General features: G+C 43.4%; 1 protein-coding gene across 2 annotated transcripts; it reads left to right on the top strand.

The window, feature by feature from the left end:
- Window positions 1-20,191: 20,191 nt before the first annotated feature.
- Window positions 20,192-52,231, top strand: LOC147637207 (uncharacterized). 2 transcript variants are annotated; one of them, XM_086800821.1, is made up of 6 exons: window positions 20,192-20,549; window positions 20,598-20,758; window positions 20,841-20,918; window positions 25,512-25,611; window positions 51,415-51,557; window positions 51,764-52,231. In XM_086800821.1, exons 1-6 carry the CDS (start codon window positions 20,282-20,284, stop codon window positions 51,965-51,967), a joined length of 954 nt encoding a protein of 317 aa, XP_086656947.1. In that variant the 5' UTR covers window positions 20,192-20,281; the 3' UTR covers window positions 51,968-52,231. The 2 variants fall into 2 exon arrangements, with proteins under 2 accessions (XP_086656947.1, XP_086656946.1); XM_086800820.1 differs by having other exon boundaries at window positions 20,192-20,758.
- Window positions 52,232-72,089: the final 19,858 nt, after the last annotated feature.

Here is a 72,089-nt window from a genome sequence, read left to right as displayed (position 1 = left end):
TTGTGGTAAGATGCCTACCACTAGACTGGGTGGTTCTTCATGTGACCAATGGCTATACTAGGAGGATGTGTATGTACTTTGTTAGATGATTTTAAAAAGTTTAAGTTATGGCATAAGTTGATCCAAAATGAGATAGTAAAGAGGCTAAATAAGATTTGAACAAATTGAGGTGGAGAATTTACATTAGGCGAATTCAATCCCTATTTCAAGAAGCATAGGTTCAAGAGACCCTTAACCACTACTCATACTCCCTAGCAAAATGGCATGATGGAAAGGAAAAATTATATGGTTGTGGAGTAAAGAGAATGTGAGGGGGAGGGAGAGCTTGAGTTCCTTGTTGCAAGAAAACACACACACAAGAAAGAGAGCAAGATACAGAGATGGATGGATGAATTTTCTTTTATCTTCTTCTCTTGTGAACCCAACTATATGAACTAGTGCTATAACTATGTGCAATACTCTAGTAATCCAAATATGGATATCACACAACCTATTGGCATATCAACCATAATCTCACCAACCATGCCCGTGGCATAAGTGCGAAAGCTATCACCCAGGCAGGTCATCAACGTCTACAGTACTAGTTGAGCTTGATATCTCCAACACTGTTCCTCAAGCTTGATTCCACACCCTAGACTCCAAGTAAGGTCCTAAACTTATAGAGCTCTGTGCCCAATGCCCTTGGAAGATGTCAGCCACCTAATCCTCTATGTTGATATATACCATCTACATCACCTGCTATAACCTTCTCCCCACAAAGTGATAATGCACCTCAATGTGCTTTGTCCTAGCATGGTATACTAGGTTACTAGTTGTATGCTACTCATCTTATCATAATAAATGACAACAGCCCTATCTATAAGCTCAACCATATCACCAAGTACCTGCTAAAACCAAGCTACCTCACAAGATGCCATAGTAGCAATGCCCGTGTACTTTGCCTTTGTACTTGACAAACAACTGTCGGCTATTTCTTGGTGCTCCAACTCACATTAACACTCTTAAAAGAAAATATAAAAATGTAATAGATCTCCTATCTGTGACACTACTAGCCCAATTAGTATGTGTGTATTTATGTAGTTGTATCTCTATGTCAACCTCATGAAAAGTCCATAATCAACTGTGGACTTTATGTACCTGAGAATCCATCTAGCCACATCTAAGTGTGGCTACTTGGGGGCCTGCATAAAGCTAACTCACAAGTCTAACAATATAACTTAATATATGGCCTAGTAATGGTCATGTAGATCAAGCTCCTTGTACATAGTGGTGACCTCTAAAAGCTCACATGTATCTAGAAAAAGCTTTATGTTTTGCTCTAATGGCACTGAATAGGCTTATAGCGTGTCATATGATACTTGGAAAATATGTCTAAGCTATACTCCCTTTATAAAAAAAATGCCATGAGGTGATCTCACCACCTTTATACCCAAGAAATACTATAGCTCACCCAAATCCTTCATCTCAAACTTCTACTTCAAAAACATCATGAGATCATGCACATTAGCATGACTTATCACCAATGATAATCAAGTTATCTACATAAATGGCTCATAGCATGATCGTTGTATCTGTCTTTTTCACATAGTGAAAAATTTACACTAGATATCTGAAATCCAATGGTAACAAGATACTCTTTGATCTTATTTGACCATGCTTTGGGTGCCTACTTCAAGCCATACAAGGCTTTGCATAACCCTCACATAACCTACATATAAAATCTAGATGTGCATCACTCTCATAACATAGTGAACTACATCATGTACACTTCTTCTTACAAAGCACTCTGATGTAAAGACCAATCCTTTACCAACCATACTAATGAAAGCTCTCATGGTTTCCATTCTCACAACCGAGCTGAATGTCTCCTCATAGTCAATGCCATAGGTCTGCACATAAACCTTAGCACCAATCTGGCCTTATACTTGTTCATTGATCCATATAAGTTATGCTTGACCTTATCCAATTGACTTCTTTTCCTTAGGCAAAGACACTAACTTCCATGTTGCATTTACATCTAATGATGCCATCTCTTCATCTGTGACAACTTCCCGATCATCCTCCCAACTTATATGCTTGGAAGTTATTCTTAAACTTCTCATTGATGATTTTGGATACACTGTTAGACATGATTACCTGTAGCCACTTACAAAATGGTTCTTTCAAAAAACTTCTACAACAAACCCACAATCGGTATTGTACACCTATTATATTGTAACTATTTTGTGAACCAGTCATATAGACATATATGCACCAACACTTGTAACACTTAGATTCTCTACATGGGCTATCTTGCAACCAAATTTATGCTGTAACTTTGCATTAACCAAGATATTGGCATACATAGTCAAAATCAACACTTTTGTAAAAACTTATAGAGCCAAAATGGGGCCTGAAATGCACCTGAGTTACGTGAAACACATAAAATCTCAATTAACAAAGTTACGAATTCAAATGGTATTCTTCCTTCACCCCATGAGGATGCCTCAATCTGAGATAGTGACTTCCCTGTTTGCTACATGTAGCTCTCATAGGTATTGCTTCAAAATCAAACAGGGAAAGAGATGGAAACACCCTTACCCATGTGTACCACTTCCTTGTTTGCCTTATTCTTGGCTCTTCCTTGCCTCCTTAGCTCTCACACAAACTGGAGTTCTAATACCATATCAAGAGAATGTGAGGGGGAGAGGGAGAGCTTGAGTTCTTTACCTACAAGCAAATGCACACACGAGAGAGAGAGAGAGAGAGAGAGAGAGAGAGAGAGAGAGAGAGGGAGAGCTTGAGTTCTTTACCTACAAGCAAATGCACACACGACAGAGAGAGAGAGAGAGAGAGAGAGAGAGAGAGAGAGAGACAAGAGAGAGATGGATGGTTGAATTTTTTTATTTCTTATTCTCTTATCTACAACCATAAACTAAAGAGATAAGAGTACATACTATAAGGGAAAGTACTCTTCTGATATAACATATAGAGGAATATTGAATATAATTCATTTGAGAAATTGAGAATGAATATGGAAATAGTCGTCGAGAAAAAGAACCTTTAATTAGGCCAAGCAATTGACAGAAATTTAGAAAAAGTCCCATTATCGGGATCAACCTCGAAAAAACTATTAAATGGGAATAGCATGTGAATGGATGCGATAAGATGAAAATAGGATGTGATAAGATGTGTATGGGATGTGATAAGATGTGTATGGGATGTGTATAGGATGTGATAAGATGTGTATGGGATGTGATAAGATGAAAATAGGATGTGATAAGATGTGTATGTGGATGTGTATGTGGGAGTATGAATGTGCATGTGTATGTGGAAGAATGGATGTGGATGTGTATATGTATGTGGAAGAACGGATGTGGATGTGTATGTGGAAGTATGGATGTGGATGTGTATGTGGTGGAAGTATGGATGTGGATGTGTATGTGGAAGTATGTATGGATGTGGATGTGTATGTGGAAGTATGGATGTGGATGTGTATGTGGAAGAATGGATGTGGATGTATATGTATGGATGTGGATATGTATGTGGAAGAATGGATGTGGATGTGTATGTGGAAGAACGGATGTGGATGTGTATGTGGAAGTATGGATGTGTATGTGTATGTGTATGTGTATGTAGAAGTATGGATGTGTATGTGGATGTGTATGTGGAAGTGTGGATGTGGATGTGTATGTGGAAGAATGGATGTGGATGTGTATGTGGAAGAATGGATGTGGATGTGTGTGGAAGAATGGATATGGATGTGTATGTGAAAGAATGGATATGAATGTGGATATGAAAGGATGTGATGTCGATGTGAGTGAATGGATGAGATGTGAATCCGGATGTGAGTGAATGAGATATGATGTTCATATGAATCGAATGTAAATGAATGATATGGGATGTGAATGAATGAGATGTGATGTGATGTGAATCGGGATAAGAATGAATGAGATGAGAAGTGGAATGAATGTGATGAGGTGTGATGTAAATTGAAATAGATGTGATGAATGAGATGAGATGTGGAATGAATGTGATGAGGTGTGATGTAAATTAAAATAGATGTGAATGAATGAGGTGTGATGGGATGTGAATATGGGTTGATGCGAGTGGATGAGATGTAATGAGAATAAATGAGGAAAGATGGGATGAGATGGAAAATGATGTGATTGGATGAGAATGGGTATACATATGAAATGGATATAGATTAAATAATGTGGACAGATGTGGAACAATGTGAAAGACGAGAGTTCGTTATAGAAACTGTATTTATGAGATGTTTTTAAATGACTGTTTTATGTCAAGAATGTTGGAGAAGCATTTCGACTGTCTTGTGAATGAGGTCGTGGAGACCTTAATTTGATAAAAATGCATTAGCTGACGGAGAGTCAACGGAGGACATCTTGTGTAGCAAGGTCGACCGAGGTCTTGACCAGCCTCGGTTCGATTTAAATGGTGAGCTTTCGGTACAGTGGATGAGGGACCAAGGAAGCAGCCTATGAATAAGGTGTTAGGTCACCTGTGAAGGATCCTAGAGGGTGCTGACCATACAGTGCTCGGGCTCTGGGTCGTCGAAGATACCCACACGTACGTCGTGAAAGATATCGAAACAAGGAGTAAGAGTTGTTTTCTGAAACCGGGCATGGATCTGGTTGACTGACCTTGCTGGTGTCTCAACGGATGAGTCCATGGCTCTTTTATATGGATCTGTTGGTTGATCTTACCGATCTTCAACGGAGATTCCATCTTGATTTTTATAAGTGAATATATTGTCGGGTACTATGAGCTAGGAACTATCGAAAAGACCCCTGTCGGGTACTATGAGCTAGGAACTATCGAAAAGACCCCTGAGGGACAGGTGGTGAGCGTTCTGGTTGCCAATGATGCCATAAATACACCAATGAAGGAATGATTGGAAATAAGGATTCAACCGGAGATTTTGAGGATTATGATCAGTGACACTATGGTTTCATTAAATGATTGTTTTAAAGATAACTGAATCTGTGAAAAAGGCAATTTCATATTGGGTGTGTAAGTGATGTGACTGGCGTTAAATTTGCATGAATATCCGGCTAGGGGGCCTAGGAACTCTTTTCCCTGGTACCCGGGACAAAACCTAACCAAATTCCTAATTGGATCCCATCACTACAGTGGTTGGCGGTTGGCTAACCCATGGGATTAAATGGGGTTAGCTAGACTAATGGATCTGTAAAATGAGACTCAATTCTGTTATAGTACGATAGATGAAGTAAATCCTGGATAGTAATTGTTCTATGGAAAAAGAATCAACGGCTGTGCCTCTCGATGGGGAAAAAAGCATTGGTTTCTATGATCCAAGTGCAAGTTTCTTCCTTGATCTGACCAAGAGACTCACAGGTTCGGTCAGATCAATTTGGTCAGTAATGACCCTGACTACGTTAGAGTAAAAATATCCTAGAGGAATCGCCCATGCTTTTTGGACGAGGGAAGTTTTTCCGGGTTCGGTTTTTGAAGAACCGAGGGATTAGTCTCTTGTCCGGATATCCGTGGGTGAGGCCCCGAGTGAGAGATCCTGCCCCGCGCAAGGAGTGCTACTTCCGCTGCTAGCACCCCTGAATCCGTTGTGCGGAGGGGGTAGGGATCTTTCATGCCCACTCATTTTTATTGATATAGTCTATATGTTCCAAAGTAAAATCATCTAGTAATGAAGTATGCATGACTTGTAGATGTTTATAAATCTATTGTGTTTTATCCTATTAAGACTATATTCATGGGGGTTAAATCCTTGGCAATGTTAATGTTGAATTGTGGAAGTGAGAGGGTTAGTGAAGTGAAGTATAAGGAAAAGTTTTGTTGAGGGGCCCTAGGAGTTATCGATAAAGTAGCAAGTGTAGACACCTTTTCAACTAGCTTATTCATTTGGTTGGGGATGTCTATTGCTTGTGTTAGTCTACTAAGCTATTTATTGTTGAAGCTAGATAATAGTATCTTCTCTTTATACTTAAGCCATTCTATTATAGTTAGCTACCTAGTGGCTCTAGCTCTTGAAGTTTGGCACACTTGCTGAAGACGAACGTGAGGGAGTGGGGTGCTAGTAGAGAAAGGTGGTGTAGGCTCATCACAACCATATCGTGATGGGCTTGCACCACTTGGCCCGCGCCACTAGGCCCCCGCCTATCAAAGACGTGGTTTGCCCCGACTAAGCAAGTGGGGTAAATTGCCCCACGGCGTCGACTGGCCAAGTGGGGTAGTCTACCCCATGGTGTCGACTAGCCCAACTGTAAGCCCACCTGCATATAAGATTAAAATATAAGACAAATAAAATGCATAAAAGATTAACTTTGTGTATATGAAAAGGTTTGATGGAGCCATACATGTGTCTGTGTAAACTACGACCAAGCTTGTTGCCCATATCGTTCATTTATAATGGACAACAGATTGGCCACATTGGGATCTTGTGATGGGTCGATTGACAGTAGCATTCTAGATGGCATATAACAATGGCCCATATCTCTATCCATAAACCATAGTGTATGCATAGTCTAAACCATACACCATACATAGCCTATGCATACCCTATGCAGAGCTTATGCATAGCATATGCATACCTTATACATAAGGCCATATGCATAGGCCTATGCATAAGCCCTATGCATAGGCCGTGGGCCTATGTATAAGCCCTATGCATAGGCTGTATACCTTATGCATAGGCCATATGCATAGGCCTATGCATAAGCCCTATGCATAGGCCGTATACCTTATGCATAGGCCGTATGTATACGGCCTATGCATAGGCTGTATACATACGGACTATGCATAAGCCCTATGCATACGGCATACGACCTATGCATAAGCCCTATTGCATAGGGCTATGCATAAAGAAGCCTATAGGCCATATGCATAGGCTGTATACATACGGTAGGCCATATGCCGTATGCATAAGCCCTATGCATAAGGCATACGGCCCATGCATATGCATACGGACTATGCATAAGCCCTATGCATACGGCATACGACCTATGCATAAGCCCTATTGCATAGGGCTATGCATAAAGAAGCCTATTGCCTATTGACCTAACCCTAATCCTCGGCACCCAAGGGTGAAAAAACACAAATACAAGAAGCATAAATGAAGAAAGAGGGCTTACCGTATGAGAGGCTATGCCCAAAACCTTGCTCACTTGAATAATCCTACAAAAAAGAAACATAATAAATAAAAAAGTTAGTCCTCATACATTAGTAAGCAGGAAGAACACGAGAAAAAAGAGGTGAGTACCCTAAGTGAATGGAAAAACTAGTTTATGGTAAGCCTAAACCCTAGCATAATGCATAGAATGCTTAATAGAAAGCTCTCCATTAAAGCTCTCTATTAGAGCTCTATGCATTAGGCTAGGATTAGGGAAAGGGAGATGAAAGAGAGGGGAAGGGAGAGAAGCTCACATAAAACTATTTCGAAGCTTTCCATGAAAGCTTGGAAGAAGACATGAAACCATGAAAGAGGGAAGAAAGCAAGAAGTTCTTACCTTGGAGAGAGAGACTTGATTGATCCAACACCCTTGAGGGAAAACTCGAGCTACATGCGGCGTAGGCTGTGCATATGCAGGATAGGGGAAGTAGGTAGGTATTGACACCCGTCGACGGTAATTTAAGTAGGAGTCACAGTTTCACAGGTCGCCTGCTGTGAGCAATGAAATTTCGCTGCCGAGCAGTGTATTTTCGCCTGCTGGGCAGCGAAAAAACATTGCTGTGGTCGCTGTCTAGTAGTGAAAACCTAGGTAAATTTCTGTTTGCAATACTAGATGTTGTGTGTTTTGCATGAACCCTAAATCAGTTTTGGCCAAGTTAAAGATATCTGACAGTGATCATCAAGGGCTGGAAGTTAGATCCGAGGCATGGTTGAGATAAAAAAATTCAATGTATGTGTGATTGATTAAGGTCTAGTATATACGACAACATCGCATAACAATTGAGCATGTCCGAACATATGGTCTTCATAAGATAGTGGCACGACCAAGTGTGTTGACGATGACATGGAGAAGAATCATAGGAGAGTTCTAGGTAACATGCCACACCATTCGGTGACATCGGGTAGAGTGCGAAAGGTGGCAAGGCTTCATATGGAAAGCATGGCTGAGACTCATCTTCCCCAACCAATGAATGAGGTGCCTCCACCATTACCACATGAGGAAACCTTGCATAGAGAGGCAAGCACACCTTTGTATGAGGGATGTGGTACACTGCGAGCAAACTTGGAACTATTGAACTTGCAAACAACTTATGGATGGAGTGATGCAAAAATAAGTCTTCTTTGATAAGACCACCTCATTCTATTAAAAATATTTCATGTTTTATATACTCTCCTTGCTAATATTTTGACATATGATTTCTTACCCTATGTTGTAGGCTTCTCAAGAAGATTCTTCCTCCTCAAAATCTATTACCGAGCTCACAAGATGGGTGTCGTAAAATGCTCTCTATGCTAGGTATGGATTACACAAAAATACATGCATGTCCCAATGATTGCATGCTATTTAGAGGGGAAAATAAAGATGCAACACAATATCTTTCTTTTTTTTTGCTCTTGAAACATAGCTCCAAGGGTTTTAATGGATGTTTTTTTAAAACTATATATTATTTTCTGTGTGTATGTGACATGTATTTTTAGAATTTGGCATCTAACAACTCTCTGGAATTTCATGTAGCAAAAATAGCAGCGTAATTTTGCTGCTATCTTCATTGTTCTCATCAGCAGCAGCAGCAAAATCACAGTATAGCAATTTTGTTGCTATAAACACTGTAGAGTAGCGAAATTTCGCTGTTAGGAGCGCTGTTCAGCAGCGAAATTTTGCTCTACGGAGCAGCGAACAGAATCCCCGACATCCCAACAAAAAAAGCGCTGCTGAAACGATGCTAGAAAATGTTGGAATTAGGGTTGCAGGAATGCACACACAACTTCAAGAAGATGAGGAAGCTTGAGCACAACACTGTAGTGTATTATGAGTGCCAAAAATGAAAGATAACCAACCCTAAAAGATAATGGGCGTATATACAATGCACGGGGGGAAAAAACCTCCTAGTGAGGGAAAAAGTGCCCCGGCGGTCCTAAGTGTGTTCACACACATCACTACTATAATATGGTAACAAATCCCCCCTGGAGTGATGCGGTGAACAAGAGCTAGCACTCATGTATAGGGAAGTGTCTAGCTATGTGGACGAATCCACAAAAGGGAGTAAGCCCAAAGCTTTGCGAAAAGCTTCGAACTTTTCACGAGGCAGAGCCTTTGTGAAAAGGTCTGCAAGGTTATCCTGTGTTGGCACATAAGCCAAACTGATCTCTCCTGCAGAGAGTCTCTCCCTGACATAATGGTAGTGCACCTCAATGTGCTTCGTACGAGCATGGAACACTGGGTTCCGCGCAACTGCCAATGCGCTCTGACTGTCAGTGAAGATGGTGGTGGCAGATGGCTGCCCAACACCCAAATCAGCCATAAGGCGTCTGAGCCACACACACTCAACCGTAGCTGTGAAAGCTGCCCTGTACTCAGCTTCACAACTAGAAGTGGCCACAGTAGGCTGCTTCTTGCTCAACCATGATATGCATGAGCTTCCAAGCATGAAGCAAAAACCACTCGTGGACACGCGTGTGTCATAACAACCAGCCCAGTCAGAATCTGAAAAAACATGTAAATCTGGCGGCAATGATCCCCCCTTGGGATAAAACAACCCAAGATGCCGAGTACCACTCAAATAGCGAAAGATACGCTTCACTGCCTGCCAATGCTTAATGCCTGGGCTATGCATAAATCTGCTCACCTGTGAGACTGCAAACTGAATGTCTGGCCTCGTAATGCATACATAAATGAGGCAACCAACAGCTGTCTGATAGAGTGTGACATCAAAGTGATCTCCAGCATCATGAAGACTCAACTTCAAACCTGTCTCCATTGGAGTAGCAATAGGCTTGCAGTCTTCAAGGCCAAATCTCCGCAACAATGTTTCAATATACTTTGTCTGACACAAAGCAATACCTCCATCACACTGCTTAAATTGTATCCCCAAATAATGATGCAAATGCCCCAAATCTGACATCTCAAAAGAGGCATTCAAATCAGCCTTAAAATCAGCAATATGACTCTCATTTGGTCTTGTGAGCAGCATGTCATCGACATAGAGAGCAATGATTAGATGTACACCATCCACACGTTTAACATACAAAGTGCTTTCTGTTGGACTATTCTGAAACCCATGTGCAGTCAAATATGCATGTATTTTTTCATACCAAGCTCGTGGAGCTTGCTTTAAACCATATAAAGCCTTTTTTAACCTGCACACTTTGTTTTCCTGCCCTCTTTGAACAAAACCACGAGGCTGCGATACATACACCTCCTCATGCAAATCTCCATTTAAGAACGCAGTCTTTATGTCCAGCTGATGTACATTCCAACCATTATGAGCTGCTAATGCACAGATGCTACGAACAGTGGTCATACGACATGTGGGAGCAAAAGTCTCATCAAAATCAATGCCCTTCTCTTGAGCATAACCTTTTGCAACAAGCCTAGCCTTATGGCGGTCCACTGTGCCATCAGGCTTACGCTTCAATTTGTATACCCACTTAGTGCCAATGGCCTTCTTGCCAGGGGGCAAGTCACATAAAGACCATGTACCATTCTTCATAATAGCATCGTATTCTGCTTGCATAGCAGCCATCCAATTTTCTGAACTTTGTGCCTCATCAAATGAAACAGGCTCACTTTCATCGCACATACTAGAAACAGCCAATGCATAACAATCTGACGCATAAGAGGCACCATGAGAGCCAGAACGAGTGCGACTAGACAAAGGGGCATCCAACTTGCTGTCACGCAAAGTCTGCACCAGCCATCTAGGCATATTCCTAGAGCCCTCAATCTCTTGTCTCTCATCCTCAAGTGCATCATGCACATCTGCATCAGATATAGGCTGATCTGTGCCATCATTTAAAACCTGCATAGGCTGAAAAACTGCCTCATGAGGTATTGCACTTGACTGTGCACCACTGAAAAGAGGCAACAATGTATCATAGACATCACGTGAGCTGATATCTGTCTCCTTAGTACATGAAACCAAGGGCTGAACTGCATCTTCCACAAATACAACATCACGGCTAACCAAAATGCGCTTTGTCTGTGGATGATACAAACGATAGCCTTTGCTCTCAGCACTATATCCAACAAAAATACATTTGACAGCTTTGTCATCCAATTTTCTGCGATGTTGCACAGGCACTAATGCATATGCCAGGCAACCAAAAACACGTAAATGGCCAACAGATGGCTTGCGGCTATGCCAAGCCTCATATGGAGTGACAACCTGTAATGCTTTGGTGGGACACCTGTTTAGTACATAAGTGGCACACATGACAGCCTCAAGCCAAAAACCATGTGGTAGACTTTGACTCTTAACCATACATCTTGCCATTTCCATGAGAGACCTGTTTTTTCTCTCAGCCACACCATTTTGCTGTGGTGTATACGGCACTGTACATTGGTGTTTTATCCCACGCTCAGCCAGAAATGCATTAAATTCTGAAGACATATACTCCCCCCCTCGATCTGAACGGAGGGTGCCCATCTTACTTTCTGACACATTTTCAGCCATAACCAAAAACTGTTTGAAGCACAAAAACACTTCGGACTTTGCCTTCAAAGGATATACCCATGCATGCCTGGTAAAATCATCAATGAAAGTCACGAAGTAAAGGTAGTTTCCAAATGATGGAGTTTGCATGGGACCACAAACATCACTGTGAACAAGCTGCAATCTGCGTTCAGCTCTCACTGATCCATCTTTGGGAAAGGAAGCACGCTGCATTTTACCCAATATGCAGCCCTCACAAACATGCTTGACAGGTGCCTCAAGCTTAGGCAAAGAAGACACCATTTCAGATTTCTGCAGGCGCAGCAAACTTGCAAAATTCAGATGACCAAAACGTGCATGCCACAGTTTTGCATCTGAAATAGCCTGCGTATCCATAATAGCACATGCTGAATCCTCTACACATTTGCCATCCATATTGAGCTTATACAGCCCTCGACATAGTGAACCAGATGCTACAATGATGTCACCACAAGAGAGATCATGAACAGTACATCTGTCATCCACAAATTTTACAACCAAACCTGTTTTGGCAAATGCGGAGACTGACAGCAGATTCTTTTTGATCCCTGGCACATACAATGCATCAAAAAGTGTAAAGGTGTTGCCATTTGCAACATTCAGCACAATCTGTCCAACTCCTTCAACGGGATAAGAGGAGTTATTGGCACAAGTGACAGTATTCCCTGTGGGAGCAGACTCAAGGAAAGTGAATAAACTGCGCTGCGAGGTGATATGCTTAGTGGCACCACTGTCAAAGTACCATACATCTGAATCTACTGCAGACATACATGTGTCATGCAAAGATGGGTCATAACTGCACTGCGCATTGAATGCCCATTCTGTATCTAGCACAACATTAGCAGATTCATTGTTAGAAGGAGAGGCATCTGCAACAGCCATACCAGCCTCTTTCTTCTTAGCCTCTTTCGCAGCCAGCTTAGGACACGCTTTGATGACATGATCATTTCCCTTACAGTACTTGCAAAATGTCTTCTGTTTGTCACCCTTCTTCTCATCTTTGTCTTCCTTCTTTGGTTGCGCAGCATTTGCAGATTTCTGCTTACTAGAAGAAAAGCCAGCTTTACCTTTCCCGCTTCTCTGACTAGCAACGAAAGCTTGATCTGCGACACGCATAAGATTCCTGTTTTGCCTTGACTGGTCTTCTTGCAGCAAAACAGAAACTAACTCCTCAAATGATAAGGCATTGGGATTGCCTTTCATCATCAAGCGAAGAGTGGAAGCAAAACCCTGATAAGAATCTGGTAGACCATTCAAAACAGTCTGCACAAGTGAACTGTCTGACAGGATTTCATCTGCAGAAATGAGCTGCTCTTTGAAATCCTTGATCTTTGTCAAAAAGCTATCCATAGAATCACCTTCGTTCATATGCTCACTCTCCAACTGTTTTCGGAGATAAGCAACACGAGCCTCATTTCTTGCCTGATACAATGTGGCAAGTACATCCCAAGCATCCTTAGAAGTCCTGCAGGAGCGAATATGTGGGATAATGGTACGTTTGACAGACAGCGCAATCAAGGCATGAGCCTGCGCATCTCTACCATCCCAACGAATCTGCTCTGCTGAAAGTGGTGGTTCTCGAACAGCTGCTACAGCACTTGTGCCTGCACCATCATCAACAGTACCTGTTTATGATGTGTTTGCAGCATTCCCAGCCACAATAGGACGTGCATCAATACCCTGCACAATGTTCCATAACCCCTTTGCTACCAATACATGTCGCATCATATATGCCCACAATGGATAGTTGGTGCCATCCAACTTATCCTCAGCAGCCAACATGCGGAATACATCATTGTTGTCAGCCATGGCCAATGACTGTACTACTAGATGTAAATGCTGTCTGTAAGAGGTAAACCTGTATAAAATCGACCTGTGCTATGTAGCACAGCCCAAAACAGACGAATGGGCACCTGTCCTGCAGATTTTAATCTTGACAGAAAATCTGCACAGTAGGACGATTTTGCCTGCGCAGTACTTGGAATGCAAAAACGGAGGGCGAAATGACTTCAGATCAAAATTCTGAAACGAACGAGCCCTACGGGCTCGCCCACGGCATATACTAACCTTCAGACGCTCGTGAAACCTCGTTGCAATCGGAGGAGATGAAGCGGCAGGTGCCGGTGATGCTGCCCGGGAGGAGGAAGCCTGCTCTGATACCAATTGTTGGAATTAGGGTTGCAGGAATGCACACACAACTTCAAGAAGATGAGGAAGCTTGAGCACAACACTGTAGTGTATTATGAGTGCCAAAAATGAAAGATAACCAACCCTAAAAGATAATGGGCGTATATACAATGCACGGGGGAAAAAACCTCCTAGTGAGGGAAAAAGTGCCCCGGCGGTCCTAAGTGTGTTCACACACATCACTACTATAATATGGTAACAGAAAACGCTGTTGTGCCCCCGACATGTTGTAGTGTTCACTCCAAAAGGGGGTTTATTGGGAATTCGGAGCTTCATGTTTGTGTGTATGTGAGTGTTCACCTAGCATGTAAACCCACTTCTCTCTTATGGGTATGTAATAAGCAATGATGTCATAAGCGATGCCATGTGTCAATGTTTTTGTGTATGTGACCTAGTCAAAGATAAGGCTCTATGCCTACAAAAAGGTATTGTACTTGATCAATCATTACCACAACATTTAATCATCATCATTTGAGTCATACAAATCATCTCTCTCTCTGGAATCTTATCATATCTCTTCGCCCTCTCTACTACAACACCCATCATGGATCTCTTCAATCCCCCATAACCAATGCATCTCTGCTAACCCTAACTTCTCCTTTATCCAAGGGTCTTCTTCCTTGTGAAGTGTCTTTTCCTGTTCCATTTCATTTATCAAGATTTATAATTTTCCCTTGAAATTGACCAAAGCTTTGACATCATTGTTAGGATCTTGGTATAAGGACAAATATCTTTCAAACTAGAATTAAATCACATGTGCAAATAAATCAACCATGGGAAAAGCATATGAAAGCACATAAAATCATGAAGAAAAGTAACACAAGACATAACAATGGATGCAATCTCCCCCCTCCCCTTGCACCCCCTGTAACCTCTTAGTTAAAGTCAGAAGATAGGGCATGTATTTGGATGGATTCATTGTACAAGTGAATATCATTTGAGTTGTGCAATCTTGCTTTCCCTTGTGTGCTCAAGCTTCTCTTTCTCACTCTCTCTTTGGGTACCATGTGATTTCCAACATGGTATTAGAGCCATGATCTATAGGTGATAAAAACCCTAGCTATGGAGCTTTCACTTCTCTTATCTCTGCACCCTCAGCCAATGGAGGATTGATCTCGCCTCCTTCACTCCACCACTGCCCATTCTACAAGTTCAGCCAAGTACCCAGCTCCTAGGCGCATCCGCCATGTCTATCAATTTGGAGAAAACGTTGTCACAATTGCCATCAACTCTACTGATTAAAACACACCTGCGTTTTTGGGAAAAAAACGCAATGGCAAAATTATCGATGTATTCCGTCTGCGAGGGTTTTTGAGTGCTGTGAATCCGGCTACAGCGTTCGTTTTGAAAATCATCGACTGTAGTAGTCATTAACGACTCTGTGTGCACTTCAGTAAACATCTTTTCAAAAACATGATTAGTTCTTGATTACTTTAAGTTAATCATGAGTTATGGGCTTCAAACACAACTAGATCTATTGCTATAAGTTCCCCTTAAAGACTTTTTGAAAAAGGGCTTCAATTTCACACTCCAAGTTGCTCCTTCTTCTGCACTACAAACAATGAATTACCTCTTCTAATCAGTGATTAATCCTTATGTTCTTGGACCATTGAGGGTTCAATCATACCATTGGGGACTTGCTATTACTTGCCAAAGCTTCGTATTGAGAAAGCCCCTTGATTTTCCCTTCTGATGGTGCTCTCCAAATCATGGTATTTTCTACTCAGTTAATCGAAAATTATATTCACTAATACCTTGATTAGTGCTAATCATCTGAGGTTTTTAGGGCCATTAAAGGTTCATATCTCACATTCAAGTGTTGCTAAATCTCCGTAAAGCATCAAATAAAAATTTTCCCTTGATTTGAGTGGTCAATTTGTTAATCCAAAATCGGGTATAAATCTGTATTAACACTGTTTGGGACAATGGGATTTCTGAGCTTATATGCTTTATCTACTACATCTATCATGCTCATAAATCATTTATACAAGGGCAAGACACTGGCCATTGATAAGGCTGAGACCTCCTTAAGTAGATTAAGCACATTATCATTTGGAAGAAGGGACATGCATCATCATCATGTCAGGCTTTATGAATACATTGAGAATATGATCCATCTTTGCCTACATGGATTTCGTTACACAATGAAATCAAGGATGAAGAAGGCCAAGAGCTACATCAACATCAAGATCTACATCGACTGAAGAAGACCAAGAGCAACATCAACATTACTAGCTACATCAAGGATGAAGAAGGCCAAGAGCTACATCAACATAAAGATCTACATCATCTTCATCACCATATTGGTCTCATCAAGGGAGGACTCTCCCTTTATTTCTAATTCCTATTTTATGTTGAGTCAAGGGTTCTGTGCCCGGGTCGTCCCCCAAAATCTGTATCTTTTAAACTTTTTGGGTTTATTATATAGCCTTGATGTTACAAAAGGCATAGGTAGCTTCCTAAACTCCACCTATGGTATCTTAAGTGAAATGTAATTATAACTAGATGCCCACCATGAGTAAGACCTATGGGCACTTGAAATGTAATTATAACTAGATGTCCACCATGAGTAAGACCTACGGGCACTTGGATGGTCATCATAAACAGCTTTGTAATAAGCAATAACTAGAGCTAGCATTGGCGTCATAGTAGCCATGGATATTTTGTTGAGGGAGGGGTGTTAGACATCTCTTAGAAATACACCAAAAGATCATGTGACATTGGGGATACGAGCATCCTGTGAATAGGTTTATAGTCAACTTGGTGTGAACATTCTAGGTGTGAACAACCTCTTAGTTAGAGTCAAAAGATAGGGCCCTAGTGCCTATAAAAGCATGTAGTTGGATGGATTCATTGTATAAGTGAATATCATTTGAGTTGTGCAGTCTTGCTTTCCCTGGTGTGCTCAAGCTTCTCTTTCTCACTCTCTTTCCATCTCCATGGGTACCATGTGATTTCCAACTAATGTCAGCAAATGACAAATTATGCTCACCTGTTTTGGACCACCATGATCAACATGTCGAATCGTTAAGAGATGTTTTCCCCTTTGTCCAAGCAAATTTGAGCAATCCAGTTTTATAATACACGAATCTTGTATGCTTTTGTAATACAACCCTGATAGCTCGACGATCACACTCTACCTCATCTGCACCATCATCGCCAGTGATTGTTGCTAATAAGCAATCCACACGACATATAGGCATGGCCACTATGTGGGCTTTTCCCATGCTATCTTGCATATGTACTGTATGCCCCCATGTAGGCTTTTCTTCCCACGCTATACTACATATTGCATGCTCCCATGTCAGTGAGACGATTACATCTTGTCTAGTAGATTAGGAAGCACCAAAGCCACCCAAATGCAACATTTACTTGTGCGACGATACTCTACATATGAACTACCTTCAAGTGTAATGTTCGTTCGTTCACCTCCTTTGCAAATGGACTCTCAACCGTAATGTGAAAAAGCGGCCACATATGCCCGGAATTTGAAGAAGCTAGGTGTGAAAAATGTCCACATGCCAAAGAACATTCGCGCATGAACGCCCTGTGTGAAAGGCCAAGCCTGCATCTCAACTGCAACACGACTCTGGCGTACAAAAGTAAGCATAGCCTGGCTTGGGTCTCTGGTCGGTCCACACACACAACATCATCCTCGTTAGCTTGGCTCGGTTCTCTGACCGGTCCACACACAGAACATCAGCCTCGCAAGCCCTCGTAGCCACCTTGAAGCCTGCCCAGAGCATCTAATTTTAAGCCTTCTTGCATGATGACCACATGACTACATGACTCTGATGAGTGAATGATAGAATATGGGACCAAGGGTACCTATTTATAGTGGACTAGGTAGTCAACCTTAGCCAACTAATAACTTGATGACTAGATCAAGTTGTGTCCACACAAGTCCGCCCATGAATTTGCCCACACAAATACAAGCTTGTGTCCACATGTCCAAGCTAATTTGCCAATGTCAAGTAGACATCATGCTCCTCTCGAAGGAGCTCACGACATGGAGATGCCCGTCACACATCCCAACACACTAAATTCCAACATATGACTCTTAATCTTGCTCATTCATGTAGGGGATTATACAAATTGCTCTCTCTCTCTCTCTCTCTCTCTCTCTCTCTCTCTCTCATGATAGATTGCCACCACGAATAGCATGAGAAGCAAGCTACACAAGATAAAAAGCTCATTATAGAGTAAAATACTAAGCTTGGGGTGGATGCTAGGAATGAGATGCCTTCCATTCACCTTCTTAGTGATACATCTATTGATCCACTTGAATGAGGATTTCCTTTAACAGCAAAACCTTACCAAATGGGTAAGAGAAGGTGGTTTTAAGTATGCCCACTACACATCAATAATTTTGATACTACTTATAAGCTTACTTTGAGACATCGTGGGACACCTGCATAAGTGTGAGAGCCAACACCACATTATGTTATCCATAGCATTGTTGCCTTTTGACTCAACTCCCACAACTTACGATGTGAAACTAGGCGATGAAGTGGGGGGTTAGAGTCCCAATGAATGTATACACGTTGTCCTCTTTTTGTATAGGAAACAAAGCAACATGCTTTCTTGGAATGCTTTGCCTATGCTACCATTCACACATGTTTTCTCAATTATTTGAGGAAGAACATAACATTCACACATTCCTCTTACAAAAGGGGAATAGCATTGTCTTTATTAAAGAGATAGTCCATCATCAACAGACACGTTCTCCTGTACATGCATGGCATGCCTTCTTTTGTATAGGTCTCATTGGCTGTATTCGAGTTGCTCTCAAGTAGACGATAAACAAGGTCTATCTATCTGTCTATTCTATATCCCCCTGCCTCTCTCTCTCTCTCTCTCTCTCTCTCTCTCTCTCTCTCTCTCTCTCTCTCGCATGGACACCAGTTGGAAGCACACATAACAACAGATCATGGGGCAAGGTTTGCACATGCTCTGGGGAGGGGGGACTGTTCCATCATTGTCTACGTCAACCCTACAAGGAGAGACTCTCTCTCTCTCTCTCTCTCTCTCTCTCTAACTCTCTCTCTGTAAGAGAAGATATACTACCAAAAAAATTACTTTACAAATGGCCACATGGCCGCCATGTGATGTACTAGCTTTCCCTTACTAAATTACTCTCCGAACCATAGGTGTAGCTTGGAGTACCCTCATCCAATATATAACTGTGTCATTCTCCATTAAATGAGCTGACCGCAAGGAGGAGACTTGCCACAATAGTAGCCCTTTTATACAACCTAAGTGAGTTGTAATACCAACTTTTGCATCAAATATGAAGGCATTCCTAGTTGACCACATATGCCACAAACTTGTCCACCTAAAAAAATGAAAGACAACTGAATGTTCTGGGTTATTCGGTCCATTCGGAATCTTACCCAAAATCCAGTCTTTAACCTTTACGGGCCTATCTGTCAATATGCGAGTAAGGAAATCCCACCTCTCTCTCTCTCTCTCTCTCTCTCTCTCTCTCTCTCTCTCTCTCTCTCTCTCTCTCTCTCTGCCTGCATGTGTGTGTGTATGCGAGCATGCACCGCATGCTTGGCAAGTGGAGGAGAGGAGTAGTTACAAGATGTGGTCGAGGGGTAAAGGGTGTAGGCAGACGGGCAGGCTAGCAATGATATAACCCAAATCATGACTTTCAATAGTTGGAGTGAATATGTAACACTCACGCCTTTCACTGACTTAATATTTACTCACAACATTAGGAACTAGTGATAGGGCAATTAATTAATTGGTCATGGTCTTAGAAAGGAAAGTCTTTTCACACACATATAAATCACAAGTAATGGGCCCAATTCTTGCCAAGTGTATAGGAGGTTGGTAAGAAAAAGCTGGAGTTCATAGCTAAAGTAAGAAGGCAAGAGACCCATGAATTTCATCTTCTACTTCTTATGTTTTGCATCACCTTTTCAATGAAAAGAGTCACCACAACCTTCGAATGACACGTAAAAAATAAAGCCTTTTTCTAGGTTCACTTTTCTAAAGGTCTTTTCACATTTACAATTTTCAGTGGGCATTTATACACTTGCCATGGAACAAGGAAAGGCAAAAATGCCCATACACGATAGTGGCCAAGAAATTATTTTATTAATTGCTTTTACCATGGATTGAAGAGAAATTGTAATTTTGATCTAGCATTTTCATCCATTTATAACTAGAGCTTGAATTTTTCAAGGAAGATTTTTTTCTCTTTCTAGGAAAGCTTTTTCGAAGATTGAACAAGTTCTGGTACATGTTCTTGTCTGTTCGTGAACCTTTTTTTTTTGGGGGGGGGGGGGTGGTTGATGGCATATCCGAGCGTGAAAAGGAGTTCAACTTTGTGTAGAACAAGTTCCTTTGATTTGGATGACTACTAATGGGGTCATTGGTAGCCTATTACTAGGACCATTCAGTCTACTAGTAAGGATAATTGGCTTGTTGGTTTCCACCACCACCACTACCATCATTCTCAGCCATCATCATGTTTGTGCCTGCAATCAAGCTTCATCACTACCACTATAACGTCCGGCCTTCATGGGTCTCGCGATTGCACACCACCTCCCACATGCACAGGACTACTAGTGTCTGTGGCAGTGCAACAAGCAGGACCACTTGTGTGTATGGCAGTGCAACAAGCAGCTCATCTAATGAGCCGGATCCGAACATGGCCATGTCAAAGTCGGATTTGGAGACTTGCCAGTGGATACGGCCTTCTTCTAACAAGGCCTCAAATCCCAGTGTGAATGAGAGTGCGCCCTCTCCTGCTTCTGCTTCTTACGACTGCTGCTTTTCTTCAGATGGGTCTGCCGCTCAACCCTCAAATGGGTCTGTTCGCTCCCTTCACAGTTCTGCATCCAAGCACTCAAGCGTCCTGCTGAATGCCCTCCCTTCACCACGCCTTTTGGATGCTAATTACACCCCTCCATGGACAGAGCGAGCTGAAAATAGCATCGAGCGAGTAAGACACTCTTGTTTGCATTGCTATTTAACTGTGTTTAAACCTATTTTGCACACTGCTTGATTGCCTTTCCGTCTTGCAGGCCATATTTGACTTCCGGTTCCTATCTCTTTTGGCAGTTGCTGGATCTTTGGCTGGATCATTCCTCTGTTTTTTAAAGGTAATTCACTCGTTTTACAGCTAAGATGAATGCTTAGTTCAACCCATTTGAAGCTTTTACCGCCCATTTGCCACTCTTAGGCAATCTCGGCCGTCTACCACACGTCCCAACTGCCCATGTCGCAGAAGTCTGTGTTTTAACACCCTCAAATCCTCATGTGCTCTTCTATAACATTATAAGAGTCAATGAGACCACGCAGAGTGGTATGTGTAAGAAAATATACAATTAGAGTAGCGATAAGAAAATATAAGGCGAAATTAACGAAACGAGTGTTGAAAATAAGGGGTAAAAGCATTTGTAGATGCATGTAATTCTATTAGAGACCTAGAGTGTGTGCATCATGAATGAGGGGTATCTCGTGGATATAGCCATGCATTCACTGGGCCTGCATCATGTAATGTCATTGGACATGACACAGGCAACATACAAGAAACAGTGTGCAACTTCAGTCTAAAGTACCATAGGTGCACTGGTCCAGCTTATGGAGAAGAGAGAAAACCCTTTCTTGACTTGCATGTGGAGATATCATGGCCAAACTAACAGAGGATCATTGGAGTCCACTATTGCTAAAGTTAAAAGAGCAAACGCAAGTCCAGGATTACTATAAAAAGAGCCTAGAGCGTACTATTATTATGATGTGAGTTATATCTCAGCATGGATGGATGCCCGAGATTGCTTATGGGCTCCCCTGTTGGTGTTTTGTCAGTTTTTGCTGTATTTGATGCTTGCTCATGGGCTCCCCTGTCGGTGTTTGGTCAGTTCTTGCTGTATTTGACTGTTTTGGGCAAGTTTTCACCATTTTTTATGGTTTTGAGCAGTTCTGATTGGACTTGACCAGGGTGGATGAGTCCGCCAGGAGTTTACTAGTTTGACCATGTTGACCAGGGTTTGACTAGAGACCAGATTTAGGTGTACCGTGGCTGTACAAGTGGTCCCTCTAGGAGTCATCAATCTCTCTTGGAGCTCTTCACCTTGAAAATGAAGAGGCCCAATCATCTCTGATGAGGGTATTGGATGGACTGTGATAGAGGCTGGCCAAAATACACTTGTGGTGTAAGCGATGATTTTCCCTGGATTTCATAATAAAATGTTGTTCTGTGTCTTGATCTCTCCTATCTTGCATAATTGGCAGATGCTGCAAGCTTCCGTGGCTGTGGAGCCCCATATAGCCATGTTTTTCTTTGAGACGACAAGAGTGGGCTCTGATCTGACCAATGGTGATCCTTATGGCATGTACTTTTTGCAAACACCTCACGATTCGGTCTCTGAATGAAAACATCACTCCTCTGCAAAATGCATCCACAGCATATGTTTCTTCTTATCATGGCAAATTGGTCTTTCAGAGACAAAAGTGCTACTAGAACCTGCAATATCAAGGATGAGAACAAAGAGGGTGGGCTGAGAACCTATATATATGGGCGAGTTGCATGGTTTGAAGTATGCTCATGAAGCTAGAATTATGAGTTTCTTTAACCCATGCTCCAGTCATAGTTTTCTTCATCTGCATCTCTCCATGTTTTGTTGCATTTTGTAAATGACACTACAACTCTTCTTAATTGACCCACAATTGGAATTTTATCTAGGATGTGATGGCACCATACATTCCTTTCATAAGAGATTGATGGTGGCAAACGCTTGATTACGGGGTGATCAAGGGTGAAGCAACCACACCACCCTTGCAATTCCTTCAATTGCTGTAAAGACTCTCTTTGATGAACCGCAGCAGAAACTTCCTTGTTTCGTGATCGTGGCCTAGGAGAACCGTTGGCAGGAAACTCCCACCGTACGGTGAGCTCTGGTATGCATTATGCACACTTAGGGTTCCGGGTCTTGTGGATTATGCATGGAGAGACGTCGTTGACGTTTTTGATGAATTCCTTCATAGAGTCCCTCCCGACCGAATTCTCTGATAGTTTTTGCTCTCCTTTACACTGGCTCGGCATCTGGTCTACTCCAGTATTGAGTTCTTCCTCTATGCCTTGTGAGCCCCACGTGTGTGCCACCTCCTCATGGGCTCCTGGTGACCGGCCAAGAGCTCATGTGCTCTAACAGTTGACCTTGTTCTCTTTGGCTCGGACTGATCTCTTGCTGATCCAAGATCTCCATGGGATTTTCTCATTGTCCCTCTGAAGTGTTGCATGCATGTGCCGAAGGGCCCTCTCTTGATGCGCAACCTCCCATTTCTCTGCCTTCGCCAGGAAAAGAGCTACCGCTCCATGCCCTGGGTGAAGCCCAATCTGAGTGATCTTACCAAGGACCGCACCATGTGTTCTTTGTGTCTTTATCTCATGTCCTGGTCTATTCTTGATAAATTCAAGTGTAGAAGCACAGACCTCAGCCCTAGTGTGATCAACCACATTCGGCATGTAATCATGTCACATGCAGAAGCTTTGGGAGTCTTCTTTCAGACCTAAGCACTGCATAGGAACACTTGCTGCAAGGAAAAGCAACATAGAGAAAGAAAGAAAGAAAGAAAGATTTTATTAACGTCTTCCAAAAGACCGAACTCGGCCTATGAGACAAATCGGAGTACCTGTATAGTGCAAAAAGGTACATGATTTCTAGCAATACTCTCTATTGCAAATTTGAAGTGTTTATCTTCTGTTCCGGGTCCCCTTTCAGTTACAGACAGCAGTCCACAGATGAGGTCGGCAGCGTTTATAAGTATTTTGGTGTCCTCTGAACTGGCTGACAGCAAGTCAGCTAGTTAATGGGCAGAATTGGGGCCTATATAAGGCGTATCCAAGCTTTCATTCAGTCATCTTGACTCTCTACAGGGGTTGGGTCACAGTAGCATATGTAGGATAGGGTTGCTACCTTTTTGGGGCATGCCTATGGTACAGCGGGAAGCCACCAAATACAGATAGACAGCACATTGAGCCGGAACGGCCAGCCCCCGTAGGAACTTCTTTATTACGTAGAAGCTTTTACAAAGACCGAGGGTGTGGACAGCACCAGATTTTCCACAGATGTTCAGGATAGCCTTCCACAAAGCATACACGAGACTTTGACCAAGCTCTCCTTACAAAAACAAGGCCAAGTCGGTGCCCCAAATCAGTCTCAAACAGTCTTCAAATCAGACCCAAAACAGCCCACTGTTGAGAGCTTGTTCTGGGCACAAGAGATTGAAACAAACTGTAAAATCAGCTCGTACAAACTGCCATAAAGAGTAGCCAGCTGAGAGAACTTCACAGCTTGCTGTCGCCATGTAGGTGTCGATCAGCAGAGAACCGTCAGCTTGGAGAGCAGCCTGCAGGGAGCAAATCTTGGCCAATAAAACGAGGACACACTGTACGGTCAGCCTGTGGGCGACCAGCAAAGATAAAACACATCACTACAGACGACCTGCAATATAACAGGGGAAGAGAGAGAGATGATAGTAGCTGTATGACCAGCTTCTGTAGGTGACCAGTAAAAAAGGGAAGAGATGGTATTTTGATTAGCTTCTGTAGGTGACCAGTAAAAAAGGGAAGAGATGGTATCTTGATTGGAGACCTTGAAGGAGACGTGGGCTCAAGTGTAAAACATAAGATAAGAATGAGTCACAGGTATAGATATCTTGGTGCTCCATAAATATTTCTGCGATAGATAGTTTTACCTCCTTGCCTTTCACGATTCAGCCCTTGCCTCTTAAGATGAAGTCGACCAGCCTAATATAATCCCCCAAGCTTTTCCTTTTTGGCCAAAAGAGGCCTTCCTTGCAAAATATCGAAGCTTGTGCTTTGTTTAGCCAATCACTCCATAAATGACCAAACTTGCCATCTTTAGTGTCCAGACTATAAAAATATCTCATAAAAGGTGGGCGCCTGGCTTTTATTGACTTTTTGGGCGACAAACTGTCCTGCATGTCCATAAAACAAATGTCTGGCCAAACTTAAATAATGTTTGAACACATTGACTTATAAATCATATAAGTCACATAACTGATTAAAATCCCATGAAGCTCATGCTTTGAGACCATCTTTCAGGTCTATCCATGCCAGTGAATGCTTCAGCTTACTCCTTCTGTGGAAAACCCCCGTTCTCACCTTGGTTCTGTTCTGTGTGGGCTTCCCCCAAAATATTGATCAAAGTTGGTGAAGGGACCAAATGGTGTGTCCAACTGGGCTTCTTTTGGACCTTTTGCTTGGGCCTATGAATGCCCTAAATCTACTGTTTATCTGCTGTTCTTCATGGATTAGCCTTGGCTTAGGCATGTCCATGTGCATGCACATGACAAATCATCCACATCCATAGGCTCCCTAGTCTTGTTGATGAGAATGACAGAGTGTGCAATCCGTTTTACTAGGGAAGCCCTTAGAGAGTGCTTTACGGATGATTTAGCTAAGTCTGGGAGAATTGTATTCTAGCAGCAAGAAAATCTTATGTGTGTCTTACCTTTATGAAGCTTCTTATTGTCTCTCTCATAATGGCTGTCATGATTTTTGTATCAGCCTGTTATGTGTTTTTTTTTTGAAAATTGGCATTATTATTATTATCACTTTTCTTGATATCATTATGATACACTCTCTTCATAGGAGTAGGTCTTGTAGCTTCAGTAAGTTTTCACATGTAGGGTGATGCCATAATGTTAAGTTGGCTTTCTTGAATCAGGGATGCGTGTTTATTATGGAGTCATATGGGGCTTTTTTCATGATGTGCTTAAAAGGTGCACATAACGGCAAGATGGTACTTCGGCTTGTGGAAGCAGTTGGTGAGTGCAAAGCTTGTGGATGTTGAAATGTAATTTTGTTTGACAATCAATTTATTGAGAGTAGTGGCTCAATGCCGCTTCCTATGGAGAGACTCTACCTTGCGGCTTGGTTATATATGTATTTCGTGTGACAAGGCTTGTTGCTGCTCAAAAGATGTCACATGCACCTTGCATTGGAGTGTTATGTGACACACTGGCTCTACCTCTACATTAGTGCAACATTTCTATAGTAGGAATACCCTTTTTAGGAATATTTTGTCGTATGCCTTGGCCCCATTGTGAGCCCCCAGTTCGGGACATGTCAAGCACGAGTTACATAGGTGAGTCTCCAAAGCCATAGAGCGTTTGCATGTGTCAGTCTTCTTACCCACTTGGAAAATTCATCAGATAGGTTCATGTAGAGGTCAACCCTAGCATTAGCTACTGTATTAGCAAGCATCTTAGGGACATATGCACATGGGCCAGCCCATAAAGCACCCCATCATGGGGGCTGCCTTGCATGTGGGTCTAAGGACCCTATGCCACCTTTCCTAGGCATGTCAGCTAGCACATTCAGCAGGACGGCCATCATTTAGGCAAGCATGGAGAGCAAAGGCAGCCAGCCAGTTGGCAGCCTTTAGATGCCTCCAATTTGCAGTCGGCCAGTATTAAAAGGCTGCAATCATCAGTTGGCCAGCATAGCATGCCTACATGCATTAGTTGGCCAGCATAAAGTCTTGCGAAAGCATACAGTCGGGTAGTGCTCCAGTCGGCCAGCATCAAAGGACAACATGGGTATTATGCGCAGCATTTAATGCTAGCAAATCAGCATTTTCTTGTCCCATAAAACAGGCCGACAGCATATGAGCCAGCGCCTTGCGCATACATTCAGCATGCAACATTTTATTGTGCTATTGTTGCAAGGCCTCTGCGTAGAACCTCTTCAGCATTCAGCCAACTTTTGTGCATCCCTCAGTTTTGGGTTTGCATAGTGGTCATCAAAGAGTTATTCAAGGGATCTTGGACAGCTTATGGTTCAGCCTGCATTCGGTCTGCTTCGTCCTTGCGTTGGGCAGTCCTCACTCATCTTTTACTCTCATTGTACAAAGTTCTCTAAAGAAATACAAGCAAATACTCTTGAAGTCCCTCCACCACCCCAACCACCGCCGTCATGCGAGCTTAACCAAATTTTAGTAAGTATGATGGTAAGTGTGATCATGGTGTAGTTATGCAATCCATTCATCAATTTGTAGCATATTTTCCTTTGGCTAAGCTTTCAAATCCTCAAGACCGAGTTCACGTGGCGGCACCTCACCTCTTCGGCAAAGCGGTTACCTGGTGGCAGCATTGGTCGAGTCTACATATAGACCTGATCACAAGGGCTTCTCAGTATGTATGGGAGACCTTCGTGTCCGACCTCAAAAAACGGTTTCTACCTCCCCAATATATGACCAACCTTGAGGATGAGTTCTACCAACTCTCCCAAAATGGGTCTCCCATACTGACATACTCTAATAGAGTTATCACATCAGCACATCAGCTAGGTATATTTGAGGAGGATAAATTGAAACAGTTCATTAGAGGTTTGGATACTAACATTAGGTTTACCGTACGCAATTTTGAGTCACAGTTGCTCTCACTCTCGCTCAGAATTCGGAAATGTTGTTGAACGGAGGTAAGCCCAATCAGATCCAGGCTAGATCCAAACCCCAACAATAGTCATCCACCACCCAACAGTCATCATCCCAAGGGGGAAGGGAGCTCCAAATAGCAAAGATAACAAGAAGGATTCCAAGTGTTGGGGTAAAGGCATTATGCCCACCCTTATAGTGTGTACAAGCCCATAAGTTATAGTACATAGTACACTTAGTACTTTTAATGTACTAAGTGCACACTGTGTACTAGTGCAAATATACATGTGTGATAGGGGAGTCACACACTCACTTGATGAGTTGACTTATCCCCACAACTCTCTCTCTCTCTCTCTCCCTTCTTCTCTCTGTGTATGTCTCCCACATGAAACCCTAATTCTCTCCCATCAACTGGTATCAGAGCCTGCTAGACTGCCTGGACTTGCCCGCCTTCGAGCTACTGTGGATGGACCTGTGTTCACCTTCGAAAGCTGCTTTGGATGGACTTGCTTGTGTTTTCTTGTGAAATCCTGCCTGTCGTTGCACAGTGGGCCGGACAACCTGGGAGAGCTTGTTGTCGTACAGCTGTGGGTGAAGCGAAGGGTAGGGTTTTACGTCACACGAGCCGGCAGAGCTGTGAAGCGCTTGAAAGCGCATGAGCTGGAAATCGTGCGCTTTCAAGCGCATGAGCTTGAAAGCGCATGAGCTTGAAATCGTGCGCGTGTGTGCGCTTACAGGTTTGACTCCAACGCGGCCGGCACAAAAGTCATTGCCGTCGACCATCAGCCGGGAGGAGTAGCCGGGACAGCCGTGGGGCAGCTTCAACAGCCGTGAGACGCCGACTCGATAGCACAACTCAGTCCCCTACGAAGCTTCGAAAAAGTCACCTGCCGTGTATTCGCCACGCTCACGTCGACTAGTTCGCTTGCCCATCGCCGACATAAACTCGACGTCGTCTTCTTTTGTGCGCAAAGGCGGCTGCAGCGAACCTGTGTGCAGAACTGGTCGCCTTCAGCAAAACATCCCGTCGTTGTCCCCTCCAGCACCATATGTAGATAGGTGAATCAACTTACGCTTCTGTGTATAGAAGCTCCAACCAGCTGCAGTTCATCTGCACAATTTTTCATCAGCAGCATCAACAACGAGTCAAACTTCTGCAGCACGCCTTCATGTACGTTAATGTACCATGTATGATCAGAAATTGATCTTAAATCAAGGGGCTTTTTAAGATTTTATGCTTGTTGAGCTTGGCAAAGCAGCAGGCAAGACTTTTTTTTTTTTTTTTGGGAAAAACGATCCTTCTATTAGTTAATGAGAAAACGCCATATGGCTACAAAGCTCACCTCGCAAGGAGGGATAAAAAACACAATGAACACCTGAGCTCCCCCCCGTGGCTGGCCGCTCTCTGGGGGGGGCTACCTAGTAATACATGATGGAGGTGAGAAAAGCCAAACTGGCGGTCTATAGTGCCAAGTGACATCCTCGTCCCTCGCGGCGGTGAGGAAAGGACCAGGCTGCCAAGTGCGGAGGAAAGCCTTGCGGCGCCCTCTCATGCGATCCGAGTCGCCCTGGAGTTTCCCCCAGTGTCCTCTCAAGGTGTGAATGATGTCCACCCAGAGGGCCTGTATGACCTCCGCCGGTGGGGTCGCCTGGTGGTCAATGGCCTCCCTGCATCGGGCTCTCCATATGTGCCAAGCCGTCATGCTGCTGATCATCTCCCATCTCTGCCCGACCCCCTCCTGAGAGGCTGCCGAAGAGAAGTCTGGTGTCGGAACCACCGCCATCGCCCTGTCAGAGACCTGGATGGTCACACTGCCAGGGACGTCCTCATATCCAAGTGCAGGGCCGCTGTCCGTGGCCCAAGCCACCGCACCCCACGTCACCAACATCTCACCTGGTGAGCCTGCAAAAACCATCCTGAGAGCGCGCTGCCAGACCTGCTGTGCCTGTGGGCAATCCCATAAGCAGTGCCGCTGTGACTCCTGTGCATGGCCGCACCGAGGGCAGGACGCTGGGTGTCTGCCAAAAGCTAGCCAAGCCCCCACAGCCAATCCTCTATGCGCTGTGAGCCAGAGAAAAAGCGTCACCTTCCGGGGCTGGAAACTGGCCCAAAGGCGCTGCCAGAAGTCCCTAAGAAAGGTAAGAGAGAGCCCCTGTCGCCGCCAATGCTCGGCCGCTGCCGGGGTGCTCGCTATCCTGTGTCTCTGAATCCGCCGCCCCAGCCTCGCTGTGTACTGAAAGAAGGGGATGGCAGGGCTGGTAGGGGCCGAGTAGGGATCTCGCCAAAACCACTCACCTGGATCCCACTGGAGGCGAATAAGAGGCCTGCTGTCCCACGCCCATAATCTCCAGGAGCAGTCCTCCCCTATCGAGGCCGGTGAGGGGTCTACATACCACTGCCTCTGATGAAAGCCGACCACCCGTACCCTCTGAAGAATACAACCCTGGAGCCCATCCAAATCCAGTCGTGTCCTCTGGAGCTGGCCACCCTCTCCCACCTCGAAAGTGAGTGGGGAGACGCTCTCCGCTGTGCCGCAGACCGCTAGAAGGATCTCATGCCGAGTAAAGACACCCATCCACTGTGGAGGTGGAGGGTCCTGTACTGGGGTCCGCCACTCCCGGGGGATGGCCGCCTCAATGTCCTGTCTCAGCAACTCTCTGCCCCTCATCCCACTGAGCCTCCTCTCCTGAACCTCTGGAGGCAACTGCTGAAAACATATCCAGTCGTCTAGGGACTGGGCCGGGCCGGAGCTCAACGGGCCCCACGACACGTGAGACCGCGAGCCAACCATATGGCCACTGGGAAGTCGAATCAAGGGGTTCCAGATCAATGGCTGCCGCAAGCGTTCCTCATCGGTGCCCGGGGGAGTCTGGAAAAGGGACGGCCTCAGATGCGCCCAGGCCCTCAGAAGGCTGGCTGCAAAACGCTCCTCGAAGCCAAGGCCCACTCCTCTGGATCGCTGCTCCGTAAAGATCCACCTGATGCTGGGGGTCCAGGGGCCGCTAAGAGAAGGAGTGCGGCTGAGCATCCTGGAAACAAGAAACTCCTTCCACGGCTCAGCGCCTGGCAGGAGACCACGAACTACCAACTTGCCAAGCAAAGCACGACTTTGGCAAATAGGATCTACAATGCCCAGGCCGCCTCTCTCCCTCGGCTGAGTGATCACAGCCCATGCCACCTTGGCCCTGGCGGGTCGCCCGTCGCCTCCGGACCAAAGAAAGTTCCTGATGAGCCTCTGCACCTGGCCAATGCACGCCCGAGAGAAGGCCCAGCAAGAAGTGATGTACCACATGGTAGCGAGCAGAACCTGGTTGGCCACAACTACTCGGCCAGCCAGAGATAAACGAGCGGTACTCCAATACAGAAGCTTCTTCCGAATACTCAGAAGAAGGGGGGCTATCTGCTGCTCCGGAGATATATCAATGCCCACATAGCATCCCAAATAACGCACTGTAGTGCCGGGGGGCAGCCACTGAAAACCATCAACTGGCCTCCAAGTCGGGGGGGGCATAGAACTGACCCACAGCCCACACGACTTGTGCTAGTTGATCAAAGCGCCCGAAGCTCTGCAAAACCTGTCCATGGCTGAGGCGAAGCGGCGGAGGTTCTCCTCACCTCCCTGAAGATAGACAGCAGTGTCGTCCGCAAACTCCGAGTCTAGGAGCTCCTCCGAGGTGCGGATGGGAAGCTGGAGGCCCCTCAAACCTGTGTCCTGTGCCGTCAAGAAGGTGCTCATGGCCTCCGCCACAAAAAGAAAAAGAAAGGGCGCCAAGGGGCACCCCTGCCGCACCGAGCGCGAGAGCTGGAACCTCTCTCCGCACACGCCCTGTATCAGCACCTGGCTATGAGCCGAAGTGTAGAGTGCAGAGACCCCACGAATCCACTGAGGGGGGAAGCCCATCCTCTCCATAGTGCCTTCCAGAAAGGCCCAGTCCACCCGATCATATGCCTTCTCAAAGTCGAGAAGGAGCACCGCCAGATCCTCCTGTCGAAATCTAGCCAAAGCCGTAGCCTCCCAGAAAGAGAAAATGTTATCCAGAATGCTCCTATCCTGGATGAAGCCTGTCTGCGTGGAGTGGATGATGTCCGGAAGGTGAGGCTGAAGCCGCCTGCTGATCGCCTTAGCTAGGACCTTGTAGGCCGTGCCTAGCAGGGTGATCGGTCTCCACTGTCTAATCTCCAGTTTGTCTCCTCCCTCTTTGGGGATCAAGTGGATCAACCCCTCTGCCATGCTGTCCGGCATGACTCCCGTCTCCATAATCTCCTGGAGTGCCAATCTGAAGCCCCTATGAAGGAGGCCCCAGTATCTCTGGAAGAAAGCCACTGAGAGACCGTCCTCTCCTGGGCATTTGCCCCGAGGTAATGCCGAGCCTCCTCCAGTTCCGTATCCGAGAAAGGGGAGAGAAGGGAGTGCTGCAAATGGACCGGCACAACCGGTCTCGTGAAGCTCCAGACCGCCTCCCTAGCCTCTCACACCCTGTCGTCTGCTGGCTCAGCAGAGAGAAGATCCCTGTAAAAATCTGTGGCTATCGCCCGAACCCTGGGGGGATCCACCACAACCTGGCCATCAGCCTGGCGAAGCCGCGTGAGACCCTCTCGTCTGAATCGAGGCCCATTCGCCTCAAAGAAATCCCGAGTCACTCTGTCTCCAGCCTGAGTCCAAAAAGAAGCCCGAGCATGGAATCGAAACTCCACCCGCCTCTCCTCGATGGATCTGATCTCAGTGCGGGCTGTCTCCATCTGCTCTGAGATCCAGGGGCTCAGAGGATCTCTCTCCTGGAGTCTCTGAAGGGACGCTAGACTCCTCCGTAGGCTCCTCTCCTGCTCTCTGAAGGCCTCCAGACGGTCCAAGGCAGCCAGTCTGAGCATCCGACTGATCTCCTGCAAGCCACTGGCAAGATCACTGGCTGCCGATCCTCTCCTGAACTGCAGCTCCTGCCAGACCTGCTCAACTCTGATCGCGATCTCAGGCTCCTCTATGAGGCAATCTGGAATCCGGACGCTCTGGCCCCGCTCTCCTCTCGTAGGGTCCTCAATCTGGAGAAGCACTGGGAAGTGGTCTGAAAGCGAGGATCCTGCAAGTATGCCCACGGTGCCACCTCTATCACAAGCCCACTCATCAATGTAGAACCTATCGATGCGAGAGAGGTTAACTCCTGTGGCCCGTCTATCCGAGCGCGAGAAAGAGAGACTCCCCTGCAACCTGCCGAACTCCGGGAGAGTCCACGGATCCTGGCCTCTCACCTGTAGCACAAGCTCCTCCCAGGCAGCGAGCTCTGGCCCATGAATGGTCTCCTAGCTGCCCCCCAGCCTGTCCTCTGCATCCTCCAGCATGTTGCAATCCCCTCCTAGGCACCAGTGGTCTGCCAAGGGGAGGGACTGCCTAATGGTGCTCCAGAACTCAGCTCTCCCGGATGCCCCGTTCGGGGCGTAGAAGTTGAGGAAGCCAATGCGATCTTCCCCAACCCGAAGGATGATCCACTGCGCGCGACCCTGAACCAGGGTGCCAGAGTCCACAACCTCGGAAAGAAGCTGCTCGCTGACTGAAATGCATACTCCACCCTGATTCCCCTGGGGGCCATATGCCGGGGACCAAAAAGTGTGACTCCTGCCTGGCAAGATCTTCCCGCAGGTGCGGGTACGCCCGGCATAAAGGTGGTGCTCCTGGATGAAGAGGATATCTATGGGTCCTCCAACGAGAGCCCTCTGGATCTCCTGGCGAAGTCTGCCCCGACCAATGTAGCAGCGACGTCCACCGAGACCCTGGATGTTCCATGAGAGGATCCTCATGGATGAGCTGTGGCAAGTGAAGCAGCCACCACTGGCTCACCCCTCTCAGCCGGTCCGGATGATCTGCCCTCCACTCTGTGAGTCTTGGGCGCCGGCTTGGAAGGAGAGTAGTCACTGTCTGTCCGGGTGCGGAGTCTCTCCAGAAAGAGGGTGACCTGAGTCTGTGTCCATCTCCACTCCGCCTTTGCCCTGTCCAGAGCATAGGCGTGAGACCACTCCTCTGCATATAAATATCGAAAGGTAGGCTGCACCCTCGGGGCGGCATGGAGGAGAATCAATAGCACCGCCTCAACTGATGTGTGGACCGGATCCACCCGCCAATCTCCTATCCCAAACAGGCTCATGCGGGCTGAGTGTAGTCGGGTCTGCAATAAGTCCGTGAGCCCCAAGTCACTGAAGTGGTGAGAAAACTCCAGTATCTGGTCACGAAGAACTTCCTCTACAGAGTTGCAGTCCCATGCTGTGTCTGGGGCAACGCTGAGAGGAAAGGAGAAGGCCACCATGCTGCTCACCACTGAAGGAGAACGAGAGGGATGGCACACCACGCAAACTCGCAAGGGCGCGACCAGTGTCTTGAATGGGCCAGCATCCAGCTGGAGGCACCTGAAAAAACTGTAATCCACTGGAAGCCCCATCACTCGTGGGGCCCCCCCCGGGGAGGCTGGAGAGAACTCTGTGGCGGGCGAAGCTAGGATCGCCATCTCCACCGGCCCGGAGAGGCGGTGAAACAGCCGCTGGACTGAACTCTGGCCTACCCCGCTGCGCTGCCCTGGGGCAGCGGGTGGTCTGGCGAAATATCTTGGAGAGGCCGAAGGGGGGATGGGGGAGCAGGCAAGACTTTCATGCTTTGAATCCTCAGAAATCCACTTGCAGTCAAGGTGCTTTTGCCCAATTTCTGTTCGGGACTGTTGTATGCAGTGGTGGGGACTGTAAAAGTCTGATTTTCACTCATTTGGACAGCCAGGAGAGCATTTATTGTTGTTGTACTTGCTGGTACAGATTTGGTACAACTTTGTGCAAGTTTTGGCATGGCTGTACATTGATTTGAGTGAGGAAAAGGTTCATTTTCAGCTGTTGTACTTGCCGGTACAGATTTGGTACATCATTGGTGAGCACTTAGTACTGCTGTACAGTACTTTGGAAGGGGAACAGAGCACATTTAAGGTGCTGTCCTAAATCTGCAGCAACCAGATTTTGGTGATTTTATCACATACAGTGGGAGAAAAGTTGCATTCGTGCTTCCGCAGTGGGAGATAAACTTTGGGAGAACAACTGTGAGCACTTTGTGTGCTTTGGTGCAGTGTTTGCACATCTTGCAGGGAGTCAGGCATTGACAAAGGTTGCATATTGCTATGACAACCACAGGTGAGAGCTCTTCATTGCTTCACATCAAGAAGCTTGAAGGCTCACATAATTATGACATTTGGCAAACCCAGTGCTATAATGTGTTGCTCCAGAAGAAGCAGAACAAGCCCATCAAAGAAAGGGGTGTAATGCCCGCTTCTCTTATTGCTGAAGAATGGATGAGCTGGCAAGATCTACTATCATGTTGTCTGTGTCAGACTCTTTACTTTTCAGCATTCGTGAAGAGAAGACAGCTTGGGGAATGTGGCAAAGATTGCAGGACGTGTATGCCCAGCAAAGTGCCTCAAGCAAAGTGTATTGGTTGAAGAAACTCATAGGTCTTCAAATGAAGGAAGGGGCGTCTATGGCAGCCCATCTAAATGAGTTTAATGGTGTTGTCAGCCAGGTCATCAATCAAAAGTTGGCAATGGACAATGAGTTCAAAGCCACCTTTCTCTTATGCACTTTGCCAGAGAGTTGGGACACATTCAGGACAGCCACTAGCAATTCGAATGCTATGCTGTCATATGCGAATTTGAAGTAGCAGTAAAGAAGGAAAAAATGCATCAGCGGACTGATCATCTTTCCAGGATAACTTCGGGAGAAGCACCCATTGGTATAGATGATGATATTCCTGACGCTACTCTATTCTTGGTTGAGACAGCACCAAGATGGGCAGAACCCATCATTCAAGTTTTAACGACAGGATTTGTTAACTCCATTAGTTCCACCAATGAGAAGATAATGACCATAGAGCATTGTGCTCCTTATAAGCTGAGGGTGCTCTTCTTCAAGAAGAGATGAACAGGAAGAACAATTCCGTTGGAAAGTCCAATGCAATGAATGCACGTGGGAGATCCCAGCAAAGGGGAAAAAGCCAAGAACGGGGAAGGAGCAAGTCCCGCTCCTAAAAGGACTTGGAATGCCATTATTGTGGCAAGAAGGGACACTTCAAAAAGCAATGTTACAAATGGAAAAATGATCAAAAGGAAAAGGGCAAAGGAAAAGACAAAGACAAAGATGAAGCCAAAGATGCAAAGCCAAAGGGCAAAAGTGGAGTCAAGATTGAAGAAGTCAATGTGTCACATGCAGGTGACAGTGAGGATGAAGTCCTATTCACGTCTTCACTTGATGCCCATTCACTTCTTGCAGGAGATGGTCATGGTATGCACTCATGGATCATTGATTCAGGTGCCTCCTTTCATGTCACAGGTTGCAGAGACTTGTTTGTCAGGTATACTGCTGGCAATGAAGGAGTAGTTTATTTGGGTGACAACCATGCATGCAAGATTCTTGGCAGAGGTGATGTGAGGCTTGTGTTTTCAGATGGCTCACAGCTTATGCTCCATGATGTCAGGCATGTGCCTGAGATCAAGAAGAACCTGCTTTCTACTGGACAGCTTGATGATGCTGATTATGTTACCACATTTGGTCGTGGAAAGTGGAAGATTAGTAAGGGCTCACTGGTTGTTGCCAGAGGCTCTAAGGTGGACACTCTTTACTTCATGCATGCAGGTGTTTGTCACCATGCTAATGTAAATGCAACCGAGCTGCCGGAAATCTCTGTGTGGCATAGCCGGTTGGGACACATGAGTGTCAAAGGAATGGAGCAATTGTCTCGTTTTGGTTACTTGCCTTCTCTAAAGTTCTCAAGTTTTCAATTTTGTGAGCATTGTATATATGGCAGGCAACTCCAATGCCCCCACAAGAAAGCTCTTGGACAGAAAGATGCTCAGTTAGAGCTTGTGCATACATATGTATGTGAGATGCCTCAGCTTTCTTTGGGAGGGGCAAAATACTTTGTGTCTTTTATTGATGATGCCACACGCAAGGTGTGGGTTTATCCTCTTCGTTTGAAGAGTGATACATTCTCAGTGTTTCAGAAGTTTGTTGCTCATGTTGAGAATCAAACTGGCAAAACACTGAAGGCTTTGCGTTCCGACAATGGTGGAGAGTATATGTCCAAACAGTTTCAGGACTTTTGTGATGCTAAAGGCATCAAGAGAGAGCTCTCTACTCCTTATGATCCTCCACAAAACGGGACAGCAGAGAGGATGAACAGGACCATTCAGGAGAAGGTCCGTTCTATGTTGTCACATGCTGCGTTACCTCATGGTTTTTGGGCTGAAGCTGTTATGACAGCCGTTCATCTTATAAACAGGTCACCTAACACGAGGCTTGGTGGGAAAGTGCCAGAGGAAGTATGGACAGGGAAGCCTCCGTCCTACAAGCACTTGAGAGTGTTTGGTTGCGTTGCGTACGTGCACATACGCAGGGAAATGCGCACCAAACTTGATCCTAAGTCTCACAAATGCATATTCCTAGGATATGGTGACAGAGGTGAAATGGGGTATAGACTTTGGGATCCAGTGAATAGAAAGATTATACGCAGCAATGATGTCATTTTTGATGAAACATGCATGTATAAGGAGCCTGCAAGGCAACAGGAGCCTGGCAGAGTCATCTTTGATGATGATGGACATCATGGACAACAACCAAGGGCTGTAAATCAGCCATTACAGCAACAAAACCAGCCCTTAAATGGTGCTGAAAATGGTCCAAATGGACAGCCAGAGATGGCAGAAGATATCCCTATGGATATCCCACAGTTAGAGGAGATACCGGGCATGATCTTTCAGCCTTATGGCATGGAACAGGAGCCACCAATGGGTGATATGCAGGCTGGACAGCAACCTGCAAATGATGGTCATTGGGTACGGAGGTCCACAAGACTCTCCAGAGCCCCTGACAGGTTTGTTCCAGGGGTTGACTACTTGATGCTCACTGACTGTGGGGAGCCCTCTTGTTATAAGGAGGCTTTACAGAGGGCAGACAAGGCTCTTTGGGAGCGTGCTATGAAGTCAGAGATGGATTCTCTGCACAAAAATGGAACATGGAAGTTGGTGCATTTGCCTACAGGCAAGAAGGTTTTGCCATGCAAGTGGGTTTACAGGCTCAAAGTTGCACCTGATGCAAAGCCAAGATACAAAGCCAGGTTAGTGGCTAAGGGCTTCAAGCAGGAATATGGTGTGGACTTTGATGAGATCTTCTCTCCAGTGGTCAAAATGACCACACTTAGAGCTGTATTAGCTTTGGTTGCTCATGATGATCTGGATTTGATTCAGATGGATGTGAAGACTGCTTTTCTTCACGGTGATCTCCATGAGGAGATATATATGCAACAGCCAGAGGGTTATGCAGTGAATGGAAAGGAGAAGCTTGTATGCAAGCTGAAAAAGAGTCTTTATGGGCTCAAACATGCACCAAGGGAATGGTATCATAAATTTGATACATTTATGAAATCCCAGGATTTCAGGAGGAGTGACATAGATCACTGCTTATACACCAAGAAAGCTTTGGATGGCAGTCTATTGATCCTCATCTTGTATGTTGATGATATGTTGATTGCCGGGAAATCTCGTAAAGAGATGGATGCCTTCAAGAAGAGGCTGCATCAGACCTTTGATATGAAGGATTTGGGTGATGCAAATCACATTTTGGGTATGCGGATACTTCGGGACAGAAATCAGCATGTGTTGTATTTGTCTCAGAAGGAATACATTGGCAAAGTTTTGCAGAGGTTCAATATGGACGGGGGGAAGAAGACTAGTACTCCTTTGCCTCCATATGTGAAACTCAGTGCTATGGACAGCCCACAGTCGGATAGTGACAGGGCTGATATGGCCAAGATTCCGTATGCTTCAGCTTGTGGCAGTCTCATGTATGCCATGGTTGCTACTAGGCCGGACATTGCATTTGCAGTGGGAGTGGTTTCTAGATACATGGCCAAACCTGGCAAGAAGCATTGGGAAGCAGTGAAAGGTGTCATGAGATACCTGAAGGGCACACAGGATATGTGCATATGCTTTGGCAAACAGGATGCATTAGTGCATGGTTACACGGATTCGGATTATGCCGGTCATCCAGATAACCGGAAGTCTACTACCGGTTATGTGTTTACATTCACAGGAGGTGCTGTGTCATGGATATCCAGGATGCAGAAGTGCACTGCCTTATCTACTACAGAGGCCGAGTATATTGCAGCCACAGAGGCTTGCAAGGAGGCATTATGGCTATCTCGGTTAGTGGTTGATTTGGGTTATACAGGGGATATTCCATTGTTGCATTGTGACAGTCAGAGTGCCATCCAGTTGGCAAAGAATCCTGTCTTTCATGCAAAGACGAAGCATGTGGATGTGAAATATCACTTCATCAGAGAGGTGATAGAGAACAAGCAAATTCAGCTTGTTAAGATTCATACGGATGACAACCCGGCTGATCTGTTGACAAAGAGTTTGCCTCCGGAGCGGTTTGCTCATTGCAGACACTTGATGGGCATTGGACGAGGCCAGTTTCAGCCTTGATATGGCCTTGTATATTATCATGTACATGCTGATTTTTTCTTTTCCTTCATTTAAGGGCACTTTGCCTTTAAGTGGGAGGTTGTTGGGGTAAAGGCATTATGCCCACCTACTAAGTGCACTATGTGTACTAGTGCAAATATACATGTGTGATAGGGAAGTCACACACTCACTTGATGAGTTGACTTATCCCCACAACTCTCTCTCTCTCTCTCTCTCTCCCTTCTTCTCTCTGTGTATGTCTCCCACATGAAACCCTAATTCTCTCCCATCACCAAGAGCACCTCAGGAGCCAAAAAAGATAAAGATTTCAAGCCTAAAAAAACACCCGAGGAAAAGGCCAAGGAGGGCATTATTAGTGGATATCTCCACCAGAAGAGCAAATGCGGTTTAAGGGGGAGAATGGATGTTTCTTTTGCCACACCATGGGGCATGGTAAGAAAGATTGTACCAAGTGGTAGGCTGTACAAGCCTCCAAGGCCTCTACCTCCACAGTAGCCACTGCTACAGCTGCATCTACACCTCCCAAATCGGTCACTAATGCCGTCCAACTCTTACCCGCCTTAAATGCAGTACCCACAGTGGTATTTGATGATAAATAGGAGGGTGAGGTGGAGGGGCAAAGGAAAGCCCTCATTCGTGCTTATGGCCCAGCAAAGGGACAACAATTCATTGTCCTCTTCGATATGGGCAGCTCTAAGGATGCCATTTCTCCTCAATTGGAACTTGGCTAAGAAGATGAGTTGTACATTTGTATCCCATCTCAATTGGAACTTGGCTAAGAAGATGAGTTGTACATTTGTATCCCATGTTGTACATTTGTACCCCATCATCTGGACATAGATGGGCTCACACCCGATCTTTGCACTCACATATCTCATAAGGCTCAACAGTGTAAATTCATGGTTCAAAAGGCCACATTTCAGCGAGATTTCTTTGTCTCACCTCTTTTAAGGTGTGATATGATTCTCGGCTTTCAGTGGTTTAGGGATTATGCATCCATTCTTGATTGGAGGTAGGACACTTTCACTATTGTCGATGGTGTTTCTGAGCTTGTCTTAATTCGTGGGGATAGGAGCATTCCAGGTATTCCATCCATCTCCCACATTGAGGCCCAAACTGCTATGAGAAAAGAAGCCGAGTGCACTTTGATTTATGTCCATAGCCAACAGTTTGCTGTTCAGTCAACAACCCCTGTGACGCAAAAGCTGGATGGTCTCCTAGCATAGTTTCAAGACATCATGCTAAAGGATGATCTCCTGTGGCCCGCAGCTCCCACCCACCCGCCTTGAGGATCATCGCATTGAGTTGGTCCTCAAGATAGAACCGCCTAGTAAGTTCCCCTATCGCTTTTCTAAGGCATTGGAGGGCGAACTGTAGCAGAAGCTTTCCCAGTTACTCAGAGCTGGATTTATCCGGTCCTCATCCTCGTCCTTTGTTGCACCTAGCTTGTTTGTGCAAAAGAAAGACAAGGCCACACGATTATGCGTGGACTACAGGGTACTTAATAAACTCACAATGAAGAATAGGTTCTCAATGCCCAGGATTGAGTATATCCTTGAGCAACTCAATGGTGCAAAGTTCTTTTCAAAGATAATCTCAAGAGTGGCTATCATTAGGTTCGGATCTTTATGGCTGACATTCCAAAAACAACCATTAGAAACGAACGAGGCCACTATGAGTTTGTGGTGATGCCATTCGGTCTCACCAATGCACCGACGACATTTAACAAGATGATGTCTTGGCTTTTGTGGATCTCATAGAAAAGTGTGTTCATCTTTTTTGCTACTGCAGAGCAGCATGAGAAGGACGTTAAAAAGGTCTTGCAATTATTACAAGACAATGAACTCTATATCAATACAAAAAAAGAGTGAATTTGGAGTAGAAGAAATTCATTATGTGGATATGTTATCAGTGCAGATGGGATTAGCCTCGACTTTAAAAAGGTAAGGGCAATTCTCGAATGGGATGTTTTCAAATAAGCTTGGGAGATCCACTCTTTTGTAGGTCTTTATCAAGAATACAGTTCCCATATTGACAAATTTTCTGACCTTGCAGCACCTCTTACAGATCTACTCAAGGGTATGAAGACGTGTCGACAGGAAGTGTTCGATAGGACAAAGCACTCGAGGCATTCCATGCAATGAAGAAAGTTGCCTCCGAGTCTCTGGTTCTCAAATTGGCTTCATGGGATGATTCTTTCGTGGTGATTACTGATAGCTAGCAATTTAGCCATTGGAGTTGTCCTCTAGCAGGAAGGGCGTTCAATGGCTTATTATAGCGGAAAATTAAATGATGGAGAAAAGAATTATTTTGTGTGTAACAAAGAGTTATTGGAGGGGATGACAGCTCTTAAGCATTGGAAACCTTTCCTTTATGGGAGAGAGTTCACAGTTAAGACATTATCAAGCACTTAAATGGTTGCAAACCATGCCTAGTGCCCAATGGAGTGATAGACAAGCCAGTTGGAGTCAGATCTTCCAACAGTTTGGAGGTATGATTGAATACATTCTTGGCAAGAATAACCCTGTTGCCCATGCTTGAAGTCGTAAAGGCACTAAGTCGAAAAGGCACCATCCAAAATTTGCAAGAGTCCACTGTGCTCGAAATATAGGGAACAGATCTTGACAGCATGAAGGCACAATACAAGGATTCTTTGGAATTCGAGACTCAGTATAGATTGGCCCTTTAGTCAGAATCGGGTCATTATACCATTCAACACTCTTTTTTTTTAAACAAGAATCGATTGTGCATACTGAGGAAAAAGCGATAGGAACTTCTTCATGATGCCCATGACTCTATCATCGGAGGTCATTGAGGTATCAATAGTACATAAAAGAAGCTAGAGCGATCATTCTATTGGCCTAAAATAAGACAGGATGTCTATCAACATGTCCAAGCATGCTAGATATGCCAAAAAGTGAAGGTTCCTCATACGAAACAGGCAGGGTTGCTTCGCCTTTCAAGATATCAGTATGAACTTTGTACACCTAGTATTGGGCACTGATAACGTTAGTGGGGATGTCGTAGTATCCAGTCCATACTATGCATGATGGAGGTGATGGTTTGTCTTCTGGATGACTACCATGAGGTTATAAATTGCACATTCTTATAAGGTGAATTTGGGCATGTTCTTGGATTCATATAGGTATATCAGTATGAACTTTGTTGGACCTCTTCCCATTGCATTTGGATCTTGGAACACAGTGCATGACCATTGTGCCAAGGACAATAACATTAGACAGGCATTCCAAGTTTACTTCAAATTTTTGGAGAGCATTATTCGACAACTTTGGGACCAAGTTGCATTTGTCCACAGTGCATTCCATCCAGAAAGAAATCTATAATCACCTGGCATTTGATGTTCTCAAATCGGATTGCCATGACAGGTAGTCAAAGTGGGCCTTTGGTTTAGGCCATCCTAAACAATACTCATTCATCTAGCATTGGTCGGACACCATATGAACCTTGAGGCAGCATTTGGCTACCGTTTCTCATCACTTCTTACGAGAATGGTGTCACATTCCTTGGAGGCCAACAAGACCACCGAAACTTTTTCATAGATCATTGAGTTTGTCAAGGAGTGCCTTGCCAAAGCACATGAAGCATACACAAGGCAAGTCCACAAGTCAAGATGAGATGTCAACTTTAAAGGAGGGGATTGGTTATATCTCCAGATAATGTAGAGATTGAAGCAAGTGGGCAAACATTGTTCCAAACTCTCCTTTCTTAACTTCGGACCCTTTCCTATCAACAAAAAGATCAATGATGTCTCCACGAAACTTAAGCTTCCAGATAGTTGGTCTATGTACAATGTTTTCCATGTTTTTTGGTTGAATCCCTACATTGGTCCAACTTTGCAGGATATTGCAGATGAGCAACAACCGGACGTGGTAGACAAAGCGGAAGTTATTGAGCTTGAACAGATTCTCATCCACACATGGAAAAGCATGGATCCGATCGAAGACAAAGACAGTTCTACATAAAGTTCAAGGACCGTGGTACCCATGTTGTATGGCTCGACGAAGAGTTCTTTCTAGAGTACCCCTAACTCCTGGTGAACTACTTGGAAGCCATGAACTTGCCGCCAGGCTAAGGAGGGAATGCCACATGCACCCTGCATTGGAGTGCTATGTGACACACTAGCTCTACATCAGTGCAAAATTTCTATAGTAGGATTACCTTTTTCAAGAATATTTTTTCGTATGCCGTGGCCCCATTGTGAGCCCCAGTCCGGGACATGTCAGGCACGAGCTACGTAGGTGAGTCTCCCATAGAGCGTCTACATGTGTCAGTCCTCTTACCCTCTTGAAGAAATCATCAGATAGGCTCATGTAGAGGTCAACCCTATAGGCCAGCCCATAAGGCACCCCATCATGGGGCCTACTTTGCATGTGGGTCTAAAGACCCTATGCCACCTTTCCTAGGCATGCCAGCTAGCATAGCTAGCCTAGCTAGCACATTCAATAGGACAACCATCCGATACTTGCAATCAGCAGTCGGCCAGCATTAAAAGGCTGCAATCATCAATCGGCCAGCATAGCATGCCTACATGCATTAGTCGGCCAGCATAAATTCTTGCAAAAGCATGCAGTCGGTCGGACGGCATCAAAGGATAACATGGGTATTATGCGCAGCATTTAATGCTAGTGAATAAGCATTTTCTTGTCCCATAAAACAAGCCAACAGCATATGAGCCAACCGACCAGCAGAAGAATTCCATATATAAGCAAGTGTAGTATAAAAGCAAGGATGTGTACCTAGAGCTTCCGGCCTTGCGCATACATTCAGCATACAACGCTTTACTGTGCTATAGTCCAAAGACCTCTGCAAAGAACCAATTCAGCTTCAGCCAGCATGTGCATCCCTCAGTTTTGGGTTTGCATAGTGGTCATCGAAGAGGTATTCAAGGGAGCTTGGACGGCATATGGTTCAGCCTGTGTTTGGTCTACTTTGTCCTTGCATTGGGCAGTCCTCAGTCATCTTTCATACTCATTGTACAAATTTCTCCAAAGAAATACTCCTGCTTGCAGGGGGGGACCTTCAGTGAATACCGTGTCGACTCTATCTTCTCTCTCTCTTCTCTTCTCTCTCAAAGTAAAGTGGAATTGCATAAATTCACGGGTTTAAAGAAGGCTTTGTTGCGCGCTCTACAACGATCAACCTATTGCATGCTACAAAAGATGTCTTTACTGCATGCAACAAGTGGTTTTTTATGTATAGGCACCAATATAAAATTCTTCTCTATTTATTCATTATGGCTGGAAGTATGTGCAAGTGGACCTATTGCATGCTACAAAAGATGTCTTTACTGCATGCCACAAGTGGTTTTTTAGGTATAAAACTCTTCTCTTTTCATTCTGGCTGGAAGTATGTGCAAGTGGACCCAAACTCTACAGATAATAGAGCTGCCGAAATCCATTGCTATTTACTTTGTTTTGCTCCTATTTGATTGCCTCTGCTCTTGTGTATTGGAAAGATAGCAGCGTCAAAAGGAGAGTCCATGGTACATCATCCATCGTATAGGATGTGCATTAGAGTTGAATCTTGCTGCTTGGTTTGGAAGATTAACTGCTCACAAATGTGCTCCATACATGGATACTGGCCTGACCAGTGAGCCAAAGAGAAGGGATCTCAATCTGGACGTGTTATAAGTGTGCAAGGAAATTGTTGCTCTAGGCATGCTAATGATGCATAACCTCTAGCTAGGCAATCTATGGCTGCAGGTTTTATGGAGAATTTTGGTTGGAAAAATAAGTATCTGTCTTTACAATCTTTATCACCTTTCAACTATGAAGGAATCCTTCACTCTCTGTCATGCAGATATTAGGTCCTTCTCCCAGGGCGTCTATGAAGTGTGCAAGCTTATCACTAGCGTGTAAAGAGTGTGGGTGAGAGTGCATCCTTGTGTACCTCCTTAGAGAATCCCTATTCTTTCTAGACTTGGTGTGTGCCTGGTCATAAAATGCTATGACTGGAACTAGAAGAAGAAGGAAAGATCTGAACCAAAGCAATCGCAGCCCTCACATTCTCTACTTGAACCTCCAAAAACAACCGAGGTATCAGAAAAACACTGAAGAAGTAGCTTAGAACCATCAACCACAGTAAGGGCACTCACTTGCCCAGCGACAGAGGCAGACTCCAGAGCTAGAACGCGTGGATGGGAAATTTCAGCAAAAAGCGAAGGAGTAAGAGGGCATCCCTGCCTATTAGATCTCCTAAGAGGAAACCCCCAACCACAGACCATTCAACAAGAAGCTAGAAAAGCCCCCTTGAGACAAGACATAGATGGCAGCAGAAATTTTTTGACCACACCCCAGTTTGCTTAACACCCGACTCACAAAAGACCAATGAACTCCTTTTACAGGTCAAGTTGGAACATAATAGTGTTCTTGTGCTTGACTTTTGAAAATTCTGCTCCCCGCAGCCCCCCCCGCACGGTGCCGTGACGCCCCACAGCCCCCCTCCCTCCGGGGCCGTGCCGTGACGCCCATCAAAAAATTATTTACAACGGATCTTCCTTCAATGGTTCCATACTGCACAAACAGAGACCTTATCACAATACCTTTACCAGCCTGCCAAACTACTGCCAAAGCTGAGCTGAACGAAGCCACTGAAAACTGATCTACAATCCCCAGGAACAACCTAAGTCACAAAAGACCTCTGCTTGCTGAACAATCCTGAGTGCTTAGGTGTTTCAGGCTAATTCGCTGCCGGTCAACACTGCTGCAGAGTGCTATGTGGAGTGTTGAATCCAGGAGCTGCAGGCACTGATGATGGAGAAAGAGGGGAGCTGAGCAACGCCTTGTAGACTTAGCAGCATCTGAGCTGTCCGTTGTGGACCGTGGTCCTAATACACGCGAGAGAGAGAGAGAGAGAGAGAGAGAGAGAGAGAGAGAGAGAGAGAGAGAGAGAGTAATATTGATGTCTACAAAAGATCCCAAGGGTCTATGAGACCATGAGTAATACGATGATACCATCGGTATACTGAGCCATGGAAAAAGTTGGTGGTACGATGGGCTACATTGGCAGAGACGGAGATGCATGCATTGAAGGGCGAGAGAGAGTAAAGCGATAACTGCAAGAGAGATAGAGAGCAAGATTACACGTACATGGAGGGCGAGAGAGAGTAAAGCGATAATTGCAAGAGAGATAGAGAGCAAGATTACACGTACCATGTACGCTTTGATTGATGTGATGGATAGAAGCTTCACCAAGTACAATGCTTTTATAGCCTTAGAGACTCCTCTGAGTGACATCATAGCTTATGTCAAACATGTATGTAATATCTAGATATTAAGAGTGGGTTCACACACTCTTACTCACTTACTTACATAAGTGAGTGTACTCACACATAAAAGAACAATAGCCTTTTTAGTGATTGTTCGCATAGGGGTACACATACTGAGACTTCAATATACCCAAAAAAACTCCCCTTTGGAGCTAAGGTGGTTTATAGGGATTGATCTTCATATCTATGGTGATTTGGGCCCACAACTGCACATGTGATTCAAAAGATCACAGTGGCCAACACCTAGACTCGCGCTAGGCTTGATAAGGGGCTTGATCACACATGATATATGTGAGCCATCCTAAATTACCCCCTTGACTCTAAACATGATATATGTGAGCCATCTTAAATTACCCCCCTGACTCTAAACATGGATAAATTGAAGTATTAGAGCCTTTTATAACACAAGGCGATAACAAACACATAATAATCATGTTTTGGGAGACATCGTGGGTAGAGAACCCTTATTGACACTCTTTAATACTTAGAATTCTATCTATCTTTGAAAGAGAGATTAGAGAGCGTTGCACTGAAGCATTTTTTTGATGCTGAAGTAGAGGTTTCTGGCTTTTCTAGTGCATCTTCAAACTCTTCATCTTCATTTTCAGCCACTAGGTTGGCATGATTCTTATCTTGTTCTTTTGCCATTCTTTTGAGGCAACGGTCTTCTGTGTGACCTAGCTTCTTGTAGAAGGTGCACTTGACAGTTCTTTCTTTGTTCCCGCCCTTCTGATTTGCGAAGAACCCCTTCTCTAAGTCAATGCTGGTAGTAGCTTGATCTTGAAGTCTTCTATCCTCAATCAATGAGGATGGCCACCATGTTTTCATTAAGCATCTCCGTAGATACCTGGAGTGTGGATAACACTTCTTTGAACCTTTCAATCTCTTCTAGGTTGGAGAAGAGGACCGCCTTTTTGTCATCTTCATCAATGTTGGCTTTTAGGGCACCCAATTGTTGCAAGAGAGAACCTATGGTGTTGAGGTGCTCTTGAAGAGAATGATGCTCTTTCATTTTGAGACTGTTGTATTTTTGTTTGAAAAAGATTTTAGAATTGTGAATTTTACTCCCAAATAGATTCTCAAACTTTTCCCATGCCTCCTTTAAAGTTTTTTTGAAGTCCAGGTGATGTATGAGATTGTCTGCTAGTCCAAGACCTATATGTTCCAAGGCTCAGTCATTCTTGTCATTTGTGCAAGATTCTTGTCATTTGAGGCTTGCACAGCTGCCGGCAATGTAGGAGCACCTTCAGGTTTTTCCTTCCCTTCACGACATTCTAGAGCCTGTCCCGCATTAGTAATAATTTGATCTTTGTTTGCCATGTGGGAAAGTTAGCCCCGGAGAACTTCTCACAAGCAGCATTGCTTCGGTTTAGATCCATGGTGTAGGTAGAGACTAATGACAGCTCTGAATGTGGCATATATGCAGGCTTTGTTAATGCTGAGTAGTAGCAACAAGATGGCCTAAACGGTGTAGAAGCATCATATCAAAAAGCCGGGACTATCTCCTGGAGAGGCTGTACGTGCAATAGAGGCGGCGGGAACGAGTGCTGTACATGAAGCTGGTGACAGCTGTGTGACAGAGGGCTGTTACAGGCGGAGGAAGACAAGTTGGATGCAGTCAGAGGTGGGCACAGCAGACGGGTGACAGAGTGAGCGGAGAGGAGGAGACAGCCTGACAGTCGTGAAGAAAGAGGTGATGAGAACCATGCGCAGAAGGTGGGCATAAAACAGGGGCAGCCAAGTAGGAGCCCATGGGGAGGAGCTCAGCCAGCAGCAGGGGCGGGTCAGCCCAAATGCTTGTCCCCCTGGGGGCCAGGCTGAGCGGTAGTGGTGGTGCTGCCCAAATTGGCTGAGGCTCCCCACTAGTGCCGTCTGACTTGGCGGCGGGAAGGGCGGAGCAAACGGCAGTGGCACAGAAGCAGGGTGACGAGGGCGGTAGGTGGAGCAGCATTGCAAGCTGGCGTGCACAGAGCAAAGGGCTCTGGAGGTCAGCATTTGTTGGTGTGCATAGAGCGAAGGGATAGGACAGAGCCTGCTCTGATACCATTTGTTGATATGAAGGGCGACATTGGCAGAGATGGAGATGCATGCATTGAGAAGAGAGAGAAAGAAAGAAAGTTGTATTAACGTCTTCAAAAGGCCAAAATGACCTATGAGACCAAAATGTTACATCATGTCCATGGAATACATCATGATGGTACTTAAAGTAAAACTAAAATAAAATATATGTGAAAAAAACAATGAGCCTCAAGCTCTAGCATCTGCCAAGAATATCTCGCATAGGGCGCTACAACATGGTACCCAGTGTAGTGAGGCTGACAGGGCGGGATAAAGTCATGTGGTGGTGGGCCATAATGTATCTGATCCTCCTAAGGTGACGTGAGCGTGGGCGGCGGCTACTATGTGGGGGGCGTTGGGCTCTGTATAGCTCGGTGGCCTTGTCTAATGTCACTCCCCTCGGTCAGGCTCCTGCATCAGCCTAGAGGTCAGGGGGAGTGGGTGGATGTGCTCTCGGGGCTCTAGTCTGGAAGAAGTCAGTGAGAGCTCTCTGTGCTGGTCCTCGGGCGGATGCAACTAATCTGGGCCGTAGTAGGGTCTCCCTGTGTCTGCGGAGCTCCAGCAGAAAGAGACCCATGCATCTCTGGTGTGGAAAATCCATGATCCTAGAGAGTGGTCCAAATCCCTCTTGGAAGAGCAGTGGAACCTCCCCCTAATCTCATGGTATACTAGGCATCTGGATATATAATGAGCCTCTGTAGAGAGAGAGAGTAAAACGATAACTGCAAGAGAGATAGAGAGCAAGATTGCACATACAATGTATGCTTTGATTGATGTGATGGATAGAAGCTTCAGCAAGTACAATGCTTTTATAGCCTTAAGAGGCTTCTCTGAGTGACATCACGACTTTATGTGAAACAGGTATATAATATCGAGATATTATTCCACTCTAAGAGTGGGTTCACATGCTCTTACTCACTTAAGTGAGTGTTCACACACACATAAAAGAACAGTAGCCTTTTTAGGGGCTGTTCACACAGACACACATGGGTACACACATTGAGTCTCCAATATACCCAACAACAGTAACTGAAAGAAAATGAAAAACAACTATCACTAGTGTATATACATGTTATTGGCATATGACCCTGTTATGAGGTAAAATAGCCATGATCAACTAATGGTAATGGCCACCTTGCCAATACCAATCTGATGGCCAAGAGAATATCTGGCCTTTGTGATGGAAGCATGTCATGGTGGCATCGAGAAGAGCCTCTGGATCTGTATGTGTCGGGTGGAGGGCTGTGGTGCTATGGGTTGGGGGCATCTGCCCCGCAAAATAGATCGAGCTCTAACAATGAGGATTCTGTTGGGGCGTAGGGCCGGACGGCCATTGGAGATGGTGGGCTATGATGTGGATTCATCTAGGTATATATATGATGTGGATGCATGTAGACTAAAGTACTGCATCTCTATGACATCTGAGCTCCAGCCGAGGCATCTCTGATCATCATACTGCATCAGACTAAACCCCTCTTGGAAGAGGCAATGGAATCTCTCCCATATCTCATAGTACGTTGGGTAGCTAAGCATGTAGTGCCCTTCATCTTCCACCTGTCTTGTGGTCGATACTCTGCATATCCAATCCTTTTGTGAGGTATCATCAGATCTGTTAGTCTCGACTCTGAGGCGGTAAGAGGATACTGTGAGCTGACCAATCATGATACACATGGCATGTGACATGAATCTGTATATGTCTCGGGATCTCAATGAATCCATCCCCTGGAACTCTACGAAGTGGTCTGGAAACCAGTCTCTCTAGACAAGCTAGTGAAGCGTGGCCTCTTGCTAGTCGACCAGTGGCAGCACAAAACCCTGTAGGACATGTAAAGGTGACTCCGAGGTATACATACTTTTTCACAATCTCCATTGGGGCATCTCTATACAAGAAGAATAGCCATGATGGAACCTCATAGGATGTGTTGAAGACCGTGACCTTGGTCTTGCCAAGGTTTACAGTAAGGTCTCTCTCCGTGCAAAACCTCTCAAAGCATCCAAGTGTTTATGTAAACCCTTGGCTGAATCTGAGATCAAGACAATGTCATCTGCAAAGAGCAATATGGGCACCACTACCTGAGCTAAGGTTAAGAAAAGCTATATATGGCCTTAAGTAGGCTCCTAGAGCATGGTATGAGAAGATAAACGCATACCTGCTATCTCATCAATGTATAGACCAAAGAGTGTAGAAGAGAGTGGGCAACTGTGTATGACCCCAATAGTACTGCATATATCCGGAGAGAGTCCACTTGGTGCACGAACTTGGTAAGTCACGGCCTCATATAAGGTTGTCGCACTCCAAATTATGGCAAGTGGGAGCTAAAGCTCTTCCAAACGTCTGAAAAGGTTTGCGAAACACAAAGCAGCAATATACGTGCTGTTTCCGTGACCTCCTATGATGGCCTATAGAGTGACGATATGATCCAAGGTGGATAAATTCCTTCTGAAGCTTGTCTGACCTAATGCTCTGTACCCCAACCTCTCAGCCATAAAGTTGATTTTTGCCTCTAGCACTACTCCATAGATCTTGGTGGTTGTGTTGCCAGTCATGTTAGATTTATATGGTGATCTCGTGCTGTGACTAAGGCAGATACGAGAGAGAACAATGGGAACTGTAAAGAGAGTACTGCATGACTCAATGATGATTGGATTGATGTGATACTATTGATGTTTACTCACCAAGTACAATGCTTTTGTAAGCTTGCAGCCTTGTCTTTTGAACCATACAAATCGCACACTCTAAATAAGTGTATGCCAGATGGCACACTTATCTTATCCACTTACAAGAGTGTGTTCACACGCTACTAGAACAATAACCCTTCTAGGGGCTGTTCACACACACACACACACACACAAACAGGGGTTCACACACACCAGGGGACACACACACACACATGAGACTCGGAATCCCAACAACTCATGAGTCCTATAGTTATTTGGATCCATGCGGTCTCGTGCGTTGTGGATGGGGACAATGGTGTTTGTGGTCCAGGAGGGAGGGAAGCCATCATGAAGGCCTCTATTAAAGAGGAAAGACGATGTGGGTCGCTGGATGTGTGACATATTGGGGATGGCTGACTCGGCACATCATAAAGCTGTCTTGCATAGACCTCCCAAAGGCTAGGATCTATGAAGGGTGTGGTGTTCTTTTCTTCGAGAATGTGCCAAGCTCAAAAACGAGAGAGAAAGAAGAAAGAAAGAAAGCTGTATTAATGTCTACTAGAGGCCGAACTCGACCTATGAGACAAATCAATGTACAACTGTCAATGTCTTCTGGATGTCCAGAAAAAAGAGAGAGAGAGAGAGAGAGAGATTCTTTCTAAAGTGGCTCGCTTTCTGTTTATTTGGCAGATGTATACTTAACAGGAACAGTAATGCTGATATTTGGAATGGGTTTGTATGGACTCTTCATTAGTAATGTTGCAAGTGGCGTGCCGCCAAAAGAGGATCGTGCTCTTCGGAACTCATCTCTGTTTGGAATGTTTTTCCTTCAGGTTTTTTCCACTCCCTCTCTAGACTCTTTTGTAGTTTTTTGTGCATCATCTCTTGCTTATTAGATTAGCATAACGCGTGATGTGACTTACCGTATTAGATTCTAAATGTATAACCAGACTTGAATACCCTTTTTGTAAGAAGTTATTTTGTTATCATGGGTGGTCCATGAATGCCATCCAGATTGATTTGTTCCTTGGGATTGCAGGAGAGGCCAAAATGGATGAGAATTGCATCTCTAGATGAATTGAAGACCAAGCTGGGGCATGTTGTTGTGATGATATTGCTTGTCAAGATGTTCGAAAGAAGCAAAGCGATTACGATAGCAACGGGAGCAGACCTTCTGAGCTATTCCATGTCCATCTTCTTGACATCGGGTGCACTGCTTGTTCTTCGCCACCTCCATCACTGACGACCTATACTGGTTGTGTAGAATGCATGCTGCATTGGTACATTGAAAGCACTGATCTAGTCCTTTTGAGCACTTCATTATATGGCTTCAAAGTAGGTGACAATCAATTTACAAGATCAAAAGACTTGTTTGTGTATAGTAAGATGGCTATATGTATACCATGGATCCATACCTTGTGTGCAACCTGCTATTAGACCCATACCTTGTATGTAACATGCTCTTGCATGTTTATTACTCTTTTCAAAGAGGTGAAGGTTGTGCTTATGTACTGATGATCATCATAATTAAACATGACGCTTAGGACTTCAAGTGAGCATTACTCATGCCAATACATTAATCGATAATTAATGAGAACCCCACGTTGTGCAGCTGGTCAAGCTCTACCATGGCAAATCAGCTGTGACCTCATAACCGGGAACGCACCTCACTATGTAAGAGAGATCTAGATTAAGGTATCCAGTGCGAAACCACCGAAAACCATATATGCACAAATCTATTCACTGAAACAAAAAGGTGGTGGATCTTGCCTTCTCCCTTTTAACATAGAGAAAAGTTAGTTAAAAAAAAAGGAGGAGGAGGAAGGGAGGCTAGATTAAAAATAAAAAAAAGGATGGATATATATATATATATGTATGTATGTATGTATGTATATTTTGGAAGAACAAATGTAAGAGGAGAGGGTGGGTTAGAAAAATAGAAGAGGGAAAGGTTAGAAGATATACGTTTTTTTGTTTTGTTTTTATATAGTCCTTTGGAAAAAAGACAAGGGACGGGGTTAGTTTAACAAACAATATTTATAAATAAAGTGACGAGAGTTCTCAAAGAATTCCTTGTGTTGCACAAAAAGACATTATTTTACTATCCACAAGAAAATGGCCACAAGCCAAGGGCAGAAATAAATCTTTTTTTTTGTTTTTTTTGAGGTGTGTGTCTCTCTTTGTAGTGACCTCATAGGGTGTGTCCTTGCTATGCTAATCATTGGCCAATATTTAGAGGGAATAAATACAAAGGGAGTGAATTTTAGGTATTTTTTGTTCATGTATTTCATTTTTTGTCATGCATTAGAAATACGACTCTTAATCATCTTCCATTAAGTCCAAAAAATCTCAAGAAACTCTAAAAACTAAGCCAAACTAGCTCTCGGGTTGAGAAACATGAGTCCACAGTCCCACAAACAATGGTGTGAGTTGAGAGGCGAGTCGTGAGTTTGTACACGTGAGCCATGATTCTAGAGATGTGAGTTAACCAAGCATGAGTAGAGGTAGGTATATTGTACCAATCAATTATTACTGCCTAAAAGACTTATAAGGACATACTTACTGATGTCCTTTAAGGCTTTTCTTGTCATACTAGTTATAATTTCCAAGGGAATTCTTGTCCTTTGTAATTATTGGGACTTAGTAAAGTATAATTATTGTCCATAATTGCACACCGATCATGTCATAGGCCTATTATATAAAAGTCCATGTCTTAGGTAGGCCTAAAATAAAGTATGTGAGCCTAGCTCATAGAAAAAATGCATGAGCCTACAGGCATGAGCTCAGAGATGTGAGTCTAGACATGTGAGTTAACAAATGTGAACCTATTAAAATAATAATAATAATAAAATACAAAAAACTTAAAACTAAAAAAAAATATTTTGTAGCTTGAAAAGAACAGACATGTTTGAAATTAATTGTAGACCTGCTTTAGGAAGCACTACAAAACGTTTCACTAGAGTGAAACCCTTGATGCAAACCTGATCTAGACTAATTGTTGGAAACCATAATACACTTGATTATATTGCATCAAACCACACTTTCTTCAACCCACCCCATCCTTCGGTTCCAGCAAACTAGCACTCAACAAAACATGTCTCTGTTAAGAAGGCAAAACTCCTTTGGATCCACCTCTAGCGAGGAGTTTTGGGACCAAATAAGCAAACTAAACGTAAACTGAGTGGAGGAACTACGAAACACCTGGAAATAGGAGTTGCAAACAGTCCTCCAAGCCCCAGGTTCACTAACTGGCTCTGTAAACAATGCCATAAACCTTATGGAAAGAAAACTAAATCGCCCTATCTTTGGGACGAAGCTCCAGCAAAGGAACAAGATCATGACTAGGAATCTCAAGGTTCGCTCTCCCAGGGAGTGGTCAAACCATGTTGGACGCCATAATGTTTCACTAACATTTGTTGTCAATCCTCAGCTAGAATTATACCAAAATCACTGCTATGACCACCAAGCAGCTCCACACCTTCAGTTAACGGCAATCGGAACATGTCTCCTTTGCTGTACCATTAGGGACAAGTATGCCTCAAAACACGTCTCCTTTGCTATACCATAAGGGACAAGTATGCCTCAAAACATAGGGTAACAACACACATATAGTACAATAAAGAGTCTCACTGTCCACCATAGGAGCTTTTTATAGAAGTGTCTTCACCACGAAATCAAGTTCTAGTTCTTCTCCGTTCGGACAAGGAACACGGGGAAAGTAAAGAGCTAATGTTCGGGACTACCTCAAACTAAAGAGTTCCACAAGGGAATTCACATAACGTGTCCTCATAGCCACAAAGTCAAGGCCGACAAAGAAGAAACCATGGGGCTCCACCAAGCTTATGACAAGGTTGGTGAGCAATTATTGGGCAATGATTGTATTTATGCTCCAATAATTATAAAGGACAAGAATTTCCTTAGAGCTTGTTACTAGTATAGATTGTATAATAGGAAACTTTTTATAAAAAATAAGTAGGTGTGCCCTTACAAGTATTTAAGGTAGTTTTAATTGGCTTAAGCAACAATATTAGGTTCACCTACCTCTAAACTAACAGCTTATGTCCCTAGATCACAGCTCACATATGTAGGCTTACTTTCCTTAGAGTTATTGCTAGTATAGATTGTATGATAGGAACTTTTTTATAGGAAATGTCCTTACAAGTCTTCATCAAGGCACTTTTAATTGGCTCGTACAATATCAGGTTCACCTACCTCTAAACTCACAGCTCACATCTCTAGACTCAAAGCTCACATATCTGTCAGGCTCATGGCTCACATCTCTAGGCTCACGGTCATGTCTCCAAGTTCATGTCTCTAGGCTCACGTCTACTAGACTCATGTCTTTTTTTCACAGGAGTGTGGACTCACGTTTCCCAGTTTGAGAGATGGTTTGGCTTGGTTTTTGAAGTTTTTAATGTTTTTTTGGACTTGAATGGAGGTGATTAAAGTTCCTAATCCTAATTAATGGTGTTTGTGCAAGTGATGGAGTGCTGTTTTATTGTTTTTGGTTAATATTTTACATGCTATAACCTATCAATTTTCACAATGCATGAATAGAAATTGAACTATCTCACTAAAGGAGGTGAAAGCTTATGTTTTTTTGGAGTGGACTACACTACCAAATGCTAAGCTATTTCTTAGCTCAAAGTAACAAGATCCTTCTCGGCTTCAAAAAACATGCAAATCACTAAAGAAATAGTTAGGTAGAATCCCAATTTTTTATTTTTTATAATGCAAGCATACTTTAATTTGGAGACAAATATTGAAGCTTAATAAATTATAGAGTCTCCCCCTGAGAAGCCATGAATTATAGTCCACATGGAATATCTTAGTCTCAACCTAGCCCATCCAAAATCGATAATTAAGGCCTACCTATCCCAAAGACTATCAAGGGGGGGCAACCAAAAAGCAGTGACAAAGCAATGAAAAATCATGCTAAGTGGTAACACTATTCGTTAGCTCAACGATGGCACCTCCACTTGTAGGATTTCTATTAATAGCTTTTTGTATGCTAACTATACATGCATTCCTCGCCAACTAGGAGTAGATGGTGCTTATGTAATTTATATGACCTTGTCATTGACATGTTTCTTTAGGTTACAAAGGTAGTATGATAACATTCCTTACTTTATTCAAAAGTCAGAACCTTAGTTTTTTTTTAAAATAGACTTTCACATGGTCTTAACCAATGAGTTGTAAACCTTTCCCATGCTCTTAACAATGACTTGTAAACCTTTCCCATGCTCTTAGCCCAATGAGTTGTAAATCTTTCATGAAGGATACCATAAATGCTTTCCCATAGCTAGCTTCCCCTTGATGGAAAGAAGATTTACACTATCACAAATTTTCGGGAAAGGTGCACCATTTTAACACTATTTTTAGTTTTTGAAGCAAAGGCATATCCTCTCCTTGTCCTCCTTATAAAATCATAGCTTGTAACAATTGCATTTCAAAATCATAGCAAGTCTAACATTTTTCTCACACTATATAATGATGGTAGAGTGGTTTAAATTCAAAATTTCACTAAGACTAAAAAAGCCATGTGCTTATAGGCAAGACTACTTGCATTTTTCAATAATAAACTCAATTAAGCTAGTAAAACCAATAACTACTTAAGTGGACTATTGACTATAAAAGGCTCTTAAATATAGCTGAATGCACATAATGAGATTAAGTGAATTAGGGAAAGTAACCCAAATGTCTCATGGTGATACCCTTTGCTTAAGCTATCCCAATATATGCAAGTGTCTCTTGCTCTTGGTCTTTGTAAAGTATGCACACACAAGTATTTAGTTTGTTACGCACACAAGCACAAAATATTTATTCAAATGTTTATTATAAGCCTCTAATAACTACTTAAGTGGACCATTGATTTTATAAAAGGCTCTTAAATATAGCTATATGCACATAATGAGATTAAGTTAATTAGGGAAAGTAACCCAAATGTCTCATGGGTGATGCCCTTTGGTTAAGCTATCCCAATATATGCATCTCTCTCTTGCTCTTGGTCTTTGTAAAGTATTCACATCCAAGTATTTAGTTTGTTATGCACACAAGCACAAAATATGTATTCAAATGTTTATTATAAGCCTCTAATTTGCCCTTTCTTGTCCTTTTCTTTTACTCAAGTGGTTATTATAAGCCTATAATTCACCCTTTCTTATCCTTGTCTTTTGTTTAAGGATAATATAAGTAGGCTATTAAAATTTGTAAACTACCTTAAGAAGAGGCATGATTACTCACAAAAGGTAGAGTTAGTTTTAGTACTTTTGTTTAAGGATAATATAAGTAGGCTATTAAAATTTGTAAACTACCTTAAGAAGAGGCATGATTACTCACAAAAGGTAGAGTTAGTTTTAGTACTTTTGCTAGCTCAATTGATGTCATCAAGACTTTTGTTTAGACTTAAAGTGGTAGCTTTAGTAGCGTTGTCCTTTCACTCATCAATGATTTGATTATGGTCCAACTCTTGGTAGTTAAGCATCTACGAATATTATTGGTCAACAATCCTTATTTTTTGTCTTATTCTTTAAAAAGTTTCTAATTGTAGTAGGATTTTAAATATCTACTTTTGAACTAAACTAAGGTATGCAAAGGGGAAGGTCCACTCAAAAGTGTATGTAGGTGTGTAAATATCTCACAGAAAACAAAAAATAAAATTGTTATTCAATTGTCTTGGCACTTCTCATATTTTTATCATTCATTCACATAATTGTTGCACAATTTATAAGCTCGACGATTTTTGTAAGCATTTCTTTTCCACCTCATTTAAAGAACTTAAAAAAAAATCTATAAAAATGGACCTTAAACCTTCTTTTTTCTAATTTCTAAAGCATGGTCCATCCCTAGGTATAGGTACCATTGGCCCTACATTTAAGAGGTTGCCCACGCTCATGCATCTTTGTAAGCATTTATTTTCCACCACATTCAAAGCCATTTCCAAAAAAATCCTAAAAAATAAGTGGGGCTCTAACCTTTCTCTCACCTTTATTCTCATTACTTATCTTAAATTTGTGTAACCTTTGTTTGGTGACATGGATTTTGTATGTTAAATAATACCTAGCTAAAATATTGTAGATAATGCATTTATAAAATTAATATAATGTCTTTTCTATAAATGAAATCAATCATGGCGATGATTGCTTATGTTTGTGATAATTACATAAAGTAATTATATTTCAAATATTAAAATAAGATGGACAAATATAGAGCGATGAAAACCAAGCTTATGTTTGTGATAATTACGTAAGGTAATGATATTTTAAATATTAAAATAAGATGAAGTAATGTCAATACAGAGAGCGATGAAAACTAAGCTTTTAATATGCAAAAGGCTCTAAGTTTTTGTTAAACATTTACAACAAGTGTTAGGAAATACAAAGGACCAAAACCATGGACAAGACTTGTTGCTAAGATGAAGTAATGTCAATACAGAGCGATGAAAACTAAGCTTTTAATATGCAAAAGGCTCTAAGTTTTTGTTAAACATTTACAACAAGTGTTAGGAAATACAAAGGACCAAAACCATGGACAAGACTTGTTGCTAACTCGCTTTTCTAAAAGCATGCATGTTCAATCAATTTAAATAGCCACCAATTTAAAAGAAGACTAAAATATGAAGTTAAGTCCATTAATATGTTCACATATTTGAATGAGTGGAAAACCAAATTACACCACACTCACTAGCACATGACTAACCAAGTGAAGTGCACTTACACTTCTTGTGTCGTGGGAAACTTGGATGCTTACCCACCGTCTTGGAGAAGAGGCAACCACATTGTAGCAAGCTACTAGCACTCAAGACCGCCTTCGCGTTATCACCACGTGAGTTGTCTATGTTGAGCTTTGGAATTCCATGTCTTGAGCTCCAAGGTAGCTTCAAGATAATAGCCCTCTCCTTACACACACTCTCACTAGAATTAATAGCAAGGAATATGGGAGAGAAGAAATGACACACACGCTACACACCCACACACACAAGCATAAAACTACCAAGAGGCAAGAAAGCATAGAGCTAGAGAGCAAGAGCACAAGAGGCAAGAGATAGTTCTCAATCCAACCCAAGGGAATTTCCCTTTCTCATTAGATAAGTTCACTTATATAGTTCTGAATCCAACCCAAGGGAATTTCCCTTTCTCATTAGATAAGTTCGCTTATATAGTTCTCAATCCAACCCAAAAGAATTTCCCTTTTGGACAAGTCACTTATTAGTTTTGGTGTCTAGACTTCACTACCTTTTGGGCATCCAAGTAGACCTTCGTCAATTTTTATCTAATGTAGATACAAGAGTGTGGGTACATGGGATGCCAGCTCTACATACGGTCTAGCCATCCCTCGAGTTAAAAATTGAAGTGAAATTTATGTAAGATTATAACATAATAGAGTTAATCCTATCTTACTTAGGCAAGCATGTACACATGGGGTATGCCACCTTGAGTCCATTGCTACTTCATAGCCTACATGACCTTGATTGCTTAGGTTTGTTAGGCTTCATTCATTCTTTTACTCCCTTCACTTAGTGTTGATGTGGCCCATGAGTGTGGAAGTGATGGATTACCAGAATCTTTCTAAGTCTTAGATCATTACACTTTTTGGATTGCCAATCCTGTTTTCAGATTGCTATTGTTTGGATCTCACTAACCCCAAAATTATCATTTCAGATTGCTGCTATTTAGATCGTCAATGTGCGGATCATCACAAGGTTGAATTGCCGATCCAACCCAACTGGGTCATGTTAGCATTGACAATCAGATTAGGCCACCTAATTGGGCCACGTTAGCATTGATAATCTGATTGAGCTTTTTATAAAACACAAAATGCTGACTTTAAGGCTCATTCTCATTAATCTGAAGCTCAGGAAAGACTACATGTTACAAAAACCACTCCAGAGCATTGAGATCACCAATAAAAAGCACAAGTGCACCTTACATTGTGACCTCAATGATTTGCATCATCGCTATAATTTATATTTGCATCGATTTGCATTCAATTCCAGATTTCTTTAGATTTGTACATTAGAATCCTCGCCTCTAGCCTAATAGCATATCTTTAGTCATGGACCCCATTGATGTAGCAAACCCTGAGCCATAAGGCTTATATATATGAGTAGAGGTAGGCTATGGGCACCCTCTTAACTTGGGCGATCAGACAAAGCCCCTTGTATATATCCAACTTTTGATAATGTCAATGGGGAGAATCAATCAATTCTCTTCTGCAAATCTTTCCTCTTCTCTCTTGAGCTCTTACCCTCTTGCTACCCTCTTACTTGCTTATGGTATCCATGCTTGTGTGATTGCTTGTAGTGTGTGAGTAGTGTGTTAACAGAGTGTGCATGCTAGATAGCTTAAGTGAGAGAGTGATTGAGCTAGAGTGAAGTGGAAAGTGGTTCAAGTTTTCTAGCTTAACCATTGTCATTGTTGGAAGGGTTGTCATAGAGGTTTAAGAGTAGTGGAAGGGTTCAAACAAGAGGGATTGACACTCTTCTTAGCCTCTTTTTCTTCTCCTAATCAAGACTTCCACACATTAGGGGAAAAATGGACTATAAAATGGGCCCTTTACTAATCAAAAAATTAGTGCTAATCAAGATATCCACCAATGGGAAGGGGGGGGAGTGCACATTCTATCCACTAGCTTTAGCTATAAAATATAGGGTAGTTATTACATTTCTTAGCCTTGTCCCCTATCTTCCAGAGGTCACACCAAAGTTCAAAGGCAAGGGTCAAATCTCCTTTTTGAAATTACATGGGCCAACATTTTTAAATAAAAAATTGCAGCTCGGCCAAACAAAACCCTAAAAAATAAAATTTTGGTTTTCCCTCCAAAAAGGTATTTTTACCTCAAACAAGGCTATCTAATCATATTCTATGGTGGGAAACTCATTTTTCAAGCTCATTCTAGCTCTCTAAGCTCTTAATCTCTCTCTAATCCTCTTCTACAAGCTTCTTTAATCTTCTATTATTGCATAATCATCTCTAAAGCTACTATACTCTCGCTAATCTCATCTTGCTCTCTCTTGCTCACCCATACCAAACTTTAATCTTCTATTTCTTTAATCATTTCTTAAGCTATTGTGTCTTCTCTTTTCCTCACTCTTCTTCACCCATACATCTCATTATGCCTACCTCTAGTAAGAGACCAAGTGATTCCATCTTTGAATACCTTCTCTACAACACTACAGATGATGAAGGTGAGTGGATTGGGCATCCATTTAGGGTGAAAGATTGGGTTTATATGCAACCAAGTGCCATAGGTCCACATGGAGTTCTTAACCGTGGTGTTTTGGAACACCATTGGAAGGGAAGGATTCTTCCTGAATGGCTATAATAGACAAATCCCAGTTCTTAATCAAACTCCAAAAAACAGCACTCTTCTTTTTATCTTTAATTCCCTTAATATTCCACGAACACCCACTGATTTTGATAGTAGAATGCATGAGAGTGCAGTCTCGGGAACCATCTCTACCTCCTCTCCACTACCCACTTAATCCCCTTCTTTTTGAATCCCTTTCCAAGCTTCCTCAACTTGCTAATTAAAATTTTGAACCGATGAATTCCCACTATCCTCTTCCCCTAATGGGTTAAAAGCATTAGAGTACATCATTGGGCTTGAATTGCCATACTGTTTACTCCCTTGGTTATTCCCAACACCACCCCCACTTGCCTTCTTTCTGGCTTCATCTTTAGCATGTCTCACACTCATTTTCCCCTTTACTGTTTTCCAGCCTCCCTCTCCAACAAAGTCCCCAATGTTCTCTTCAATATTTTTACCCTTATCCTCTAGCCCTTTACCCTTAACACCTTCCTTTCCCCCACTTTTCATCTCTCCCCCAAGTTTATCCTTGCTTTCAGCCTCTGCTCTCAGCAGATTCCCTTTAACATAGTTTCTAGTGATATGCCCAAAACCCCCGCATTTGAAGCATGCACTAGGAAAAGGACCAAGTTTCAACATCAACTCCATCTTGCCTAAGTCACCTAGGTCCACCTCTACAGATTTAGGAGTTTCTATAGCTCTATTCCATGCGCAATACATACATTGTTACCTTGTCGATTGCTCACTTCTTCCTTAGGTAAATATAGCACCGGGCCAATCGCGCAAGCAATCTCCCTCAAAGAAGGACAAAGCCAAGGGGGTAGCCCAATGACTTCCACCCACACAGGGCAGGACTCAGCCAAACTTCTATTAACATCAAAGAAGGAATCAAAAGGAATCACATGCATCAATCTGTGATCCATGAAAAGGGGGGCTTTGGTAAACAATTCTGGAACGTCTTACGGTTTAGTAAGCAAAATATTAAAGAAGCCTTTGCCTAAATAAAAACCTGAGATATCACACTACCATGAAAAATGTCATCCTATAGCCATCTCAGTGCATCATCTTTCGATGGGATCCTACCTGAGCAAAACACAATCACATTGCACAAAGAAAATAAATCTGTAGCTCCTCACACCAGATCGGGGGACACTTACAAACATACCTTCTCTCCTCTGGTTAGGGGCTTCTTAGCATGCGTAATTAGCCTCTCGGCTGCCCTCTCAGGCGAGGACTTCTTGCGGTCGCTTCCCTCATCCTCCGTCGCCTACACAACCTCTTCATCTCATTAGACCCTTCATTCCTGCAGTCCCCCCAGCCACTAGCTCCTTCATCCAGGCGATGCTCCCAAAGGCAATCCATGCATGCAGCCCGTCACCCTTCAGGTACACGGCATGTACAAACACATGTGAAGACGCCCCCCACTCCGCTACGATCGCCACCACCTAGTACAAGAGTTAATAGCCACCTTTTCCTACTCGATCTCACTCACCTTTCTCTCCCCATCTCTAATTTCTAACTTGATGAGAATGGGTTTCTCGTTGCTTTACTTACACTATTCAATTCACACTCGTGCTTGTGTACTTGTTCACCATATTTAGAAGTAAAGGCAAGTTATTCTATAGAGCTCAGATCCTTGATCTTTAATTCATCCTCAAGTAGAAAGCACTTTCTCCACAAAAGGCTCAAAGTGAACGTATTAGTGGTTGGTTAAGGGAATTAGGATTGGGAGTAAGAAGAACAATAGGAGTAGGTATAGGTAGTTTTATGGCCACGGTGTTGGCACTAGTCTAGTCAATTTAGTGTGATAGCTAGAGGAGGAGCAAATAGATCCAATAGGTCACCTTAGGCCTTGTCTAGCCTACCTAAGTAGGGTAGCCTTCCATGCAACTAAACCGCACACCCAAGGAAAGAAATTTATGGGCACACACTACTTCTTTACAAACCCACACATTCAAGGGTCTTGCACATTATAATATTAGAGTGACCATAAACCAAAACATGAAGTGGGTATGAACCATCCTAAATAAGCTTTCCATAAGCTATAAATAAACTTCATAGTGGCTTACATGTTAGTTTCAACTTACATCAAAAGCTTATAATTATAAGGGAGAGATCTTTTTGTGCTATATCAACAATTGTAGGAGGCATAGTATGCCACTAAGTAGGAATAATGTAAAGATCGATTCTAGGGGGAAGAACCCCCCTTTAAAAACAAGTATAGATATACAAGTCCCCAACATCTACATGGAGTGCTTTATCTAGTACATGTATACAAGTCAAACTCTACAAGAAGTGCTTTTTGAAGGTTCATGTCACGCATTCCAAAGGTTTTCTTTAGTACATGTATACAAGTCAAACTCTACAAGAAGTGCTTTTTGAAGGTTGATGTCACGCATTCCAAAGGTTTTCACTCAACATCGTTCAACATAGTCGGAAGGAAATATGTCTATAAGGGAGAACAAAGGAAAAAAATAATTCCAAAGGTTATCACTCAACATAGTTTGAAGGAAAGGGAGAACAAAGGGAAAAAAGCACACAAACCAAAATCTAATAAGTCTAAGTAATAAAAATGTTTAGATTTCTTGCACCTACTCAAGGAATCTTATAAATAGCAACAAGGGTTGAGAGAGCAATACTTTGTTGATCAACCGTCTTGATTAGGAATTCAAAACTCATAAGATAATGTTTCCAAATCCTGAAAGCATGTACAACAGTAGTAAACTCTTTGTCATATATACTATGGTTGCACTCTATTAGTTTCAACTTGTGACTCTCATAAGCTAAGAGGGACTGCCCTAATCCCATAACCACTGGCATCAATCACAACTATAAAGAATGTTTTAGAAAAGTTAGAAAGTTGTAACACATGAGCATGAGTAAGAGATTCTTTCAAAGATTGAAGGATTTATCATGTATTCGGCCTAATGAAATAATTTAGCCCTCTTTAGGAGATATGTCTCGTCAATGTGCAATGAATACAAAGTTCTTGACAAATTTCCTATAATAACTACATAATCCTAAGAATTAGAAGTCATGTATATCATGAGGTCTAGGCCAAGTGACAATGAACTCGACCTTCTTTGGAATAATTTACATGAATATCCTCGAGTGAGAATATATGTCCCAAGTACTCAATTTTGTCTTGAAAGAAACCACTCTTCTCATGATTGAGATAAAGTTGGTATTCTTTCAATATTATCTCTAGATGTTTCTTATGACCTTCAATAGTTTTGTTGAAGACTAGTATGTCGTCAAAGAGTACGACTACAAAATCTTGTTATTTAACAAATATACAATTTATCATACAGCTAAAAGTCAAAGGATCAATGTGAGTTCTAATTATAGTCTTCTTATACACATCTTCCTCAACCATTCTTACTTAATGATAGCCAAACTTAAGGTCAATTTTTCTAAATATTCTAGCCCAATTTATCCAATAAGTCGTCAACTCTAGGGATAGGGTAACTATTGTTTACATAATCTTGTTATGATTTATTATATAACTAAAAGTCATAGGAGCATTGGTAAGTTTAAAGGGCATTACCAAAATCTCATAATGACTAGATTGAGTCCTAATTGTAGCCTTATACACATCATCCTTAGCCATTCTTAGTTGATGATAGCTAGACCTAAGGTCAATTTTTCTAAATACCCTAGTCCCTCTTAATTTATCCAATAAGTCATCAACTCTAGGGATAGGGTACTATTCTTTATCATAATCTTTTTTAGAGCTTTATAGTTTATACACATATGGTAAGTGCCATTCTTTTTCCTGACCAAAAGTATGGGAGCACCTCTCTCTAAAAGTTCTTCTACTTATGGTGAGCTACAAGTGAGCTACTAGCTCACCCCATAAGGTGAGCTACTAGGTCTAATCAAACCTCTCTCTAAAAGTTCTTCTACTTATGGTGAGCTACTAGTGAGCTACAAGTGAGCTACTAGCTCACCCCATAAGGTAAGCTACTAGGTCTAATAAAACCTCTCTCTAAAATTTCTTCTACTTGATGTTGAAAAATCCGTTTGAAATTTGCGGAAACCACCCTGATTTTGCAACCATTAGGTCACATGAACTCATAAAAAGTGCATATTAATGTGGATCTCACTAAAATTTAGCTCCCAAATTCACTCTTTACCAACAGGGTATGTGCTCTGATATGATTTTTTAAAGTTGTCTTCTTGTCATTTATATTAAAACAAGTTTTACTAGATCTAGCTTTCAATCCTAAAGGGGTCACGTTAAAGAAATTTACCTAAGGGATATTAAAAAACCCCCCTTTTATGTATTTTGAGATTTGATACTTGATTGTAAATATAAGCATAAAAAAGTAGCCCTTATGTATGGATTTTTCCTCTTATGTAAATATAAGCATAAAAAAGTAACCCTTATTATGTATAGATTATTAATCTTTTCGAATTAGGAAACCCCTTACGCATGTGTACTTTTTGCAACTTCATGAAAATGATAAACCCTTATTTTGGAACTCTACAGAGTCTCTCTCTCTCTCTCTCTCTCTCTCTCTCTCTCTCTCTCTCTCTCTCTCTCTCTCTCTCTCTCTCTCTCTCTCTCTCTCTCAAAACTACCCAACCCCTTCTAGTGAGGGAGAGAAAGAAAAATAAGAGAGAAGAATGCATGAAAATAAGTAAACCTTCTATCTTTTGTGTGTGTGTGTGTGTGATAACATATGATATACTCATTGCATTGGTAATGCATAGTTAACCACGATGTTATTGAGGTGAGCTTTTAAGGGAACACTTTTGTAGGGCCAAAGCATTTGTGATGAGGTGTAAGGAGTTGGTGGGACACTAAGGTAAACAATGAGTCAAACTTTCATAGGCCTTAAAAGGTGAGCATTGGTCCCACTTAAGGTTCCTAAGTTTTCTGTGAATCTAGCATTAGAGCTTCTCATCATGGATGTAATAACATATGATGGACTAATTGCATTGATTTTGCATGGCAGAGATTGCGATGGTATTAAGGTGATATTTTAAGGGGATATTTATGTAGGGCAAGGCATTTGTGAGTAAGGAGCCATTGGGCCTATAAGGTAAGCAATGCGTCAAAATTTCACATGGCTCAAGGGTGAGTATTGACCACTCAAGAATGGTTGGCGTTCCTATTTTCCTTGAATCTTACATTAATCCTTCTCACCATGGATTGAAGAGGACATAGAGATTTTTGAAGATGCAGTTTCTTCATGTTAGTATTCAAATATAACTATTTCTCAAAAAACTTGAAAGGGCTTTTCTCTTCTCCCAAAAATATGACAAGGATTAAGTAGGCCCTAGGTTAAAGTGAACCTATATTCTCCCAAATGTGTGACTAGTAGTAAGTTGTGATGGTTGAGTGGCAAACAATCGGCAACTTGCACGTGTTGGGAAAAATGGTACAACTCAAAATCAACACATTTTGAATTATTTTCTCGTCCCTTAATGAGGGAAGGGTCTCAACTAGGGTTGCTTTTTGACGGCCAACCCTGACCTCAATCTTGCCTATTTTTGCCCCCTTGTAGTGTATTTATTGGTGGTCACTTGAAAAATTTGCAACAATTTAATGGCCAAAATATGACGGGCAACCTTGCAATCTTGCCAATTTGTGCCCCTGGTAGTGTATTTCTTGATGGTCACTTAAATTTGTGAAAGTTTTAACGGCTAAAATACCCAAAACTCGATGAAAATCGAACCCTTAATTTTAATTTGTGAATATGGGTACCAAATCTTCCATTGCATTAATTAATTACTTGAGACAAGCGAACCTTACCCAAACAAAAAAGAAAAGAAAAGAAAAACTAGTGTATGGGGCCAAAACCTTAGAAATTAGAGTGTATGGAGCTTGCGCCAGCCTCGTCATCGGACGCCGCCGCCTCTGTCTCACAGTTCAGTGACGAAATACAGAGGCGTGCGAATGCGAAGCTTTGGGGAGGTGGGTGCCGGAGGTCCGCATTCCGTACTCGCGAGACAAAATCTGGCTGGGTTCTGCCGAGCAGAGGAGGTCCGCGCCTACGACGCCGCCGTCGTTCTCCTCAGAGGGACCTCCTCAGCCGCCTTCCTCAACTTTCCCGACTCGCCGCCAGACCTGCCAACCGTCCTCACCTCCCCTCCCCTTGCACAATTCGAGCCACTGCAGCCGCTCTCGGCCACGCAATCCCGTATCCGGAGAGAGGAGCAGTGATGTTCAGCCCATTCAGTGGGCACTTAAAATTGGGTGGCTCGCCCACTTACTTGGGTGGCTCAGCTCGTTACAACCCACCCTAACCAAGAGGTCATCTTGACACCATATTGTGTGTGTGAGTGGCTCAGCTCATCACGACCCACTCTAACCAAGAGGTTGTGGGTTCGAACCCTAACACCGTAGGGTTATGTGTGCTAGTGGTGTACCTTCTAACTCTACTACATCCCATTCAAGGGGGGTTTTCAAAAATGTGTGTGTGTGTGTTGTGTGTGTGCACGCCATCACGTCCACTATATGGGAGGGAGTCAGTAGATTCCAAGTCAAAACAAGGTCCTTCTTGATATAAGAATTTTCTTGACAAAATAAATGCTAAAAAATAATATTTTTTCCAACCAATGAGAATAAAGGTGATGCTCAAAAGTAATTAACATTTAAAGTTAAGCAAATGCCAAGATGGCTTTCCCCCCCTCCTATTGTATGATATAGCCGATAGTCCTCCTCATCATCCTTGATCATGTGCAACTTTGCCATGTTATGTTAGAAATAGGGTTACAAGAATGTGTGCGTGCACACACACACACACACACACACACACACACACACACAATGGAGAAGTTCAAGGGAGCACACAATGAGATGATAGATAGATAATGAATGTGTACCTTAGAATTATAGTATGGAGTCAAAGGGTTATTGACCATACGACCCTAATGCAAAGAAGATAATTGTTAGTCATGACATGGTGTTTGAGGAACAACCTTGAACAAGGTGGAGGAGAGGGCTCCATCCACACTATCCTTCAACGAGGAAGTAGCCTAGCACTTAACCACTAGTGTGATAGTACCAACTCCACAAGAGGTGGATTCATCAAGAGAAGCCTGCAACACCTCATAAGGGGCCATATCATAAATGGGTGAAGCAGCTCTTCGATGGAAAGCTTCGTCTCGACAATCACAGAAGAGCCAGCATAGCTATTCGTAGATCTAAGAGAATAGAGGAGTAGAGAAGAGGGCCTCCACTCACATTGTCAATATGGCCTTGATAGTTGAGATAACGAAAGTACAGGAGAGGAAGCATAAGTAGATTCAAACTAGAGGGGGGCCATGGAGTCAGAGTTTGACTCAATTTTGAGAAACCACACTTGGGATTGTGTGGATCGTCCTGCAAAATAGAAGGTTATTGGCACCAAGTGGGTTTGGAAGGCCAAGTACAAGTTTGATAGTACATTGGATAATGGATAAGTACAAGGCAAGGCTTGATAGTACATTGGATAAGTTTAATAGTGCGTTGGATAAGCCTTGTCTTGAAGTACAAGGCAAGGCTTGTGGGAGAATGGTTTTGCATAGGTCGAAGGGTTCACCTTTTAAGACACATTTGCCCCCATAGCTAGATTAACCACTATTTGTACAACACTTGCCCTTGGCTAGTATTGCAAATGGATGTGAAGTCAAAATTTCTAAATGGCCATCTCAATGAGGAGGTGTAAGGTTCCTCCCTTTTAAAATTGGGAGGAACACTTAAGATAGTCCGCTAAGTCTTATCTTGGGAAAAATTTCTTATTCATCGACACCTTAACCCTGTAGAGATTCAAGGATACGATTCATAGGTATGACCTAGCTCTATCCCGCAGGGGGAGCGTGATTTCCTAAACATCAAATCACCCATAGGGCAATTGATCATAAATTGGGCAACTACTAGGCTTGATATCTAGGGACAACGCTTTTTTCCTCATCTTATGCAAGGCACAGCCGCTGACCTAGTTTTCTAGAATAGAGTTGCCCAAGAACCTAACTATCTAACGTAGGGCTTTTACTTAATCTGTTGGAAAGCTACCCGACTAATCGGGTCTACCGGTCCGTAGGATGGTGCCGTCAGGGCATCCCATCCTCCCACTTTCCACCCTACTCACGCATCAATTTGTTTTCTAATTAATACTACCACACTGTTTGACATAAATAAACATATTCCTTAATTAGGGCCCTTCTTCACAAGGTTTGTTAAAACAGCCTTCTTACACAATACAATCATACCAAAGACAAGATGTAATTATATAAAAAGTTTATACATGAACCAATTCCATACAAGCCAAACTGGCTCTCTTATTCTTATTCAGCCGATGATCTAGAATTCGGCCTTCCAGCCTCTACATGCTGGGCAAAACCCTACGGGACCATACACCTCATCGTCGGTCGGCTGGCGAGGACTCAAGCCGGCCTGTCGCCCTCTCAGGCTCCATCGCTCGATCCTCCCGCCCCTCAGAGGGATGTCTGCACACTAGGGTGGGCTTATTTACCGCACTAGCCTGGGCCCTCAGAACTAGGCAGCCTCATAATCTCTCGCCTCAATCGGCGATCCTTATTCTCCCAAAGGTATGAGGGATACCTTGGGCTATTCCTGGGCTTTGCTAAAAACGATGCCGCCCGGCTACACAAGCACGGAACGGAGTTAGCGTTGAAGCCAAAAAAAAATCTTGCTTTCCAAAGATAACAACTTCAATGCAATTTTCTAAATATAGCATTCACAATTCATGAAGAAAATAATTTCAACACAATTTATCGAATACAACATCACATAAGTCGTTACTTCATATAATTTTTATGTCCTTATTTTAAAAGAAAAAGACACCATTCATTAATACTAATTTAAGGAAAAATCTCTTCTTTTGAAAATTAACCAAGCTAACCTGGCCACCGTTTCCTTGAGGGGCTTGAAAAGGGAGGACTGGAGCCGCATTGGGCGCATCTCCCTCCATCTCGTTGTTACGTGCCCCTCTTGAGGCAATATTTTGCCGTCTCCGAGATAAGGCCATCCTAAGCGTCGCCTTGTAGAGCTCGCTGCTGCGATCGAAACGCTTCAGTCGGATCTGAATTCCGAGCTCGTTTGCTCACCGTACGAGCAAAAGAATATGGCGCACGAACCCTCGCTTGAGTCAAAAATCCCTTACTAAAGTCTACGCAAATGGGGGGGGGGAATTGTGAGATGTCCTTAAGGGCAAAGGCAAAAACGTGGAGAGGGCTGGGAGGGGTTGCTGCAAGCCTCTCTGTAAGTCTATTCACACGGGGGGGGGGGGGGGGGAGAGAAGAGTTAAGGATACTGGCCCATAGCAAGAGGAGGGTGGAGGAAAATTGGCTTATCTGAAAAGAGCCAAATGAGGGGGTGTGAGAGGGGTGGCTGCAAGGGCGGCGGTACTTGCAGCAAGTACGCTACGGCGGTACGGACGGCGGCACAACAGGGCATACGCTACACAGAAATGCGTGCCAACTGAGGAGCACCCCGGGGGTTTATATAGCTGAGGGGTGAGGGTGCGGGCGCTGCGCAAAGCAAGGACGAAAGGACGGTGTACCTTCAAAGGCTATGGATCAGTGGCCTACATGGGTCTACGGGAAAGGTACGGTGTCGGTTGTCTGGGAAAGGAGTGGTATGCATGTACCTTATTCGGTCTGGTGGGTGTCCACCTAAGGGTACGCGTGGACCATACAGTGGGCGGCCATCCTTTGGTTCTTGGGCGGCCATTGTACGGGCGCCCTAGTAAGTGTGTACGGACCAAATTTTGGGGTGGGGTACCCAAATTTGGGGCGCCCGCCTCGATTTGCGTGCCGGAGCGCCCCGGGGGGCGAAAATTTTTTTTGTCCGGGAGGTTCTCTTGGTCGCAGGGGTTCAGACCGTTCGTCAATCGGACATGCGGTCGTGTATTTATTAAGGTTTAAAGGTCGCCGTTTTTAACTAAAATGATTGAAATTAGCGTATAGGCTTGATCCGGTGTCCGTTTTGGATGCTGTAAAATCCTATATTAGGGTAAAATCGCGCGCAAATTCCAAATTTGGGCTCAGAATTTGAAGATTCTAAGTAGAAATGACTCAAATAATAAAATCATTGATATTTATACCATAAAAACTCATAATTACATGGACATTTCTTTATTAGTGAAGATGGGTACGTTACATCCTTCCCCCCTTAAAGAAATCGAGATGTCCTCATCTCGTCATGAATTGGGGATAATCCTTTAAGAGTGTAGCTTCATCTTCCCAAGTTGCATCCTCTTCAGGGTAATCTTTCCACTGAACTAGATGTTCTACAAGAGTTCTATTTCGGAGTTGCCTTTCCCTAGAATCTATAATGCTACTGGGCTGTAATTCAAGGACTCCTTGAGTAGGGATTACAACTTGTTCATCATCAAGAATATGATCGAGACTGGGGACATATGGCTTTAACAAACTTACATGAAATACATTATGGACTTTGATATGGGCTGGGAGTTGGAGTTTATAGGCACTTTTACCTAGACACTTGATAACTGTATAAGGACCACAATACCTAGGGCTGAGCTTCTTATATTTCCCAAGTGATAGAGAACTTCGTTTGGGTCGCACTCGTAGAAGAACTTTGTCTCCTTCCTTGAAGATCCTTTCAGACCTCTTGTTGTCAGCATAACGCTTTTGTCGATCTTGGGCAGCTTTAATATCCTTTTGGATAGCCTTGGTTTGTTCCTCCATCTCTTCGAGCATTTTCCTGGATGCCTCAACTCTTATGGTCGGATCAGAGAAATTTAGAGGAGACAAGCATTCTTGCCCATAGAGTGCTTTGAATGGTGACATTCCTATGCTTTGATGATAAGACGCATTGTAGGCAAATTCTACCAGAGGAAGGTATTGAATCCACCTTCTTGGTTCCCGTCCACAATATGCTCTGAGAATGTCTTCAATTACTTGATTGACTCTCTCAGTCTGGCCATCGGTCTCTGGATGATAAGCCGTGCTAAAGCAAAGTTGAGTCCCCAGAGCTTGAAATAAAGACTGCCAGAATTTTGAGGTGAAGTCAGAATCCCGATCACTTACTATCCTTTTTGGGAGACCATGAAGTTTGAGGACTTCCTTGATGAATATTC

Source organism: Cibotium barometz, chromosome 7, assembly GCF_041138505.1.
Source record: "Cibotium barometz isolate CiBa-2024 chromosome 7, ASM4113850v1, whole genome shotgun sequence".
Classification (NCBI taxonomy): domain Eukaryota; kingdom Viridiplantae; phylum Streptophyta; class Polypodiopsida; order Cyatheales; family Cibotiaceae; genus Cibotium; species Cibotium barometz.
The sequence above is the reverse complement of the archived record's forward strand: the minus strand, read 5'-3'. Positions and strand labels throughout refer to the sequence as shown.

What these genes read in the sequence shown, in the direction of transcription:
- LOC147637207 (XM_086800820.1), top strand. Translation starts at nt 20,282, where the DNA reads ATGTTTGTGCCTGCAATCAAGCTTCATCACTACCACTATAACGTCCGG. An exon ending in CTGAAAATAGCATCGAGCGA is followed by an intron (nt 20,759 to 20,840) that starts GTAAGACACTCT and finishes TCCGTCTTGCAG; the next exon opens with GCCATATTTGACTTCCGGTT. An exon ending in TCGGCTTGTGGAAGCAGTTG is followed by an intron (nt 25,612 to 51,414) that starts GTGAGTGCAAAG and finishes TTTATTTGGCAG; the next exon opens with ATGTATACTTAACAGGAACA.